This window comes from Ursus arctos, unplaced genomic scaffold (genome assembly GCF_023065955.2).
Source record: "Ursus arctos isolate Adak ecotype North America unplaced genomic scaffold, UrsArc2.0 scaffold_17, whole genome shotgun sequence".
In the NCBI taxonomy this organism is placed as follows: domain Eukaryota; kingdom Metazoa; phylum Chordata; class Mammalia; order Carnivora; family Ursidae; genus Ursus; species Ursus arctos.
In genome coordinates this window covers 28,987,559-29,059,647 of record NW_026622841.1, presented here as the reverse complement: position 1 = coordinate 29,059,647, position 72,089 = coordinate 28,987,559, and the positions used below count along the sequence as shown (strand labels likewise).

Sequence of the window (72,089 nt, the reverse complement as noted above, 5' to 3'; positions counted from 1 at the left end):
TGATGCAGGACTTGATCCCAGGACCCTGGGATCATGACCTGAGCCAAAGGCAGATGCTTAACTGACTGAGCCACCCAGGCACCTGATTGAGGCTAATTTTAAGTAGGCTAACTTTAAGACCCAGCACATCTGAAAGGTGATTATTTATCTTACTCAATTATAATCAGGAAGTTAACGAATTACAGTACACTACTATAAAAAAGAAGCTGGTTCCATGTTCACCTGCTGTACAACAATCACACCAAGACAAGAGTGTGAGACTGGAAGGCTCATCTGAGTCCTTTCCCATGTTCAGTGTAAGTAAGGTATCCATTTGCCTCAGTTTTCTTCAGTTAGTTGTCCGGAATAAGCAAAACCAACAAAGAAAACAATAAAGGAAATAATCCAAAGAAAAAGACCAGTAGAGAGCTGAAAACTTGCACAATGAAACATTTCCAAGAAACTTAACTGTGGGTACAGCACTAGTGGGAGTTTTATTCTCTAAACTTCACGGAAACAAATTAAACTTGGCATGTCAAGCCAATTTGTCAGTCATTTCCTGTTTGTTAAATTTAATATGTAACATTTGTAACGTGATCTTGTTAATTTCCTAAATTAGGAATATGTTAAAAACTGATTTTTAAATAAGCACTTGTGTATAAACATATGAAAGAACACTATGTACCCAAGGACTCACAGAGAGATGTTCATTTCATTAGAATGTAACGTTTAGAGATATGGAGTAAAAATCCAAGAGGTCAAATAGATTTTAAACAGCATAAAAAGCTGCCATATTATCAGAAATTAGTTAAATTAAAGCAAGCTCCAATTTAGTTTAAATGTGATTTTAGTGGACTTATTTATCCTTTCCAATTTGAGGTATTTTCCTTGGTGGCTAAGACAGAAGCAAATTCAAGATTTTCATAATTCATCTTTACATGCCTCTTTATGTATCTCTCTTTCTTGAGATATAAGACATATGTAACATAAGACCCATAAAATTAAGTCATTAGGCAGTTATCTTGAGACCAATTATTTTTCCAATTATTTTAAATGCTGCTTTTATAATTTACTAAAATGTTGAATATTTTGTAATTTCTTACGGATAGCACATTATGATTCTAGTATCACACCATGTTAAATATCATGGCATCTGTTTGAATGTATTTCATGTATATATCTTAAAATATGTGATAATATTCTTGTTCAAAAAATTCTGGAAGTTATTCCTATGTAACATTATTATTTAAAATTACTTATATTATTATTTCCCATGAAATATATATAGTATTTCCCATATATTTAAGTTTATATTATTAACTTTAAAAAAAGTTTTTACTAACATTTAATATTATTTAATTTTAAAATAATTTTATCTTTATAATATTCTGCATTACTATCTTAGAAACAGCAACTTTATTTATTCAATATTAATTTATATTGATGGATATAGTATAATTGTCTTCATATATATAGAACAATTAAATAAAAAGATGCTGTGAATATTGTACATCATTGCATGTAATATATAATTGTATGCTGTTCAAAAAATATATATATTGAAACAGCAAATTATCTGTTTACATAATTTTTCCCATAGCTTAGTATTGAAATGAAAAAATAATGATTTTGATATTTGCACATTTATTGACTATTTGATTACATTACTAAACATTTATACTATTTCAAGTTTTTCAGGTTTTTTTTTTTTTTTAAGATTTTATTATTTATTTGAGAGAGAGCACAAGCAGGGGGAGGCACAAAGGGAGAGGGAAAGGGAGAAGCAGACTTCCCGCTGAGCACAGAGCCGGAAGCAGGGCTTGATCCCAGGATGCTGAGATCATGACCTGAGCTGAAGTCAGATGCTTAACTGACTGAGCTATCCAGGTGCCCTTCACTGAGTTTTATTAGGTTTTTAGGTGAACAATTATATCAATCTAGAATAATGGTTTTTTTTTATCATCTTTTCCTTTTTTTTTAACTTTTGATGTCTAATCACATTACTCCTATCTTCCGCTAGAATGATGAATAATAGATAAAAATCTTTTTCTATGATTTTAGTGTTTCATCTGTTCGCATGAATCTAGTCATTGGTTTGATTTAGATATTTTATTCATATTAAGAGGACATTCTTTTATTATTAGATTTGGTATGGATAATTGATTTTATTGAATATTTTTCTAGCATCTATTATCCTTATGACTTTTCTGAAGTTTTAATATAATGAATTATATTTCCTAATATCATAGTCTTTTTAAAAATTTTTATAATAAGACTTAACTGATCTTGTTTTCTGACTGAATATACTAATTTTTTAATGAAATTCGCATCTCTACATGCAATATTAGAATCAGGTATGTTTTAACTTAGTAAAATGAATGTGCAGTTTTTTTTTTTTCCAATCTCCAGGCACTTAAACAGAAGTGAATAAATGATTTGGTCTTTAAAGAAGTTAAAAAAAAAATTGCCTCCATATGAGGTAGTATTTTTTTTTTTTTTAATTACCTGATCTATTCATTTTGGTTTTGGTAACTCATTCTTGAATCAGTGTCAATCATTTACATATTTCCATAGAATTCTTAATTATATCAATACTTCCAAACTTATTACAAGGATTTGAATGTGATAATTGCTTAAAATTTTTCCATCTTTGCTGCATATATATTCTATTAATTTTTTTAATTAACTGTTGTGTTTTTCTCAATTAAAAAACATATTGGCCATTTTTGTATTTTTATCTGTCTATTCAAAGAACTAGCTCTTCAATTGAATTATGAACATTTTTGCTGTAATAAGATCAATGTATTAAGTAGTTTATTATTAATAAAGAACTTAATTTGCTTATTAATTAGTTTTTAAATTTATTAGTTGATGTTTCTAGGTCTTACAAGACAATGATCAGTGATCTCTTTGCATTAATGCACTCTGTAAATACATAGGCTTAAATATTCCTTCAAACCACAAAATCCTTGCCATTCACCCTTTGATTTTCCATTGAACAAAATCATTTCAGTATTTTAATATACCATCTCAAATCTCCATTCTCCTTCTCACTGTAATGATTTTTTTTTCTATCCTAATGAAAGTGGATTCTTCATTATTTATCTTAGAAATGAGAAGAAATAAAACAGTCTCCACAGCCTGTAATCCCATACTGGAGCCTTTTATAAATATCACTCTAACTTTTATGATCATTTTTTCTTAATCATTTTACTTCGAACAGAGATTAAAAGCTGATTTTAGACATCTTACCTACCATTTACAAGCTTTTGTTCAAAGTGCTATCCTTTTGATATTCAAATTTTACAGACTTACATTTTCTGTGATTAATGTTTCTTTTTCTCTGTATATTTATTTTTATTCCTTTCTTAGAATTGAGCTTTTCATAGAACTTACTGTGTAAGTAAACGAATAACAGACAATAGGTTCAATCTGGCTTTCTTTGTTTGATTGCTTCATTCGTACATCGTGTTTTTGTTTTTAATCAACTTCATTTAGAAATAATTTACATAAAATTAAAGGTACACATTTGAAAGGTACAAACACAGCATACCAAAACATTCCATATGCAGCAAGAGCAATACTAAGAGGGACGGTTAGTGCTAAATGCTTACTTTAAGGAAGATCTCATATAAGCAACCTAACTTTCCACTTCAAGGAACTAGAACAAATGAAAGAGATAGAAGAAAAAGAAAAGAGAACAGAAAAGCAAGAAAATAAACTGGGCCTAAAATTAGCAGAAGGAAGGAAACACTAAATAGCAGAGCAGAAGTAACTGAAATGGCCACAAGTAAATACAAAAGAAAAAGTCAATAAACCAAAAGTTGGTTTTTTGAACAGAGAAGCAAAATTGACAAACCTTTAGCTAACTAGGTTTGATGAGTTTGTCAAATGTTAGTCTAGCTAACTAGACTAACTAGGTTTGATGAGTTTTGTCAAATGTTTATCACCCAGTAACAACCACCTATCAAGACATACAACTTTTCCACATTTTCATCAACCAAAAAATTTCCAAAACAACTTTCAAGCCAATTCCCTCTCTCATCCAAACTCACTACTGGCTCTAGGTAACCACTGCTCATTTTCTGTGACTACTTATTAATTTAGTTTGACCTAGAAAAACAACATAAATAGAATCATCTACTCCTTTGCAACTGAATTATTTTCACTTATTTTAATGTTTTTGACTCCCACAGAGGTTGCTGTATATATCCGTGGATTGTTATTTTATATTATGAAATAATATTCTATTTTCTAGCAATACCACAATTAATTTATCTATTTACCTATCAATGGACATTTGATGTTTTTCTAGGTTTGGATGTTATAAATAAATTTACTATGAATACTCCCAAACAAAACAGACACATAGAACAATGGAACAGAATAGAGAGCCCAGATATGGACCCTCAACTCTATGGTCAGCTAATCTTTGACAAAGCAGGAAAAAATATCCAATAGAGAAAAGACAGTCTCTTCAATAAATGGTGCTGGGAAAATTGGACAGCTGTATACAAAAGAATGAAACTTGACCATTCTCTTACACCATACACAAAGATAAACTCTCAATGGATGAAAGACTTCAATGTGAGATAGGAATCCATCAAAATCATAGAGGAGAACAGAAGCAGTAACCTCTTCAACATCATCCACAGCAACTTCTTCCAAGACACGTCTCCAAAGGCAAGGGAAACAAAAGCAAAAATGAACTTTTGGGACTTCATCAAACTAAAAAGCTTCTGCACAGCAAAGGAAACAGTCAACAAAACAAAGAGGCAACACATGGAATGGGAAAAAATACTTGCAAATGACAGTGTAGATAAAGGGCTGGTATCCAAGATCTATAAAGAACTCCTCAAACTCAACACCCAAAAAACAAATAATCAAGTCAAAAAATGAGCAGAAGACATGAACAGACACTTCTCCAAAGAAGACATATAAATGGCTAACAGACACATGAAAAAATGTTCAACATCATTAGCCATCAGGAAAATTCAAATCAAAACCACATTGAGATTCTACCTTATACCAGTTAGAATGGCAAAAATTAACAAGGCAGGAAACAACAAATGTTGGAGAGGATGTGGAGAAAGGAGAACCATCTTACACTCTTGGTGGGAATGCAGGTTGGTACAGCCACCTTGGAAAACAGTATGGAGGTTCCTCAAAAAGTTAAAAATAGAGCTACCCTGTGACCCAGCAATTGCACTACTGGGTATTTACCCCAAAGATACAGATGTAGTGAAAAGAAGGGGCATATGCACCCCAATGTTCATAGCAGCAATGTCCACAATAGCCAAGCTGTGGAAGGAGCCAAGATGCCCTTCAACAGACAAATAGATAAAGAAGATGTGGTCCATATATATAATTGAATATTACTCAGCCATCAGAAAGGATGATTACCCAACATTTGCATCAGCACGGATGGAACTGGAGGAGATTATGCTAAATGAAATAAGTCCAGCAGGGAAAGACAATTATCATATGGTTTCACTTATTTGTGGAACATAAGGAATAGCATGGAGGACATTAGGAGAAGGAAGGGAAAAATGAAGGGGTGGAAGAAAGAGGGGGAGATGAACCATGAGAGACTATGGACTCCTAGAAACAAACTGAGGGTTTCAGTGGGAAGATGGGTGGGGGCAGGGGATGGGTTAGTATGGTGATGGGTATTAAGGAGGGAATATAATGCAATAAGCACTGGGTATTATACGCAAACAATGAATCATGGAACACTACCTCAGACACTAATGAAGTACTGTATGTTGACTAAAATAACATAATTTAAAAAAATGAATACTCTCAAACAAGTCTTCTTTGTAGAGAAATATTTTCATTTGGGGATAAATGCCTAGGAGAAAAATTGCTGGCTTATATGCTAAATGCATGTTTAACTCTATTAAGAATTGCCAAGGTGTTTTTTACATTGGTTAATTTTACAATTTTACAAACACAGAAATATATGACTTCTAGTTGCCCCAGACTCTCACCAATATTTGTTATTGTCAAGCTTTTCCTTTTATGTTAGTCACGCTAATGATATCTAGTATCTCATTGCATTTTAATATGAAATTACCAGATGAATAATGATACTATGTACCTTCTAATGACTTTCCTATGTCTCCTTTTGTTAACTATCTAATACTTCAGCCTACTTTTTAAAAGATTTTATTTAAATTCAAGTTGGTCAACATATATTGTATTATTAGTTTCCGGGGTAGAATTCATCACTTGCTTATGACATCCAATGCTCATTACATCAAGTGCCCTCTTTAATGCCCATCACCCAATTACCCCATCCACCCACTTCCCCTCCAGCCACCCTCAGTTTTTTCCTTATAGTTAAGAGTTTCTTATAGTTTGCTTCCCTCTGTTTTTGTCTTATTTTATTTTTCCTTCCCTTCCCTTATGTTCATCTGTTTTGTTTCTTAAATTCCACATATGAATAAAATCATATGGTATTTGTCTTTCTCTAACTTATTTCACTTAGCATAATACATTCTAGTTCCATTCACATCATTGCAAATGGCAAGATTTCACGCTTTTTGATGGCTGAGTAATAATATATATACATATATATTTATATTTATATATTTATATACCACTCTTCTTTATCCATTCATCAGCCCATTTTTAAATCAGCTGCTTTTTTTTATTGAGTTCTAAAGGTTTATATATATATATTCAGGATGCAAATATTTTGACAGATATATGTATTGTGAATATTTTCTTCCACCCTGTAACTTGATTTTATGTTCATGATAATTCATTTTAAAGAGAAGATTTTTTTTTTTAATTTTGGTGTATTTCAACTTACCAACTTCTTTGTGCTTATTTTTTCTTCCAGTATTCTTATATTTCAACTTTTATATTGAGGTCTATTACCCATTTTGAAATAATTTTTGTTTATGGTATGTGATAAGATTCAATATTCACATTTTTTATATATTTTTGTTATGCCAATCCCATGTGTATTTTTTAATAATTTTTATTTTGTTATATTAGTCACCATACAGTACATCCCCAGTTTTTGATGCAATGTTCCATGATTCATTATTTGCATATAACACCCAGTGCACCATGCAATATAGTAGGTCATAAAATTTGTTATTGTGTCCACTTAAGTTTATTATTATTTTAGTTAGAGCAAATTCCAGCTCTAAAACATGCATTTTCTTTCTTTTATTTATAAATTTATTTACTCTGTTTCCTTATAGAAATCATATTTTTCTTTAATTACCTGAGTATATTTTATAATAGCTTCTTTAACATGTTTACTAAGTCTAGTATCTGGATTATGTGAAGGTTAATTTTTACTAAGTGCCTTTTTTTCTGAACTATGGGCACCAGTTTCCAGTTTTATGCTTATCTAGCAAATTCTTTATTGCATCCTGGACAATGTAGATAGTATGTTGTAAAAACTTTGGATTCTGTTATCTTCCTCTGAAGACTACTGATTTTTGTAGTAGGCAGTTTAATTACTGAGTGACTACCCTGTCCTACTGTAGGCTTGCTTTCACACATTGTTAGGGCAAGTCTCTGGAAAACCTACAATGTTTCTCAAACCCCTCTAACTAGATGGTATTCAAAGTCTGTCTTTCTTGCCTATCTTGTAAGGATTTAATTTAGAGTGGATCTAGAATAGGTCCTGTTTTAGGGTATGGTTGCTTTTTACAGGAGAATTTTCTGAAGTCTCAGCAGGATATCTGAGTGTTAATGAGGTCGAGGTATTTCTGCCACTCTTTGAAAATATAATGCCCCTCACCATCACTAGACCTCTTATTATCTGTTTTGATCTCAGCTTCATGACCACTATTCTTGGTGACCCTCAAGTAGTCTTATTCTGTGGATGTGCTGCCCAGTCCTCAACTGAAAACTCACCTGAGACCCAAACAATTTTCTGGAAATTACCTTCCTTCCTCAATTCCCCCTCTCTACTGCATTGCAGATACAGACTTGCTTCAGCCTCCCTTCTCACACCTCCTCCTCTCAGCAGATCTACTGGGTTCTGATTCGATTCTAGCTCATTATGCTGTGTCAGTTATTTCTCCAAGCAAAGAATTGAAACAATTCGGTAACTTACCTCTTGAGTTTCCCACCTCTCTAGACTTGCAATCTTGCTCTGCCTGCTGTCTGTGACTTTGCCTTTTCTTCTCTGGTTCCTGGTTTTTTCTTTTCTTTTCTTTTCTTTTCTTTCTTTCTTTCTTTCTTTCTTTCTTTCTTTCTTTCTTTCTTCTTTCTTTCTTTCTTTCTTCCTCTTTCTTTCTTTCTTTCTCTTTCTTTCTTTCTCTCTCTCTCTTTTTTTTTAAAGATTTTATTTATTTGACAGACAGAGACAGCGAGAGAGAGAACACAGGCAGGGGGAGTGGGAGAGGAAGAAGCAGGCTCCCAGTGGAGGAGCCTGATGTGGGGTTCGATCCCAGAACTCTGGGATCACGCCCTGAGCTGAAGGCAGACGCTTAACGACTGAGCCACCCAGGTGCCCCAGGTCCCTGGTTTTCTAATCTAGAAAATGAAAATTGTAATACTGATTGATTTCTGAGTTCTTCCCCAGTTCTAAACTTCCATGAGTCTGGAATATAGAAGTTATTTTCTTGGGAGGGAGTTAAGATGGCGGAGGAGTAGGGGACCCCTTTTTCAGCCGGTCCCCTGAGTCGAGCTGGATAGGTACCAGACCAGCCTAAATAACCACGGAATCAGCCTGAGACGCAGGATGATGCATCTGCAACTCTACAAATGAACATCTCCAGCGCTGAGTATTGAGGTACGAAGAGGGGAGCTGTAAACCGTGCACAGATATCGGAAGATAAACGGAAGGGGGAGGGAGCCGCCGCGTTTGGGCTCCGGGAAGCGGCAGCCACCTGCACGGGGGAGCGGGCGGACTCACAGAGGGCACCCGCGAGAGAGCGGACTGAGACCGGTGAGCCGTGAACGCGCGCCACCAGGCATCTCCCGGAACACCGGAATCCCGGTGTGCTCACGGGATCCAGACTGAGACCGGGAGCTCCCGGAGCGCGCGCGGGGCGGCTGGCGGGCCACCTGCACGGGGGAGCGGGCGGACTCGCGGTCAGCACCCGCGAAAAAGCAGACTGAGACCCTGAACCGGGTGCGCGCGCCACCAGGCATCTCCCGGAACACCGGAATCCCGGTGTGCTCACGGGATCCAGACTGAGACCGGGAACTCCCGGAGCGCGCGCGGGGCGGCTGGCGGCTGGCGGGCCACCTGCACGGGGGAGCGGGCGGACTCGCGGTCAGCACCCGCGAAAAAGCAGACTGAGACCCTGAACCGGGTGCGCGCGCCACCAGGCTTCTCACGAAACTCCGGAATCGAGGTGTGCTCACCGGGCATAGACTGAGACCGGGAGACCCGGGAGCGTGCGGGGCGGCCGGTGGCTGGCGGCATTGGAAACACAAAGGACAGAGACGCGCCGGCCCTGGAAGTGAGGGCAGGGACGCCGGGTGTGGGGTGCACATCCCGGGACGCTGCAGGGTTGAGCAGCACCAACAGTAACAGAGTTAAAGTGGCCAGAACATCAGTGGAGAACGGGCCGCAATCCCTCTGTTCTGTGACAATGCAGCCTCTGCTGCTCTGACCCTCAGAAGAGGCATAGCCGGCCGCCAGGGAAAGCCGCCAGAGAACAAAAGCCTGGAAATACCGGCTCAGAGAGTGCCCATCCCCATCCCCCCTCGCAGGGGACACGGAGATTCTACCCAAACAGGGCTGCCTGAGTATCGGCGTGGCAGGCCCCTCCCCCAGAACACAGAAGGCAGGCTGAAAAAATCAAGAAACCCACAACCCGAGGCGCCTGGGTGGCACAGTCATTGAGCGCCTGTCTCCGGCTTAGGGCGTGATCCCAGCGTTCGGAAAGGAGTCCCTCATCGGGCTCCTCCGCTGGGAGCCTGCGTCTTCCTCTCTCACTCCCCTGCTTCTGTTCCGTTCTTGCTGACTGTCTGTCTCCCTCTCTCAGATAAGTAAATAAATAAAATCTTTAAAGAAGAAGCCCACATCTCTAAGATCCCTATAAAACAAGGGGCACGGCCTGGGACCCAGTCAATAACTTGGGCTCTGGACAACCCCTCAACCTCCCCTCATTAGAATGACAAGAAGAAGAAGCCCCCCACCCAGCAAAGAAAAGACAGTGAGTCAGTGGCCTCTGCCACAGAAGTAACGGATATGGATGTAACCAAATTATCAGAAATGGAATTCAGAGTAACAATGGTCAAGATAATGAGTAGACTTGAAAAAAGTATTCAGGAAAATGTTACTGAGAATATAGAATCCCTAAGGGCGGAAATGAGAGCGAATTTGACAGAAATTAAAAATTCTATGAGCCAAATGCAGGCAAAACTAGAGGCTCTGACGGCCAGGGTCACGGAAGTGGAGGAAAGGGTTAGTGAATTGGAGGATGGGTTAATAGAGGAAAAAATAAAAATAGAAGATGGTCTTAAAAAAATCCACGCCCACGAATGTTGGCTACGGGAGATTACTGACTCAACGAAACGATCCAATGTTAGAATCATCGGCATCCCCGAGGGGTGGAGAAAAACAGAGGTCTAGAAGAGATATTTGAACAAATTGTAGCTGAAAACTTCCCTAATCTAGCAAGGGAAACAAAAATTCGTGTCCAAGAGGCAGAGAGGACCCCTCCCAAGCTCAACCATGACAGACCTACACCACGTCACGTCACAGTGCAACTCGCAAATATGAGATCCAAGGATACAGTATTGAAAGCGGCCAGGGCAAAGAAATTTCTCACGTACCAAGGCAAAGGCATCAGAATTACGTCAGACCTGTCTACACAGACCTGGAATGAGAGAAAGGGTTGGGGGAGCATTTTTAAAGCTCTTTCAGAGAAAAACATGCAGCCAAGGATCCTTTATCCAGCAAGGCTGTCATTCAGAATTGATGGAGAAATAAAGACATTTCAGAATCGACAGTCACTAGCCAATTTCGTAACCACGAAACCAGCCCTACAGGAGGTATTACGGGGGGTTCTATAAAAGTAAAAAGGCCCCAAGAGTGATACAAAACAGAAAGTCACAGCCAATACAAACAAAGACTTTACTGACAACATGGCAGAATTAAAAGCATATCTCTCAGTACTCAGTCTTAACATTAATGGTTTAAATTCTTGCTTTAACGCCACAGGGTTGCAGATTGGATAAAAAGACACGACCCATCCATTTGCTGTCTACAAGAGACTCATTTCGAACCCAAAGATGCATTCAGACTGAGAGTAAGGGGATGGAGTACCATCTTTCACGCAAATGGACCTCAAAAGAAAGCTGGGGTAGCAATTCTCATATCAGATAAACTGGATTTTAAACTACAGACTATAGTTAGAGATGCAGAAGGGCACTATATTATTCTTAAAGGAAGTATTCAACAAGTGGATATGACAATTATAAATATATATGCCCCCAACAGGGGAGCAGCAAGATACACAAGCCAACTCTTAACCAGAATAAAGAGACATATAGATAAAAATACATTAATAGTAGGGGACCTCAACACTCCACTCTCAGAAATAGACAGAACACCCTGGCAAAAACTAAGCAAAGAATCAAAGGCTTTGAATGCCACACTCGACGAGTTGGACCTCTTAGATATATATAGAACACTACACCCCAGAACCAAAGAATACTCATTCTATTCTAATGCCCATGGAACATTTTCAAGAATAGACCATGTTCTGGGACACAAAACAGGTCTCAGCCGATACCAAAAGATTGAAATTATTCCCTGCATATTCTCAGACCACAACGCTCTGAAATTGGAACTCAACCACAAGGAAAAATTTGCAAGAAACTCAAACACTTGGAGACTAAGAACCATCCTGCTCAGGAATGACTCGATAAACCAGGAAATCAAAAATCAAATTAAGCAATTTATGGAGACCAATGAGAATGAAAATACAACAGTCCAAAACCTATGGGATACTGCAAAGGCAGTCCTAAGGGGGAAATACATAGCCATCCAAGCCTCACTCAAAAGAATAGAAAAATCTAAAATGCAGTTTTTATATTCTCACCTCAAGAAGCTGGAACAGCAACAGAGCAACAGGCCTAATCCACGCACAAGGAAGCAGTTGACCAAAATTAAAGCTGAAATCAATCAAGCAGAAACCAGAAGTACAGTAGAGCAGATCAACAGGACTAGAATCTGGTTCTTGGAGAGAATCAATAAAATTGACAGACCACTGGCAAGACTTATCCAAAAGAAAAGAGAAAGGACCCAGATTATTAAAATTATGAATGAAAAAGGAGAGGTCACGACGAACACCATTGAAATTGGAAGGATTATTAGAAATTTTTATCAACAGCTATATGCCAATAAACTAAGCAATCTGGAAGAGATGGAATCCTTCCTGGAAACCTATAAGCTACCAAGATTGAAACAGGAAGAAATTGATTTCTTAAACAGGCCAATTAATTATGAAGAAATTGAGTCAGTGATAAACAACCTTCCAAATAACAAAACTCCAGGCCCGGACGGTTTTCCTGGGGAATTCTACCAAACATTCAAAGAAGAAATAATACCTATTCTCCTAAAGCTATTTCAAAAAATAGAAACAGAAGGAAAGCTACCAAACTCATTCTATGAGGCCAATATTACCTTGATCCCCAAACCAGGCAAAGACCCCCTCAAAAAGGAGAATTACAGACCGATTTCCCTAATGAATATGGACGCCAAAATCCTCAACAAGATACTTGCTAATAGAATCCAACAGTTCATTAAAAGGATTATCCACCACGATCAAGTGGGATTCATACCTGGGATGCAAGCGTGGTTCAATATTCGCAAATCAATCAGCGTGATACATCATATCAACAAGAAAAGACTCAAGAACCATATGATCCTCTCAATCGATGCCGAAAAGGCATTTGACAAAATACAGCATCCTTTCCTGATTAAAACCCTTCAGAGTGTAGGAATAGAGGGTACATTTCTCAATCTCATAAAAGCCATCTATGAAAAGCCTACTGCAAATATTATTCTCAATGGGGAAAAGCTGGAAGCCTTTCCCTTAAGATCAGGAACACAACAAGGATGCCCACTCTTGCCACTATTATTCAACATAGTACTAGAAGTCCTTGCAACAGCAATCAGACAACAAAAAGGGATCAAAGGTATTCAAATCGGCAAAGAAGAAGTTAAAATGTCTCTCTTCACAGATGACATGATACTCTATATGGAAAACCCAAAAGAAGCCACTCCCAAACTATTAGAAGTTATAGAGCAATTCAGTAACGTGGCGGGATACAAAATCAATGCTCAGAAATCAGTTGCATTTCTGTACACGAATAACGAGAACGAAGAAAGAGAAATTAGGGAATCCATCCCATTTACAATAGCACCAAAAACCATACGTTACCTTGGAATTAACTTAACCAGAGACGTAAAGGACCTTTATTCTAGAAACTATAAATCACTCTTAAAAGACATTGAGGAAGACATAAAAAGATGGAAAGATATTCCATGCTCATGGATCGGAAGAATTAACATAGTTAAAATGTCCATGCTACCCAGAGCAATCTACACTTTCAATGCTATCCCGACCAAAATACCGAGAACGTTTTTCAAAGAACTGGAACAAATAGTCCTTAAATTTGTATGGAACCAGAAAAGACCCCGAATCTCCAAGGAACTGTTGAAAAGGAAAAACAAAGCTGGGGGCATCACAATGCCGGATTTCGAGCTGTACTACAAAGCTGTGATCACAAAGACAGCATGGTACTGGCACAAAAACAGACACATAGATCAATGGAACAGAATAGAGAGCCCAGAAATGGACCCTCGGCTCTTTGGGCAACTAATCTTTGATAAAGCAGGAAAAAACATTCGGTGGGAAAAAGACAGTCTCTTCAATAAATGGTGCTGGGAAAATTGGACAGCTACATGCAAAAGAATGAAACTTGACCACTATCTCACACCATACACAAAAATAAACTCCAAATGGATGAAAGACCTCAATGTGAGACAGGAATCCATCAAAATTCTAGAGGAGAACATAGGCAGCAACCTCTACGACATCGGCCAAAGCAACCTTTTTCATGATACATCCCCAAAGGCAAGAGAAACAAAAGATAAAATGAATTTATGGGACTTCATCAAGATTAAAAGTTTCTGCACAGCCAAGGAAACAGTCAGAAAAACTAAGAGGCAGCCCACGGAATGGGAGAAGATATTTGCAAATGACACTACAGATAAAGGACTGGTATCCAAGATCTACAAAGAACTTCTCAAACTCAATACACGAGAAACAAATAAACAAATCAAAAAATGGGCAGAAGATATGAACAGACACTTTTCCAATGAAGACATACAAATGGCTAACAGACACATGAAAAAATGTTCAAAATCATTAGCCATCAGGGAAATTCAAATCAAAACCACACTGAGATACCACCTTACGCCAGTTAGAATGGCAAAAATAGACAAGGCAAGAAACAACAATTGTTGGAGAGGATGTGGAGAAAGGGGATCCCTCCTACATTGTTGGTGGGAATGCAAGTTGGTACAGCCACTCTGGAAAACAGTGTGGAGGTCCCTTAAAAAGTTAAAAATTGAGCTACCCTATGATCCAGCCATTGCGCTACTGGGTGTTTACCCCAAAGATACAGACGTAGTGAAGAGAAGGGCCATATGCACCCCAGTGTTCATAGCAGCAATGTCCACAATAGCTAAATCGTGGAAGGAGCCGAGATGCCCTGCAACAGATGACTGGATTAAGAAGTTGTGGTCCATATATACAATGGAATATTACTCAGCAATCAGAAAGAACGAGTTCTCAACATTTGCTACAACATGGACGGCACTGGAGGAGATAATGCTTAGTGAAATAAGTCAAGCAGAGAAAGACAACTATCATATGATTTCTCTCATCTATGGAACATAAGAACTAGAATGATCAGTAGGGGAAGAAAGGGATAAAGAAAGGGGGGGTAATCAGAAGGGGGAATGAAACATGAGAGACTATGGACTATGAGAAACAAACTGAGGGCTACAGAGGGGAGGGGGGTGGGGGAATGGGATAGACCGGTGATGGGTAGTAAGGAGGGCACATATTGCATGGTGCACTGGGTGTTATACACAACTAATGAATCATCGAGCCTTACATCTAAAACCGGGGATGTACTGTATGGTGACTAACATAATATAATAAAAAATCATTATTGAAAAAAAAAAAAAAAGAAGTTATTTTCTTTGCAATGTAGCTTTTGTTTTCCATGTTTATCAGGTGCTGAAGATTTTATAAAGAAACATTGATATATTTTTATAATGATAAACCATTCAAAGATATATAATTGGCTTAAATAAACAAAAATAATACATTGCAATTTCTTGAAATTTATGTCTAAAATATTGAAGTGTAAGTTACATTAGGTTTATAAATCATTTCTGTTAGCAATATCTTTCAGTATTTCAGCCAAGCATTCAAAAAGCATTACATCTAAGAGGCTGAAGAATCCACTTCTCCAGCTACTTGATTGCCCTTAGAAGGGAATAGCAGAAGAATTTCCTCATAATCATAGCAATTCAGTCTCATTTATCCAAGAGTATAATTATCAGAGGTGATTTTGCACCTGGCTTCATACCTAGTATTGGACTCACAATGAAGAAAACACTATCTAAATTATTCAAATTAATGAATTAACTAACTAGGTCAAAAAGCACCTTATAAAGAAACTTTTTTCTGTTTCTCTCTAGATTAAGAAGGTAAAATAAAAGGTCTTTCTTAAATACGATTTCAATGAAAAAAATCTAATCAATTTTAAGTATATTTAAAATTGATCCAGTCCTATATGTTAAAGTAAATACTTTACAAAATAGCAATAATCAAGTGCTGCAAACAATTGAAAGTGTGTTGAATGTGGAGAAAATATTAGCAATTTCTGAGCACATTCAGTGATTAAATTAAAAATAGATTTGAAAGGAAAGGTTAAAATGGTTGTATTTCAATTTGGATAATAAAAAAATGCTCTAAACACTCAAGAAAATTGGCAAATTGGCATTTTGGTCAATCTCCACTTCATACTTAATTTTTTATTAATCATAATATACTCTTTATGATTCAGTTCTAGATTTAAAGACATATTATATATATATATATATATATATATATATATATATATTTAAAGAGAGTTAACTGTATATTTATTCACTAGAAGACTGGGTAAAATAAATTGGATTAACTTGTCCTGTATGCTAGTGTGTGCATACTATTTGAATGAAGATACCAAGGATGGAAAACTGGGATGGCTTTCAAAAGATACCAAGTCTTGGAAGTCTCAAAAATCAGCCTACTCTCCTCTTATAAAATTTAAAGCCCTTTCTTATCTGTAATAGAAATCAGCAGTCATGTTCAAAACCTAGGCTAACGAAAAGAATAGAAAAACAGATTGATGTTACAGAGTAGAGAGCCCAGAGTAGGAACACACAAATAAGGTCAACTGATCTTGACAAATGCAGAAAAAAAATACAATGGAGACAAGATAGTTATTTCAACAAATGGTCCTGGAACAACTGGACATCCACATGTTAAAAAAAAATGTAGACACAGAAAAATATTAACTCAAAGTGTGTCACAGACCTAAACTCAAAGCACAGTACTATAAAATTCCTAGCAAAAAAACATAGGAGAAAAACTAGATGACATTGGGCTTGACAATGACTTTTAGATACAATATTAAAGGAATTATCCACTTAAAAAGTTAATTGATAAATTGAAATTCATGAAATAAAAACTTCCACTCTGAAAAAGACATTGTCAAGAGAATGAGAAGACAAGCAACAAACTGAGAGAAAATACTTGAATAAGACATCTGATAAAAGGACTGTTACCTAACATGCATGAGGCATTCTTTAAACTCAAGAATAAGAAAATAATCCTTTAAAAAGTAAGAAATCTGAACAGAAGTCTTACCAAAGAAGATCTGAATATTGGAAGAGATGCCCAATGTCACATGTAACTAAGGAATTGCAAATTAAAACAAGGAGATAACCTACACATCAATTAGAATGGTCAAAATCCAAAACACGGAAATCAATTGTTAGCAAATATATGAAGCAAGGGACCTCTTCAATTCTTAATGGGAATGCAAAATGGTACAGCCACTCTGGAAGACCGTTTAGCAGTTTCTTAACAAAATTAAACACCTTCTCACCATACACTACAACAATCATACTCCTTGGTATTTCCCCAAATGAGTTAAAAACTATATCCACACAAAAACCTACATGTGATGTTTATAGTAGCTCCACTGATAATTGCCAAAATGTGTAAAAACCAAGACATCTTTTAGTAGGTGAATGGATACATCAGCAGTGGTACATCCAGACAGTGGAATATTATTCAGTGCTAAAAAGAAATGAGATATCAAGCTATGAAAAGACATAGAGGAAACTTAAATGCATAATACTAAATGAAATAAGCCAATCCAAAAAAGAATACATACTATAGGATTCCAATTATATAACATTCTGGAAAAGGTGAAACCATGAAGACAGTAAAAATATCAGTGGGTGATAGGACATAGAGAAGAGGGAGGGATGAATGATAGCCTACAAAAGATTTTTAGGTCAGTGAAGCAACTATATACGGTACTATCAGAATGGATACACTTCATCATACATTTCTCAAAACCCACAGAATGTATAACACCAAGATTGAACCCTACTGTAAACTACAGATTTGGATGATAATACTGTTCAATATAGGTTCATTGATCACAACAAATGTGTCGCTCTGGTGCGGGTTGTTGCTAGTGGCAGAGGCTGTACAAGTGGGGCTGAAGAGGTTACTTAAGAAATATGCACTTTCTGCTCAATTTTCCTACAAACCTGAAACTGCACTAAAAATGAAGTCTTTAAAAAACCAACCTATATTAACTTCAAAAGAAATGAGTAAAAATACGTACTGGAAGATGAGTATGGAAAATCTGTCTTAACTACAATTAATATAAATAATATCATAGGACTACAAACCTATCACGAGTTACAATATTGCACCCATTTCTAATGTATGGCTTTTTCCCCCCTACATGAAGCAATTCTCAGACACTATCTGTTATCCTTTAATTTAACTCAATTCTGTCACAGTTTACAGGAGATAGCATCAGATGCCACAGGTTAAGGGCTCAGTCCTACAAGACTGCCTCCCATACACACACTTAAGAAAATTGCAAGTCCAGGGGCACCTGGGTGGTTCGGTTGGTTAAGCATCTGCCTTTGGCTCAGGTCATGATCCCAGGGTTCTGGGATCTAGCCTCACATAGGGCTCCCTGCTCAGTGGGAAGTCTACTTTTCCCTCTCCTTCTCCCTCTGCTGTTTTCCTTGCTTGTACTGTGTCTCTGTCAAATAAAATCTGAAAAGAGAAGAAAGAAAAGAGAAGAAAGAAAGAAAAAAGAAAGAAGAAAAGAGAAGAAAGAAAAGAGAAGGAAAAGAGAAAGGAAGAGAAGGGACAGCAAGTCCCGGTCATCACTTATGCTTCTGCCCAACTGGCTATAGATGCAAGGTTCCCAAAACCCCATTTTGGGTTTAATTTGCTAGAGAGCAGAACTCAGAGAAACATTTTCACGAACAGATTATCAATTTATTAGAAAAAGCTGTAACTCAAGAACAGCCAGATGGAAGAGATGCACAGGGCAAAGTATGGGGGAAAGGTAAGAAGCTCCCATGCCCACTCCAAAAGAGCCTAACTCTCCCCAAATCACCCCATGATCATCAACCTGGAAGCTTTCCAAACACTGTCCTTTTGGGTTTATAAGGAGGCTTCATTACTCAGGCATGACACAGGCATGGGCCATTGGTGATCAAATTCAAACTCCAACCCCTCTATCTTCCCAAAAGGTCTGAGAGAAGGACTGAAAATTCCAACCCTCTAATCACATGGTTGGCTCCATTGGGAACCAGCCCCCATCCTTAGGTACTTTTCAAAAGTCACCCTACTAACCTAACAAAAGACACCTCTATGGCTATTGTCACAGGTATTTCCAAAGGTTTTAAGAGCCCCTTGCCAGGAAAGGAGTTGAAGACCAAATATGTATTTGTAATTCACAATATTGTATGAGTCAAATGGAAAAAAGGTAGCAGCAGCTACTAAAAACATCTAACCACATCTTAGATTCCATTAATTGAAGATGTTTGCTCAGAATAAAAATAGATAATAGTTACAATATAGTCTGTGCTACTCAAAACCTATTAGAGGTGTGTCACTTTGAGCTTGTTTCCACATTTCCATACGAATATGCCAAGGGGTTGGTATCAGAGTGAGAGAAAGAGACAAAGTCAATTACAAAATTCTTGGGTAGAGTTGACATTTTACACTTTGTGTCACCAAAGGCATTTTCTATTGTCAGAAAAAAAGAAAATTGGAAGTGTCTCCTGGGATAAAAGATAATTCTAAAATAGTCTTGGAAAGTGTATAGAATTAGCGATATGTTATTCCAAGTAGGGTAGTGTTCAATGATAACAGATAAATTCCCAGAGTTACCCAGCATAACAAAGGTTTATATCACCAGCTTGTAATATCCAACATGGATGCTACTGGTCATGTTCTCCAGGCCATTATCCTCCATGTGCTGTTTCACGGATTCCAACTTCCTCTGGCAGAGAGAGGACTGCCATTCACCATTCTTTGCCTCCAGGTGCATGAAAGAAGTTAAAGCACCCAAGAGAAGTTGTACGGCTACAGACCTAGAAGTGACTTATATCACTGCTCTCCACAATCCTTTGGCCAGAATGAGTGATACGTCCTGCCCTAAATACCAGGAGGAGTGGGACATAGAATTTTCCCAAGTGCTCAGGAAGTCAATGACATGGGTTGGTAAAAACAGAGCATGTTTGTCTGCTGTAGACACCTCTCTCCACTATTTTCCTTGGTAAACAATTTATTTTTATTTGTATTTTTATTTTTTTAAGATTTTATTTATTTATGTGACAGAGAGACAGCCAGTGAGAGAGGGAACACAGCAGGGGGAGTGGGAGAGGAAGAAGCAGGCCCCCGGAGGAGGAGCCCGATGTGGGACTCGATCCCAGAACGCCGGGATCACGCCCTGAGCCAAAGGCAGACGCTTAACAACTGCGCCACCCAGGCACCCCGGTAAACAATTTATTTTTATAATAATAGTTTGGCTGCATACAGTAATTGGTTTCTATTTTTTAAATACCATTCATCGATATCACAATAATATTTACATTAATAATAATGTATATAACCTTCAAAAACTTTCATTTTTATAGGATCTCAATTATCCTCACAATTACACTGTTATTATGTTGGCATTTCAAAAATGCCCCTAAGCCATTTATGTATAGAGGTACCACAAACCGACTTGTATTAATGTTTTTCAGCTGGTTAGGTTGGGGACTGTCCACTGCACAGATTCAGCACTTTTTTGTTTTGTGCTTAGAGAGCTCCCTATGAGACTTCTCTCAGAGACCTTTTACTAATCCGGTATTCACGGAGATTTCTTCAGCTGACTTGGGTAACAATTATTTCTCCAATTGCTCTGGGATTTGGCTGATCTTTTCTTCCTCAGCATACCCATTTTCCCCACTCAGAAGTATATGATGTGCTATAATATTCCATTAAAGTCATTTCTCTCAAAACAAATGTGAATGTATCCCTTCTTAGCAGAACTGCTTTCTCCGTGGTCATCTGAATATTGGCGACTATTCACAGTACATTTTCCCCCAGGATCTCCTTCATGGGTTTGTGACTCCCTTTTTTCAGGTCTTTCCTGTTTTCGCTTCCCTTCAGCCTACACGTTCTCTGGCCTTCCCTCAGCCTGTTGCAAGCTTTCTATTCTATGGCCCCCTGAGGTGTGGATGTCATGGCGTGGGTATATATTGAAATTTCTCTTTCATCACCCCTTAATATTCATCATCTTTCAAATTCCTTTAACTCCAATTTCCAGTCCATGAAGACCTTTCAATTTTCTGGGGCTGTTTCAGGTCAGATCATAAAGTAAAGCGAGATTCTACTCGGTATCGGAACACACTATCCTGTATTTCCTTAGCCACAGTCTATATTTTCCATTTCCTCTTGACTTTTTGCAGTTCATGTGCTCAATTCCTTTCACCAGCCGGGCTGTGACTTACCTCCAGCAGGGCTTTGACTCTAAATAGTCACTTGCGTCTGGTCTGTTTTTCTTCAGGGATCTCCTTGGTAAATTATTCCAGGTGTGGTCTGTTTTTTTAAAATAGATTGCAGATAGAGGGTGGAGACCACCTCATCCTACCATGCTTCCACAGATGTACACACACACACACACACACACACACACACCCCTCAGGGAATTTAGTGAAATCTAGCAATGGAACAGTTCAATCTGAGAAAAGATTTGTAACGGCCTCAAAGGTACAGATGGGTAAGCATCTTTTTCATGTACGTGGACATCTGTAAGAGAAGAAACCAGTAGCTCCCATTGTTCATGGCCTCACGGGAAACATGATAGATGGGGAATACGGAGAGAAAAAAAGAAAGAAAGAAAGAAAAAGAACGGATCCACATGTGCTGCTTCTACAAAGAAGCCCCCCTCAAACGATGACGAGATCGGCGGCCAGGTGGCAAGCGGCAATTCCCACAACAGACAACAGGCACACACCAGAGCAGCACTAGATACTGCTCCGCACCTGACTTCAGGTTAATTAAGTCTGGTGTGAATAAATCACAGTTACTATTACCTACAGATGTGATCCCAGGGCTAGGCAAGTTCAACTCGTTTGCAAGATCACGCGGCTCTCGAGCGAATGTTTTCTTACCTTCATTCCAGTATCTCTGGCGGACACACGGCGGCTCTGCCTCGGCACCGTCTCTCCCGCACAGCTTCCCCTAGCAGAGCGAGCGCGGACACAGGAGAGAAGGCTTTCACTTCTGAGGACCGGTTTAGAATTGCCCAGACCTGCAGCTGTACTACAAACTGCATAGACGTTCCCGCTCCCTTCCTTACGCCACCCCTGCGCTTGCGCATCTCCAGCTCTGCCTCAGAGCAGCGTTCAAGACGAGCAGAACACGTGCGGAGAGTGGTTTCCGTGTCCGGGAGCCCGTTCCACTCAACAGCGAGGGCAGACGGTCGCATGCATGTTCTGATCCCTTCACTCTAACCGTTAGACAACCTTAGACAACTTTTTCACCATCTCAAAATATTCTATGTGTGCATCCAATCAAAATCAAAGCGATTTACTATGTCTGCTCATTTGTGCTGCTTATCTAATAAAATGCATAATTCCTCCAAAGGTAGCGTTCATTCCCTAAACTCTCTTTCTTAGGACTTTCAGACATCTTCCCTTCTTTCTCCTTTATTAAAATCTCTCTCTTGGATGTGCGCAGTGCCTCTTCCATCAATCCTAAAAGTCTGTTTTTAGATTCTCTGGTTTCCTGTAAAAATGTTGTCTCCTTATTTTCTTTCCAAGGAGAAGTAATGAAGACATTATCAGCTGACTGCATACATAAGATTTTTCTTTCAAATATACAATTCTGTTGTTCTATGATTTATGAGAAGGGGGGTAGAAAGCAGTACCAATGGTAGTAAGATTTTTTTTTAAGAATTCTATAATAATTGAAAAAAGTGAAAGCAGCATCAGCAGAGGATATCAGGTGATGGATGGTAGCAGGAAGGATCAGGAATCTAGTGAAACACAGAGTGGCAGGGGCAGTGTAGATAGCCTTTCTTCCAGTGAGCCCTGAGCAGAAAAAGTCACCAAATATGGTTTAAATGGTCATCTCTTGTTCAATGCAATTAGACCCTTTTTGGGACCTAAAATCTTCATTCAGCTAAGTCACCCACTCTGGCTATGGAAGACATAAATCAAAAAAGCTCAAATAGACACGTGGCAATAAGGAAATCCCTTTCTTTTCTGATGCAAAACTCCAGAAATGAGTGGAATTCCAAGCTCACACAGATGTTAATGGGCATTTCTTTCCCAGGAAAGCCCAAGTTCCCTGTTGCAGCAGGAGTAGGAGTTGTTTTTTTAATAAACTACCCAGAAACTGCTCATTAGTCTTTTTGCCTTTTATATTCAATAAATAATTCATCCTTCAATATTGTGTCTATAAAAATAAGAGAAGTCAATCAGAAGCAAATGCTTTTATAAGCCGTGGGAGGAAATGTCTCAAAGATTGCTCTGTGTCATGACTTTCTCACAAAATGACACTAATGAAACAGACCACAGTGTTTCTTACAGTCTGTTTATTGTTAATTTTTTTCCCTTCTGCCCCAGTAAAACTCCTGTTCTGAACAGTGACTATTGAATAATAGATCCTCCAGTAAAATCATTCTTAATAATTGAAGGAGGATTATTTTAGTATTGTGGCTGTTAGCAGGTCCTCCTTAATCTCCAAATATGGTGGGTTTTGTTTTTGTGGGTTTTTTTTTTTTTTTTTTTGTCTGTGTCCCTCAAAATTGGACATTGTCAATTATGTCTCATGTCAGAAGAGAGGTCACTGTGATGTGGGAAACAAAGGCAGAAGAAAAATTATTAAATTTCCTTACTACCTATAGCCCATTGACAAGTCCTTGAAACAGGCAGAGTGACATTCCTCTAGGAACTCAACTGCCTCGATGTTCAGGCAATCCTAGCCTGAAACCCACTCTCCCAGGATCCTGTGAGTCTACTTTGACATATAAAAATTCCTTGGGAGACTTCCTTTATCTCTAACCCCCCCAAGATACATGTTGGCAATCACCCCCCAAGCATATGGCCCACTGATATCCATCTGAAGGGCCTTATGACTAAGGTTTTATTACATGGTAATAAATGACATTCCCCCAAAATAGCTAGCCCCCTCGGGGTCCTGGAAATCTTGCCTCCAAAATTCCTTAGAGACTTATGCTATTCCTGACCCCCTCCCAACATGAAAGCAAATAATGGACCACTCCTCATGACCCCAGTGCAGCTCTTTCTGCCCACGGGTCCTGTCCCCGTGCTTTAATAAAAACACCTTTTTGCACCAAAAACATCTCAAAAATTCTTTCTTGGCCTTCGGCTTCTAACATCTTTCCTACAGCAACTGGATTTGAAAAGTGATAGGGCTGTATAACATAGAAGTCTACGGCCATAAATAATCACAGTTGACTAGACCTTTATCTATAAACTCCTTTCCTGGCTGCAGGTTCACAACCCTCTGGGAGATTTCCTGCCATTACCTGAAACCAGCCCCCATGTGCAGAGAACAGGGAGAGACCAAAGAGGCAGGCCACTCCAGGTTGGCAGGTGGCAATTCTAATGACAGCAAAGGGAACTTACCTAAGAAGCCTGTCTTCTGTGGCAGCAAGACAAATGGATCCACGGACCCATCCTCTAAAACTTAAAAGCTTTTAAGGAAGGTCTAAGTGGGTTCAGGTGTGTATACCGTGCAGGTGTTCTCAATATCACACCACCAGCAAGGCTATGTCCTTGGAGCAGCCTCTGGGAGCAGGAATGGCAAGCAGAACCCATAGTCTGAGGACAGGGGAGGGGTGAGGAGCCTCTGAGTGCCTGGGTTCAGCTTAGGGGTCAATTGCAGGTCACGTCTTTTCAATCACGCCCCCCAACACTGGCATTGTAATGCATCTGAACTCTTTAGGGAATTGTTTTTGTCTCTTACAATGGTCTCTGATCAGGTGCTCACAAGAAAGAAACTTAATCGATTTGAGATGTATTTGATATGATGATTTTGTTTATCAATATTTCTTTGGGGAGATAAGACTAAATATTCTAACATGGGCTTAGGGATTTTTCCTGGATTTTATTATAAACTACTTAAACTTAGTTGGCAAGACTAGGTTTATTGCAAGGCCAATAAATCAGTTGATGTTCCCCAAAAATAGTTGTTAAGAGCGGATATGCTCAGCATTGTGGAAACTCACAGAAGGAAAAATCATTCACCTACTTTGGGGAGATCTGTAAGAACAGGCAGCTACTTAAGAACAAGGCCCACATCGTTGCTAAAATGATTGGAAAAGATGCTCACGTGCGATAGTTCTGAGGCAGAAAGCCCTGTAGGCTGCCATCACCGGCTGAGGTGCCCTGGGAGAGGTGGTTCTTGAAAGCAATATAGATTTGATTAGACAGAGAGGAGGAGTAGAATTTTAGGGGGAGGTGTAAAATGAGGAAAAACATAGATCTGAAAGTTAATTGTCTTTAATTGTGGGTGAGTAGAGGAGGCAACTGAAGTTTTCAGGCTAATTCAGAGGGATCAAATATCACAGGGGTCCTTTGCGGAATGCGAAGTGTTCATTAAGTAACCAATCAGCAGGAATCCATACATGGCATCCACATTGATTGATACATTGATTATGATGGACTTGAAATAAAACGTAATATGATGGGGTAAAAAAGACTGAGTTTTATCATGATTCTGTCGCTAACTAGCTGAGTCATCTTGGAAAAGTTTATTAGTTTCTCAGTACTTGAATTTCATTATCTATAAAATGAGCTGGTTGAAAAGGATAACCTATAATATATATTCTACCTTCAAAAAAAGAGTAATAAGTAATGAGTGTCAAGTTAGAGGACTAACCTAAGTGAAATAATATGTTTTCAAATAAATAACATCTTTTCTAAAAAAAGAAATCATGTGTCGGGAGCCTGGGTGGCTCAGTTGGTTAAGCATCTGACTCTTGGTTTCGGTTCAGGTCTGAGCTCAAGTCCAGCTCTGTACTCAGTGGGGAGTCTGCTTGAGTTTTTCTCTGCCCCGCCCCGCCCTTTCCCCCTGCTCTTTCTCTCTCTCTCTCTTTCTCGCTTTCAAATAAATAAATCTTAAAAGTAAATAATCATGTGTGAAGGTTTTTTTCTTTCCCTTTAAGTCCTATGATTGCTATCTGATTTGCTTATAGGAAAACTTTCACATTTTCTGTCTCAGTCTACAACTGTCTTTTCAAACTTAATTTCCTCCAGGTAGTTTCACCCTGTTCTGGAGGATAATTTTTTTTATTCATCCATTCAAAAATGAACGGCTACCATGCACCAGAGACTGTGTTATGTTCTGACAAAGTAGTGAATAAATCACATGTGGTTCTAACTATCATATAGTGCACAGGCTTTTAGGGATAGCACGGCAAACTTAGATACACAAATAATCTGTATGAAACTAAAATTAGAAAAGTGTATCAAAGCAACAGACGGAAAGCCTGTAACTGACAATATGTGGGAAGGGGCTATTTAGAGAGAGGTCAGGGAACGTCTGAGTAGATAAAATTTGAGCTGAGACCTAAATATTGAGAGGGGCCAACCATGTGAAGCATCAGGGAGAGGGAATTCCAGGCAGAGGGGCTGCATGTGTCAAGTTGGGACAGCTGCTGACACATCAGAAAGGAAAAGTCAGTATGGTTCAAGTGCAGTAAGCAAATAGGAGAGTGACGTCAAGGAAGACTGACAAGCAGGCAGATCAAGGAGGAGTTTATAGTCCATGTAAGTTAGCTGGAACTCCTGTAGATTCAAGTGTTAGAAACCCAACTTACCCTAAGCAAAATGATAAAAGGGAATGTATTAACTTAAATCGCTGCAAATTCCAATGCGGAACTGGCTTAAAAGTACAGCATGAGGTAGGAATGAAAGCAAGCAGTCAGGAGACTCTCTCTCTCTCTGTCTCTCTCTCAGGTGAGTTTTATTGTTTCTTTTCTTCTCAACCACATTCTCCATTCATACATCATGGGAAAGATAGCCATCAGCAATTCTCCTCTTTCTTCTCCTGTGCATTCTCAGAGGAGAAATTGATCCTCCTTCCATTCTTCCCTGTGAAGATTCTCATTGGTCAAGCTTGGGTCACACGCGTGTCCATAACCATGTATTGAGGCCATGAAGCAGGTGCGTGCGGACTGAGCACACATGACTCAAATAATACTGGGCATAAAGTCAGCCCTGCTCCAATCATGTGGGCTGAGGTAAATTCCCAGCAAGACACACACACACACACACACACACACACACAGACACACACAGACACACACAAAGAGAAAAAAATCACTGAAACTGTAGCAGATGTTCACATTTCAGGAAGGAGATCAGACTGCATGGTAATGAGATGGAGAAACATAGAATGGTTTTAAGCAGGGAAATGTCATTTTCAAAATCATGTTTTCAAATGTGGTTCACTGGTTTTGGTCTGGGAAAAGCTTTCAGAGGGGGTACGACTTCTGTGCTGTGGATTGCGGTCAAGTGTATTTCCATCACTGCAACCATGTGGAAGGCAGCGGAGCCCCTACTTTCACAAGCAAATCATCCTCAATACCCAAAATATTTGGACGTGTAATTTGAGATTATTCTTTGGCTACTTAGTCTATAGAAAAAAGCTTTCCATGTGACCTAAAGGCTGTGGGTATGTAGCTGAGGTTATAAGAGAGCTTTTTGGATTTTTCTTTAGCATTCTAAACCATGGGGTCACTAGCATGAGTGAAGTGACCGTCATCTGGTGTGGTACCTATGCATCCAGGGAAAAACTGAAGCAAGTTTTGGGAGGTTTGAATCCAAGCCTCACGAGCAATCCTAGTACTTACTCTGCTTCTAACTAGTTAGGAATCTTGGGTAAGATTAACCTCTGTGACCTCCTGGATCCTCAACCTCACACGGGTCAGGTGAGGACTAGTTGTAATAAAACTTTTGTCACACGTAACACAGTAGTGAGCACAGCGTAGACAATCAGTAAATGTTCTCCATCTTTATTACCTGTGAAATGGTATACCTGTACCTAATAATCCCTAAAGTCTCTTTTTCAGGGCTGGCTGTCATGGATCCCAAGTTATTTTTTTTTTCTGTGCCTCAGCATTATTTTATGTAAAAACACAGATAACAACATAAAGTAAAAAAAGAAATTACCGTGAATTAAAAGACTGCATTGGAAATGTTGAAGAATGCACTGTAGCAGTCGTATTGCAAAATTCTTTCTGGAATTGATCATGACATATTTCCTTTTAGAGTCCCTCGTGCCCCTAAGCCTTAGCCCTCATAAGTACACTACACATTGCAGAAATGTTGGAATTGTACTATGCGGGATGAGATACTCTGTGTGTGATAAAATGGGAAAACATTGGAAGACCCGGACTCTTATAGACTCCGATAGTTTTTATTCTGCTCTGCCCCACATTAGCTGTGAGATTTTGAATAAATTATTTAACTGTTATGTTCATTAGTATCTTTACCTGTAATAAAAAAAAGGGGGAAGATAGATGGCTAATATTATCTATGTAGCATTGGTATGGGGATTAGTGATGTTTGTAAAGTCCCTAACAGAATTATGATTCAATAAATGATAGCTACTAATTCTAGGCATTGAAGAATTATAAGTACATAAGAAATGATCCTTTAAAGCATATTTCAATCTAGACAGAAAACAAGAACATATGCTTGCCTCTCTCCTACATCATTGAGGGGGAACTTCTGACATTAGTCAGACCATTGGAGTACTGCCGACATCTGGCCTCACATAAAAATAAATACCGCCATGCTTGGAGTTATTCATTAGTACCTGCAGCTATCAAGTAATAGGGACACTGTAATGATGCCCTCTGCTCAGTTAGCATTATCTCTGGGGACTTCAAAGTAATTTGCAGGTGGAAAATTAAATGATGCAGTTCAGGATAAAATTGAATTTCAAATAATTGTTAGAGAATTAAAATGCAATTGAACCAGAAATTCTAATCAGATATGAATCCAAGCATGTTCCTGCTGAACTGTGAGGAAAACAATTTATGCAAGAGGATGTTATTTTGCTCCCAAAAGGGCTTGCATGACATATATTTATATCCTCTCTCATTATAGGGATGTCGGAGTGGGGAATGGGAAGAATATCCAGAAGAGCTTCACCATGGACTAGTTCCGTAAATCGTGGGGCAGTCCTCTTCCCTCTCTGGGACGCACATCTTACACACTACCGTTCACACTTTACTCAGTAGGAACATTAAGATCCAAATCAGATCTCCAAAGTTCCGTCTTGCTGTCACCTTGTAACAGACTCTGCTACTCTGGTGTGAATGGAAACTGTGATCAAAGCGAACAGATAGGGACATCAGAAACATGTTCTTCTTTATTCTAGACAATGGCAAGAAATGGCTGCATACAGGGAAGCCCTTTCTACCACCCTTTCTAACACAGGGAAAACATCCAACAGAGCGCTGTAGAAACGAAGGCTATTCAAACTCCATGGGGCAGAGTTTGTTGAATGTTTGGAGAGATGTCTGACCCCACCCTCCTTCTCTTTGTCTCATTCACCCTGTATGTCAGAAAGCAGGGCATCATGGCATCTGCAGCTGTGGCTGGCCATGTCCAAGGGCAAGGTGCATTGCAGCACCTCTCTCTTTGGTACCACTAATTCCAGTAGGGCTTGCTTTCAACATGATGCTTTATCCCTGAGAGACATGGTTCTCTGCTAAACAGAAACACTCTGACTCACCGTAGTTCTTATAGCTTAAAATGTACACATTCCAAGAACTCCTTAAATATGAAGACAGAACGACACAAAGGCTGCCCTTTTTTCCCCTTCTCAGGGGTTACCATAGATACCAAGATTGCAATGGCAACTGCTGGCAAGTTCATCTAATTGGATTTAGATAAGGGTAAAAAAAAGTGCAATTACTAACTTATAGGCATGTGGTTTTATTGTGAAATACTTAATTGCCCTCAATTATTAGCAAGCTTCTCTATAGTGCCATGTATTGTTTGCAAACAGCTTTCCCATTTATTTTTCCTCATTATGCTTACAATAATTCTCAGTACTATCCCAGAGAAAGAAATGCGTATGGTGTGTGTGTGTGTGTGTGTGTGTGTTAGAAATGATGGAGGCGCAGGTCAGGGTAAAAACTCCAAAAAAAAAAAAAAAAAAAAGAGAGAGAGAGAGAGATACAGAGATATAGAGAAGAGTCACAAATTGCCAAGTTCCTTCAATGGTTTTGACAATAGACCCACTGCTTTATTCAGTTCAATTTTCTAGACATTTGTTGGACCCTCTACTGTAATGATATGTGTGGCCCTAATCACCTCGATCTTGTCTCCCTTTTCCAAAAGTAATAGAAAAAAAATGTGATGATTCCAAGGATTGCAACATGATTGGAATTTAACTTTTTCTTTGTCCCTTCCTTTTCCAGGGCATCATTTTTCTCTGACAAATATTGTCAGCCTCTGCCTGGTAGGAATGAAGTAATTAAAATGCCAGGGTTCCCATGACACATTGGGAAGTTTCTGCATCAGACCTCTACAATGTCTCACCCTTAGGGACTAGTTCCTCGACAGTTCCTTCAATTTACCCTTTTGCAGTTTCCTCACATTACCCAGAGAGTTAATTATACCCTTTTGTATCACAAGTAATTCAGCATTTTCCCCTGGTATTTACATCTGTATGGACTTGTAGATGGTTATCTTATCTCTAAGACCAATGGTCTTTCTTCCCCCGACAAACAAGAACATACTCACCATCAGGCCAAGTCCAGAACGTAAATAATTCAAGTCAAGTTGACATTTAAAAAACAAGAGCAGTAACAAGGAAGGAATTAAAAAATAGTTTGGTGTCCTTAACAACTAAGAGTTCCTTTCCATTTTGTTCTGTTTCGATTTCTTTTCACCTTAACAACTATTTTTTAAAACCCTGGCTACAGGGATATGTGAAAGAGTCCCATTTTAAATCTAATGTTTTATGACCAATTTGCATAGAAAAAAGTAGGCACAAGAAGAAAAACAATATTGCGTATAACTTAGGGACAAAAGATCCATATTACGGCCATGCTTCTTTGCTTTCAAGTTTTGCTTTGGTAAATTAATTTCTCTGGGCTTGCACCTCAGAATCTAATCCAGCTTAGCCACAGACCCAGCACTACAGTCATTTGATAAAGGGTGCCTTCTCTCAAGAGCTTAACTGCCACCTATTTTTCTTGGCTTTCACTAGTTTCCCCAACTTATTCAATCTTCTCATACTTTGGCTCAGTTCTTACCAGGAGGTATAGCAGAAACCCAGGAAGCTCCAGATTCTCTCCCCTGTTAGGACTATCGCTGACAAATACGTTCATTTTAATTTCGTGTTTCCTGAGTCACATTCCTTCTGTTTTACTCCTACAGATCTAATTTAGGTTCCTGTACTCTTTACCTAGACTACTATAATAAACTCCTAACTCATCTCCTCACCTCCACAGTCTACTCAGTTCTTCACATGAACATAGTTATCACCAGTGTGTGTGCGCGCGCATGTGTGTGTGTGTGTACGCGCAATAGCAGAAGCTTCCAATGATTCTCTGTTGCTTTCTGGACGAATTTCAAACCCACCGAACAGCATGACAGGATAACATTTCTCTATTAAGATGCCTTTTGTTGAAGTCATTCCTTATGCTTAGACCACATTTAATTGTTTGCCAAAAGTTCACTCTGCATTCAAGACCCAGATCAAAGGTTTGCCTTAAAAAATCCTCTTTTGGCTTCACCTGGAAGTTGGTAACTCTTCTCCATGTTTTTTTCTGTAAATGCTGTACTTGCCTTCAGAACAGTAACTGGGTAAACAAATGAGCAGATGGATTAATGAATGAAATGTAGAGAATTGGTGTAGAGACTCTCCACAATCACTTGCACCTCTAAAGTTCTACAATTCTTGACATTATCCAGCTACTGGGAGGAAACCCAGACTAATTAAAAGGGAATAAGCAATGTGCATGGGACAAAGCATGCAAGTAGCACTTCTCATAATTATAATCATAATAAACATATAGTCATCAGCCCAAATATTATCTCATTCAAGGCCTCATAAAAACCCTAGAGATAAGCATAAGTGATGTTATTACAATACAGATTCAATGATAAGGTGACTGGTAGGGGGCACCTGCATCAGGTTCACCTGGAATGCTTGATAAAATGCAAATTTCTGTTCCCCATCCTGTATCTACTGAGTCAGTTTTAGAAGGATGGGTCCACAGAATCTGCATTTGTACCTTCTCTCTCCATCCGCCTGATTTTTATGTATGCTATCATTTGAGAACTATTTTAGAAGAGGATATTTTGGTTCATTAGTAATCAGATTTCATGCACATATCTGAATCTCCCCCACTTACAAGAGAAATCTTACAGTTGACAGAAGTAGACAAAAACAGAAGGGGTTGAGAGGTTGGCCAGGGGAATCAGAGATTAAGTATAGGTAGAAAGCACAGATGATAAGAATAAGTGGTGGTCAAGAAGGCAAGGAGTATGTGGTATATCTATACACACACACATATATACACACAATAAATAAATTTAAAAAAAAGAATGAAGCCTTGTCATCTGCAACAACATGGATGGACCTAGAGGGTATAATGCTAAGTGAAGTAAGTTAGAGAAAGACAAATACCATGATTTCACTCATGTGGAATTTAAGATACAAAACAAACAAACAAAGAAAAAAAAGAGACAAAAAAGCAGACTCTTAAATACAGAAAACAAATTCATGATTGGGGGGTGTGTGTGACGGGATGGGTGAAACAGATAAGGGGGATTAAGAGTACATTTATCCTGATGAACACTGAGAAATGTATGTAATTGTTGAATCATTTTATTGTACACCTGAAACTAACACTGTATGTTAATCATACACTTGAATTTTTTAGAAAAAGGAAATCAGGAAGTAAGGGCAGAATCCACATTTGGCTGAGCAGATCTGAGATTGACAGTTTATTACTCCAAAGTTAATATTTTGCTTATTTAAGTCATTCGCACTAATCTGTACTTGAGATTATTACCTTGTTTTTTCCATGTTAAAAATTTCGCTCTTAGGGGCACCTGGGTGGCTCAGTTGTTAAGTGTCTGCCTTCGGCTCAGGTCATGATCCCAAGGTCCTGGGATCCAGCGGGTATCAGACTCCCTGCTCTGCGGGAAGCCTGCTTCTCCCTCCCCCACTCCCCCTGCTTGTATTCCTTCTCTCGCTGTCTCTCTGTCAAATAAATAAATAAAATCTGTAAAAAAAGTAAAAAAGAATTTTGCTCTTAAAGGGGATTTCTAAGTGATGAACCTTCACTGACGTTTGGACTGGCATGGACTTCTTCTTCTTCTTCTTTTTTTTTTTTTTTTAAGATTTTATTTATTTATTTGAGATAGAGTGAGAGAGAGCATGAGCCAGGGGGCAGAGGGAGAGGGAGAAGCAGGCTCCCCACTGAGCAGGGAGCCAGATGTGGGGCTCAGTCCCAGGACCCTGGGATCATGACCTGAGCTGAGAGCAGATGCTTAACCAGCTGAGCCACCCAGGCGTCCCTGGCATAGACTTCTTTAAGAATGGGCATATCTAATAATATAGAAATAAGCATTAAAGCAAGTCATGTAAGAACATAGTCATCCCTGGGTCCACTTTGCGTATCTAGAAAAATGGAAATGTAGATAGTCTCTATCGATATTCTTTGCATGTGTTTTGTTGGTAACTTCCTCGATGAAAGCCATCTTTTGCTGAAAATAATTTTTTAAGCAACCTTTGGTCAAAGAGAAAACTTCTCTGATGGTTTACATTTGATCCTGTGAGAAGTCAGTACAATACCCCATCCTGCCATACTTGTCTGGATCGAGCAATAAAGCAGTGGATAGAATATGTGTCTAGAGCTTTTCTAGAAGAGAAAAATCCTTTCATATGTTGAACTAACGTCCTTAATTCTTTTCTTTAATTACTTCACAAGATAAAATGAACCTCCCTTCAAGACTGTGACTTCCAAAGATTTTGAATGAATTTAAGAGAATACTTCTCTTTTAACCGAATACCTCTAGTTCCTTCTTCACTCCATGATACAGTTTGTTCGTAACTTCACCAGCTGAGTTCTTTCCTGGACAGGCTTCGTCTCCTCAGTTAATTCAGTGCTCGGGATGTGATGCAACCAAGGAAAAGAACAATGAAACTTGCATGTCCTCAATTCACGTAGTCTAGTTCTCTCTTTGAAAACTAAAATAGTGTTCTCTTTTTGGAAGCAGTTTTGGTATTACTAGAATACAGGCTTTAAAAAAAAAATGGAAGAGACCAAGATTTAATCCCAGCTTCACACTCTTATTAGCTCTGTGCATTAGTCAGGTTGTTTAACATTTTTGAGCCACATTTATATTACTTATTTAATGAAACACTTTAATGAGAAATGCGGGATTATTTTGAGAGGATTAAGTGAGATAATTAGGTAATTAGCATAGAGTGAGTCTTTACCTTAACTAAAATTGTCAAAAAGAAATTTTAAGGCAGCCTATCCCTGAACAATTGCCTAAAACTACTTTTGTATAGGAGAATGCATTCCCTTAATTTAATTAAGGGATGTCTGACAAACCACTCTGCTAAGCAAACATAACGTAGAACAATTAAACTTTATATACATTTCAATTTATACATTTTCCCCGTTTAAATGTCGCTGCTGCCTACTTAATGGTGTAATACAGGCTTGAGATTGCCAGCTTATGCACATGTGTTTTATTGCTTATGCTGAGACTGTACCATTTTGATACCGCAATACCTTCACAGAAACTGTCTGACGGAAAATGCCAAAATGTAGACACATACTCGAGAACATTCAAAAGAATCCAGGAGTACTAACGGGGATCTCGGATGAGCAGAATAAACATGCTAGAAAGGCACGGGAGAAGACTAAGAAGGCAGAAAAGACTAGACTCAGCTTGGACCCCGCCCTTAAGCCCGGTGACCACGCTCTCATACACAAGGACATATGTGTCATCACCTGTAAAATGGGGAAAACATTCCACCTACCAAGTAACCTACAAGATTAAATGTGAAATAGAGCAGAGGACCACAAGGGAAGGGAAGGAAAACTGAATGGGAAGAAATCAGAGAGGGAGACAAACCATGAGAGACTCTGGACTCCAGGAAACAAACTGAGGGTTACAGAAAGGAGGGGGGTGGGGGGGTGGGGCGATCGGGTGATGGGTATTAAGGAGGGCACATAATGGGATGAGCACTGTGTGTTAGATGCAACTAATGAATCATTGAACAGTACAACAAAAACTTATGATGTACTATATGCTGGCTAACTGAACATAATGAAGAAAAATAAAAAAAATAAGATAGAAACTGGTCAAAGTTATTTGTGACATATATAACAGAAAATACTCTTGATACCTACATTAATGAAAAAAATTACACAAATTATTGAAGGAAATTTAATGGGAAAAATAAACGAAGGATGTGAATAAGAGACTCACTAAAGAGGTAAACTGATGAGCCCAAAATATATGGCAAATTATGTATCTTCACTAGAACCATCTAAACACAAACAAAAGCAGCAGTTATATTATAATTTCACTCGAAGCACTGACAATAATATCAATAATAGCAATAATTGGCCAAGATGAGGAAAACCATAATTTTTTAATATTCTTATTGTGTATAAGGGAAGAGCCAATTTTAGGAGCACTTTGATGGTATCTAGTAATACTGAAGATATATTTACTCTACCTCGCAGAAATTCTCCTTCTAGTTTTATTCTCCAGAGAAGTCATTCTCAAAGTCTGGTCCCCAAGGTCAGCAGAATAGCATCGACAGGGTCTTGTAAGAATGCAAATTCTGAGTTCCGCTCTTTTTCTACTTAAATCCAAGGGTGGGGTCAGAAATCTGTTTTATCAGGTCCTCTAGGTGATTCTGATTCATGTTGGAGTTTAAGAACCATTGTTTTAGAGGAACCTTTAAATTGAGGACAGAAGACGTTTACAAAAGATAATTGATTGCAGAATTGTTTGAAATAACACGAAGTTTAGGAAAAAAAGAAAACAAATTGAATGACCTATAGGCAGGGAGCAGATACACAAACGATGCTATATTCACACAATGGAAAACCATACAAATATGGTGCAATTTAAAAAACTCAATGTTGGATGAAAAAAAGCAAAATGAGGAATTATACGTAGTGTCATAATATTGCATATATATTTTATATAATGTACAAGAAGAAAATCCAATATACTATTCATATTCTTATATATATGATTGTAAAAATTAAAACCAGATTGGGAGACTATCCCTGAAATTATCTATCTAGGTTATATCTGGGAATAAAAATGGAATTACAAGAGACAGTGTTTTATATCATATATATACAAATATAAATACGTATGGATGAAATGTAACAAAATGTTGACAATTGATATGATAAAAATGTAGATGTTTATTTTATGGTTGTGTTTCTACATGATTTTGTTTAAGTTCTCCTGAAATCAATTAATTTATCTGAAAGGTGATCTTTGAAAGCAATGAGGCCGAACGGAGAAAAGCCACGAGAATACTGTACTCTGAAGTTTCTTCTGTCACTCTGTCTCCTCTCTCTAAACATCTCTATAAGCTAATGAAATTCAACCACTTAGTATTGTCCATACACATCCTATTTACTTCTTTGCTGTTCTCATTTGTCTCTTTTTATAGACAGCTTCCTATCCCAAGCTATTAATGTCCTGTCCATCACAAACACAGCCCTCCATGAAGACTTTCCAAATTCCCTGGCCAGATGTTAATTTTTCCCCTTTGAAGCTCATTTTAAGGAATGCTTTTAGTCCTTTTTGTAGTGTAAATAGCATTACTGTCATATTTATGTACATTTTTTTGGCCTGCTCATGGCTTCATATCTATTATTTTATACCCCCATAGTTTCTATAGTATAGTATACCAAGTATCAGTTCATTGATGAATGAACATTAATTCATTAATGGCTACTCCATGCCCAACACTGTGCTAGAGACTGGAAATGCAAAGACTAATAAGAAAACGGTTCTTGGGGGCGCCTGGGTGGCACAGCGGTTATGCGTCTGCCTTCGGCTCAGGGCGTGATCCCGGCGTTATGGGATCGAGCCCCACATCAGGCTCCTCTGCTATGAGCCTGCTTCTTCCTCTCCCACTCCCCCTGCTTGTGTTCCCTCTCTCGCTGGCTGTCTCTATCTCTGTCGAATAAATAAATAAAATCTTAAAAAAAAAAAAAGAAAGAAAACAGTTCTTATTATGAAGCAGATTATAAACTGTTGCGAGCTTGATCTGGTTCTATATATTTAATTGAGACAAACCTGGAGGAAGAGATTTATTTTTTCTTTACTTACTTACTTTTAGTTACTGAATTAGATTTACTGAATAACTCTGGTCTTCTTAAGTTTAAAGCAAGTAATATGGCCTCATTACCTGCCTCATGAGACAGAGTTCAACACTATTGTTCTCTTACTCTCACACTGTCGCATATGAATGGGCTGTAAATTATTCTCTTGAATATTCTACGTGTCAACTTCTTACTTGATTTTTAGCCACTGGGAGTCCTAAGTAGGGAAAAGTAAACTCTACTAGAACGTCTACTCCATCTCTTTGATGGTTGTTATCAGAAAATATTTTCTAATGCTTTGATCAACTCAATTATAAATGACCTTAGCAAGAGAACTTTTGCTAATTCCATTAGGATAGCTATTTACCTTACATGTTATTCTTTTATATCATACTGTATCAAACACTTTTTTTTTTTTTTTTTAGATTTTATTTTTAAGTAATCTCTACACCCAAGATGGGGATCAAACTCATAATCCTGAGATCAAGAGTCACATGCTTTACTGACTGAGCCAGCCAGGGGCCCCTCAAACGCTTTTTAAATTCCAACTTAATTACTTCTACTCTTTGGTCTTTTTAACTTTCACTGTCAGTTTCTTAAGAAAACATATTCACTACTTTGGAGAAAAAGACTGATCTAAATAGTTGCATGTTGACCTGGTCCAATTTTGTGTTTTGAATACATCTGGAGTTTGAACATTATCACTAAATTCAAATATTCAAATTTCTCTATATCCTCAGAAAACTAATATATTTTAAATAAATTTAGAGTAAATTAGAGGAACTTGAAAAATATTCTGCTGCTTTTACTATTAAAGTCCTATTAATGCACTGGTTTGTTTGTGTATCCACCTCACCACCATCAATGCAAGAAATGATTGAATTCAGTCATCACCCCAAATTTTGTGATGTAGAAACCATATACTTTCTTGCTTTTATAGAGAAAATCATGACAAAATTGGATTTTTTACTTCCTTCATCCATATATGCTCCATAAAATTTCCTCTTAGACCCACTTACAGGCTCAAAATTCTTTTATTTTTTTACAGATTTTATTTATTTATTTGAGAGAGAGAGAGAGAGATAGAACATGAGAGCAGGGCGAGGGGCAGAGGGAGAAGCAGACTCCTTGGAGCAGGGAGCCTGACGTGGGGCTTGATCCTGGGACCCTGTGATGATGACGTGAACCCAAGGCAGACGCGTAACCCACTGAGCCACCCAGGCGCCCTCAGAATTCTTTTAAACGTCTTAAATCTTGGAGTGATGATGCCATATAAAATAAGTACAAAATGAGGTGGAAAAAAGCTGTCATGTCATGAATTTAAACGTATTTGATAATTTTGTTTTTATTTTTTTCATATTTCAAAAAATGACCACAGACCAGTCACATAATCTCTTCAAGCTTCTATTTCCTCATCAATACTTTTTATACTGTGTGTTTTTATACTAATTATCTGGATAATTTAGACCTAATTGACTTTGTCTGGAAGTTTTCCATTTTACCTTTTCCTGTAGTTTATAAGATGTGAGATGTCCTTTAAAATCAGCTTAATTCTCCAAGCCATGAAGCAGGCACGAGCGATTATAAACTCCGATGAATTTCTGTTTAGAGCTTTGAAGTTGTGAACGTAAGTGTAGCAACTAATACATTTCGCCTTTCATATAAGGTGAAATTTGTAAAGGAATAACTTTTTTCTCTTCTCTGCCTTGAGAAGAAATATTCATATGCTCATATACCCAAAAAGTAGGAGTGTGATTAAACACACATCCATACATCCAGTTTTCTCCAGCATCTGAAGATCTGATCTCAAGTATCACCAGAGATTGAAGTGTTTTCCCTGCTCTGTCCTTATTTTCTGGTCCCTCTTTTGTTTCTCCTACAAAATCAGAGACTTGAAGGTTGAACAGCACTTTGTCTCTATTCAGACTGAAATTTCTGTTGGTGCAGATTGATCGATTTCAAAGTGCTGGAGAAGAATAGGTGATATTACAGTAATGGAATTGCCATAACTCCATCAAGTAATTTCTTTGCATAAATTCCCCAAGTATCTACGACACACTCAAAACTGTAAGTGTAAATTATAGAACGGCACATGCAAAGGTGTGAGATATAAATCAGAGATTCAAGATGAATACACAATAAGTAAGTTAACCATGCAACATATAAACAAAACTAGATATTTATTTATGTGCCTTCGATTGTAAATTAAGAATGGATTCAAAGAAGCAGAGAATAACAAGAGGCTAGAAGAGCGAATAGTGGCTTTGCAGAAACGGCGGGTCTTGATCTGACATCAAAGGAATGAGCTGGATTTAGAAAGGAAGAGGGATAGTGGTAGAGACTAGGGGGCAGGACACAAACACAAATAAGACCAAAATCTTATGTCAAAGGACGAGATAGGTATCATGAAGTAATAATATGACAAGGAATTTATCATTACGGACACAAAGCTCAGCTCTCCACCTGCAGCTTTTTCCTCACACTGTATAACACGACACTGACTACTAACTATAACAACCGGAAGAGAAAACACTACCGCATCGTCCGCAGCCTAGTGGTTTATCTATCTTTCCTATAGACGCCTGCTAATATGCTTCTCTTAGCACTGCTTAGACTCTGTCAACTCTTAAATATTTTCTGCCGAACAATGTCCACGGTTCTAGTCTTTGCAGTCACGCCCTTCAGTGAACTAGCTGTAATCTACCTTTTCCAGAGTATCTCTCGCTTCTCCTCAGATATATCCTGGACTTTAGCCCAACCTGATTTTGCTTTTAGTAGAAGGTATTTGGTTTGAAGCCTTCGCTTAGAGTGTGTCTCCTATATCCCAGTCTTCACAATTCCTCCAGTGACTTAACACTGACTTTGGTTTCATCTGTTCCGTTCTTTGGATAATCCAGATGGAAATAATGGCTCACTCTTCAATGTGCCTACATTTATTTATTGCATTGCTCTGCGATGTTAGCTTTGTATACTATACTCTAGCTAATTCTATATGTCTTAGCTTCCCCTCTGGTTCAGGTAGGAACCATACATCACAAATAGCCCAGGACCAAACATTTAGTTATTGCTCAGCAAATGGATGTGAATTGAACTGAATCAAATAGAATATATTATGCATGAGCAAATGTCATGGCCTGTGGATCCATTTATCTACAAAAGGAAATTGTGAGGATAATTGCTAATTTTACAGAAGAATTTTCTTTAATCCCAACAATGACTTGAAAATGCATTTTAACATATTCTGCCATGAATTTCTAAACAGACTAGAAAGGTAGAAATATTATTACCCTATTTTACAGACAAGAAAACTGAAACTAAGAGAAGGTAAATGTTTTGTTGAAAGTCTTGCAATTAGGAAATTCCAAAGCTAAGCTTAGAAATCAGTCTTCTCATTCAAGACTTGAGTTCCTAATAAACCGCTATGATACATGCACATCAGATCATGGTAAATAGGGGATACATGTACAATGGGATGGCTATAACCTATCTCTCCACTTCTCCTATAAACCAGTAAAATCAGACCCATATACCTAAAAAATATTTCTTCATTGCCCCACCATGCATGTATGCATGTGCACACACACACACACACACCCCACACACACTGTCACTGGGATACTCATAATTGCTGGAGCTCCATAGGGAGCCTCCCATTACTCTGGGGGATGGGAAAAAAATAGCAAATGCACCAGTCATCTGGATGTTTCTCAAATATCCAAGAATTAGACTTCTTCAATTTTAAATTTACCGGCAAATGTTTGATGTCCCATTAAACATAATCTCTGCTTACATGAAAATGAATCTAATGGCTTTAAATCATACAAATTCAGTGGTTGGATTTGACTAAAAGAAAAGCAATCAATGAATGAAAGTTTAACACAAAGCCAGAGAATTTTCACTGAGGTCTCAATAGAAACTAGATCCAATGTCTGTATGCTAGGCATTCCGCAACTGTAGTGTCTTTTTTGACACTATGGATATTGATAAGCCCTCTAGGGTCAGGATCTCAACCTTGGAAAAATTGCTTATTCAAATGATCTGCAATCCTAAGGCTGCCGAGTGAGATACAACTCAGCCTCTCTGTGAATATATTCCCTGGGCTTCTCATCCATCCCTGGATGGAAAAGTGGGCAGATGTGCTCAGCTTGCAGAGCCTACATGCCATTTAGGTCAGTTTCCAGATGGAAATACAACTTAAGTTATGTTGAATGATGAAAACATACGAGGAGTGAGAATGGTGGTAGCATTGGTCTCTAAATACATAAGGTAAAAGGAAATGAGGTCATGATTTAATTCACTGGGTCCATTTCTTGCGCTTACATACTTATGTGCTTATAATTGACAGTCGAGTGCCTGTGACTTTTAGCCCACATTTTGTATTTCTCAGTATCAGCACTGCTACTGATAGCACTAAGCAAGCAAATACAGGATGGACTAGACATGGTTCTATGGCTGAGGTACAGTGTACAAGGACTTCTTAGTAAACAAACAAACAAAAAGCATGTGAGGCTAACTTGACTGCAGTAGGTAAATACCAGGTAAGAGCTTAAGGTTGCTGCTGAGACCAGAAAAAATAAATTTGACTCCGGAGATTCTATGTTGGTATCTGAGAAGGGCCAAGCAGAAGAAATGATAAATACGACATGTGAGTAAGTGTGCTGATGTTGAGTCAAGAGAAATGTAACATAATGCAAGGATAGTAAAAATGTCATTTATAAAGTTTGGAAGGAGTCTGTGTCCAAAATATGAAGAGGAAACAATTAGGAAAAGAAAAGAAGACAGAGAGACTTGAGTATGGCTGAGCCCAGGTGATTCACACGTGCAGGTGTATATAACAGCATCACCATGCCAGGCAAGCACGACTCCAGCCAGGTGTTATCTGTTCTTGATCTTGGTGTCATGCAGCCTTGCTGTAGGAGGAAAATGAAAGGGTAGCTGACAGGTGTGAATGTTCTGCAAGGCAGCCAGTATTCTGACCAGCTGGGCCTGATGATTGCAGTAGAGGAGAGGACAGATTCAAATTTGGAGCAGAATTTTTTTTTAAAGATTTTATTTATGGGGCGCCTGGGTGGCTCAGTCATTAAGCGTCTGCCTTCAGGGGCGCCTGGGTGGCATAGCGGTTAGGCGTCTGCCTTCGGCTCAGGGCGTGATCCTGGCGTTATGGGATCGAGCCCCACATCAGGCTCCTCTGCTATGAGCCTGCTTCTTCCTCTCCCACTCCCCCTGCTTGTGTTCCCTCTCTCGCTGGCTGTCTCTATCTCTGTCAAATAAATAAATAAAATCTTTTAAAAAAAAAAAAAAAAAAAAGCGTCTGCCTTCAGCTCAGGTCATGATCCCAGCATTTTGGGATTGAGCCCTGTATTGGGCTCCCTGCTCAGAGGGAAGCCTGCTTCTCCCTCTCCCGCTCCCCCTGCTTGTGTTCCCTCTCTCGCTGCCTCTCTCTCTGTGTCAAATAAATAAATAAATAAATAAAATATTTAGAAAAAAAAGAGATTTTACTTATTTATTTATTTATTTGACACAGAGAGAGAGAGAGAATGAGAGCACAAGTAGGGGGGAATGGCAGGCAGAGGGAGAAGCAGGTTTCCTGCTGAGTAGGACTTGATCCCAGGACCCTGGGATCATGACCTGAGCCAAAGACAGACACTTAACCAACTGAGCCACTCAGCCCTGGAGCTGAAATTTTAATTGCTTCCAATCATTGGTCATCTATAATTTGTCAAGCATTTTACATGTATTTTCTCATGAAGGCCTGCAGGGTAGGTATTCATTACACCATTTTACAGCTGAAAAAAACAGCTCTCAGAATAAGTTGCTCAAAGTCACAGAGCCAAAAATTGAGAAACATAAGGTTCAAACCATGATCAGTCTATTGGCTAGTCTATACCACTTTCAGCGATGCCAAGCTGCCTCTTGGTCAGCCAGAGTCCTAGCTACATCATCAGGGGTGCTTATCTGAAGTCAATGAGGACTGGGAGTAAGGAAAATAAGAGTTTCATAACTTTATAACTTTATGACTTTATAACATGCTTACGTGTAATAAGGGGACTGCCAACACAGCAAGTTTAACCCCCTCAAAAGACAACACTATATAATAGTAGTAAGTTTTGGAAAGCTGTGATGCTGATGATAAAGTGTGACACTAAGGACTAATAATAAGGAAAGTTTGCTCTAAAATACCGAGAAACAGCATCTTCTCAACAAACATAACCAGAAATATGTGCACAAACATTTCAATAAATGCAACATAAATTTCTCCCCCTGCTACGATGAAATGATCGACTGATTCATTCTTTTCTGGATTCCTTAGTATTCAAAGAGAATTATGCATATCTTTCTATTCTCTGGAATAAATTTCAACAAAATATGCATAATTGGAATAGCATGCTATCTGATCTGAAAATAAATGGGCTTGGCAGGGGGCTACCTGAGCTCTCTCTGCAGTTGTACTTTTAACATACGACTCCAGGCCTGCCAGCTTTTCCTCTCATCTCGCACAAATAAATTGTCCTAAATTCATGGTTTAAAAATAGTATTTGGGTCCTCCACTCGTGTTGGAATGAGACACTCTTCAAACAAATCTATGGCATGTTAAAATTAGGCTTGAAGGCAGCAAATTTTGTAGTGTTAAAGGAAGGTCCTTCTACCACAGCATCGGCTTTGACAAAGGCTCACTCACCATGGGATGGTTCCAAAAGGACAGGCTAGTTGAGCAGCATAGCCAGGGAAAGGTTAGAAATTAAGTCTGGAAGAAAAGCAGAGTGAGAACATCACAAAACTGATCGTAGGATTCTAGAATACGTTGCTTCAAACTCGTTTGACCCTGGGGAAGTCATGTTCCTTCTTAGATGAGCAGTTCTGAAACTTGGGGAATAATCGCAGTTAACACACAACTCCCAAATCTCAGTGGCTTTAACTACAGCAGAGAAGCCCTGAGCTCAACTCTGCATCCCAGAAGCCAGGAGCACAGAGCAATAGCTCCATCTGAAATATTACTAAATACCAACCAGGGCAGAGGGAAAAGGAATCCGGCAGAGTATTTCAGCCTCTTAAAAATTCCATGTCAAACAACAACACAATTTTTGTACACATTTAATTGGCCCAAATAAATCCTATGGCCTCACCCATCTTCAAGTATGTGGGAGAAGTGTAATCTTTTTATGTTGGCAAAAGAGTGGGAGATCAGAAGCTGGGAAGAGTTACCGGCTATCTTCTACCACGCCCTGGGAACCCTACTCCCGAGACCGCAGGTGGAGTGTGAGGAGGCAATGATCTACATGGGTCCCTTCCAGCCAAAAGGAGCCATGACACCAGCTACCATCACTGCCAGAAAGTAGAGTTATCTCCCAGAAGCCTTCAGGAAACAGGTTGGTTTTCACTTGATCAATTCTTTCATACCATAGCATGGTAGCACAAGCCAGCCAAAACAATTGAATAGGTTGGCTTACCTGATTAGCTCATAAATACCCATTTCTTCCACACCAAAAACAGAACCTGATCGTAATAAGAAATGGACAAAGTCTGTTTTCGTAAAGGGGAGGGAAGTTCCAGCCCTGGGAGGTAAGGTGTCAGGTGGTTCCATATGAAGAAGTAGCCTAAAATTCTGGAGTTTGAGGAAAAAGGGAAGAGGCAGGACAGTTCCTGAAATTAATTCTTCTTATTGTTGGTGTATGTAATCATGATGATAATTACAATTTTATATCTGGAAGTTCTATACATTTATATATTATCACACTTGATATGGTAAGAAACTATGAGACAGAAGTGACTTTCTTCGGAACTCCGAGAGAGGTGAAACCAGGCCCATGTGATTAACATCCGATACAGTCCCAAGAAACAATACACTTCATACAGAAAGAAAACCAAGAACTGAGACGTCCACTTGGCAGGCAGAAGATGGCAGGAGGGGAATTCTATGATTTCATAGCAACCACTCATCAAGATATACACCACACTACACCACTCCAAATTTATAAGCAACCCTGGGAAAAATATAGGACATGAAATTTAACTTTCAGTTTCAACTTTTGTGTCCATTTGCCTAGAATTAGAAATACATATTTAAAGAGAAAGATAATTTTTCAGTCATTTATTGAGATTACATTTTATTGGGAAGAAAGAAAAAATAAATACATCAAACCACCTGGTATGTGAAACTCTACATCTGTTTCCTTCATTCTTTGGTTAAAGACCAAACACAAAACTGTAGGGAAACAATAGCAAACAACTGTCAATTTATTCCGTATATACAGAATAATATTCAAACGCCTTAGTACATCATTCAGAGCCTTCCAAACTCTAGCCAAAACATACATTTTAACTCTCTCTCCCAAACACTTAACCCCCGAGCACAACGGATTTCTTGATAATTTTTGACAAGCCATGCATTTTCTTTTGTTTTACCCTTATTTTCCCTTGTATAAATGCTTATTGATATCAAACTTTAAAGTTTTAGCTTAAAGTTACTTCTGCAATGCCAGTAGTTTTTGTGTTATAATTACTCTGTCCATTTCCTACAATCCCGCCTTCCTTTATATCATTATCACAACATGGAACACATTCTTCCTGTACTTTAAGTCTTGTACATATGTCTACTTTCTTTTTGTGGAGGCCTTGAGGGCAAGAACCATGTTTTATTGATCTCTTGATCCCATCACTTACAATTCTACAAGCATTGGTATGCCTAACACTTTCTTTGATTTGAAAGAAATTCCCATTGCTTGTCCAGTATACCACTTGCCTCCAAAGTACCCTGCCATCCACAAGTATCATTTGCTACTTCTGAAACATTCCTGGATCTTTTTAAGACCAGACTTTTTAGATCTAGGTAACTGAGCAATTTCAAAATCACAGAGCCCTGGTTTAGCTTCTCAGAGATAAGAATTTGTCGACTCAAGATGTCACCATGATAATTTTGTCAAATACTTAACTCAAGCCAGCACTTTAGTGCTGGGAGAATACTAGAGGTCATCTGACCCACTGTCTCCACTTATAGGCAACAGGCGTCTACCCAGCACAAAGCTGGCATCTGCTTACCCTGGGATTCAGGGATGGTTGGAAAACATGTAGAGGTCTTAAAAGGGTCCTGCTAGTGTTCTTTTTACATGATGCCATAGAATCCAAAGAGAGAAAAAAAATCGGACTTATAAATTAAATCCAAAGGTGGTAGGGTAGCTCTATTCTTAAGATCTACCACAAAGATAGAGATGTAGTGAAAAGAAGGGGCATGTGCACTCCCGTGTTCATAGCAGCAATGCCCACAATAGCCAAACTGTGGAAGGAGCTGAGATGCCCTTCAACAGACGGATGGATAAAGAAGATGTGGTCCATATACACAATGGAATATTACTCAGCCATCAGAGTAATGGAATATTACTTAGCCATCCAACATGGATGGAACTAGAGGAGATTAAGCTAAGAGAAATAAGTCAAGCAGAGAAAGACAGTTATCATATGGTTTCACTTACATGTGGAACATAAGGAATAGCATGGAGGACATTAGGAGAAGGAAGGGAAAATTGAAGGGGGGGAAATCAGAGAGGGAGAGGAATCATGAGAGACTATGGACTCCATGAAACAAACTGAGGGCTTCAGAGGGGAGGGGGATGGGGAGATGGGTCAGCCCTGTGATGGGTATTAAGGAGGGCACATATTGCACGGAGCACTGGGTGTATACGCAAACAATGAATCATGGAACACTACATCAAAAACTAAGGATGTACTGTATGGTGACTAATATAATATAATATAATATAACATAAATAAATAAATAAAAATAAATCCAAAGGTAGTGCATCAGAAACCGGGGGCATTGCAGGAAGATTGTTAGTACCACAAGAAGAACTCATTCGTCTTCATTTCCACCACAGCCCCTTTGGGGGCTGTCCTGGGCAACGGCACATACAAATTATGGCCACAGCTAACTGGCAGAGTGAAAACCAGAAGGCCTTGGAAAAGGATTATCTGAATTAGGCTACAGGAGAGGGAGAATCTCTAGGATTCATCCAATTTGACACAAAATTAAGAGGCGAGAAATTTTCCACATGTCCGTGGAAGACAGGATTACAGTGTGACCTCCAGGCTCTGGAGAGTACCACACCGCTTGCACTGGCAGTAATGGTGGCCTGGGCCAATGGAACAGCTTCCAACAGGAGATATTTGTTTGCCGTCTGAGCACTGCCAGCAGAGCTGAGGCCAGGGCAGGAGGAAGCTCAATGTGACTTTTAGGGAAGACTCCCTGGAGACTGTGATGCTTCCAGAATGTCACCACAGGAAGAGCACCTGTCTAGCGAGTGGGAGCAAATGGCCGGTGTTGAGAATAGAGCATATGTGTGCATCTGGGTGATGTTTCCCAGGAGCTCTCACAAGCAGAAGATCATGTGGGGCTGGGATGGGAGATGAGCCAGGAAGGCTGGGACCAGAAGCATTGGAGGGAGGATCTCAACAGCTACTGCTTCTCACTGTGCATGTGATAGTCGTCGTCACCCTAACCAGTATGGCCAGAAAAAAGAGCATCTTACAGAGGAGCAAACTTAGACCAAGCAAAATGAATTTTTACAGAACTAGTGAGTGAAAGCTGACATTTCATTTCCTAGTCTTTCTGCAGTGGATTCTAGAGCTCTAATTCCCCACCCTCCCTTTCCCAGAGAATCAAATACCCTTACGCTGCTCTTCATCTGGCCAGGGGATCTGCCTTCCCATTCTCAACAATGCATTTATTTCCAAACCTCTGACTCCACTTCCAAATAAACTATACACCAAGCAAGCCAGGCTCTTCCTTTGTGATAATGCAAAGGGCAATGCATGAGCTCTTCAGAAAGCCTGAAATGTGAGGGACTGGAAAAGGATGGTGCCTTGCCTGTGTGCAAACCCAGCTCTGTGAGGTGGTTTCTAATACTCCGATCTGCTTGTTTGTAGGTTTCCCTAGTGACACTGCTGTTTACTCGGCACCTCACCCAAGTCTTGTTATCTATTAATTGAGGATGTTACGTTAACTACATCTCTAGCTTATCTGCAAGTCCTCAATTTCTATCACTTGTATTCTGATTTAAGCTTGAGATTTTGTAAGAGAGCCTTGCATATTTGTTGCCACTCCTGGAAACTTTAGGGCTGCAGGATGCTGCAGGATGGGGCATCTCACACAGGAGGGGGGAGCTGTCTGCCTTCAGCACCTTTAAGCTCACAGACCTAAACCCCTTCTGTTGATCTGTAAGTCTTTTTTTTTTTTTTTTTAAAGATTTTTTATTTATTTATGTGACAGAGAGACAGCCAGCGAGAGAGGGAACACAGCAGGGGGAGTGGGAGAGGAAGAAGCAGGCTCATAGCGGAGGAGCCCGATGTGGGACTCGATCCCGGCACGCCGGGACCACGCCCTGAGCCGAAGGCAGACGCCCTAACGACTGCGCTACCCAGGCGCCCCTGTTGATCTGTAAGTCTTATGTAACATAGCGTGTTATTGGGTAACATTTTCATCTCTTGCAAGTTATTTCAAATCACAACCCAACAGAGGGGCAGTCTCCTGTCACCAGGTGGAATTGCATCACATGCCGCTTTGCTTCTAGAATGCCCGTGACAGATTGAGCCTTTTCACCTTCGTTGCAAAGTGAGAGTTGTCAGTCGAAAGCAGATGACAGTCTTGTTCCAAAGGTCAGGCACAATTTCTGAGAATATTTTGTGCTTAAGATTCAGGAGAGAAAGTCCTGCATACAGTTGCCTTTCAACTTTTTTTTTTTTCCTATTTGAGCCTTCCAAATTAAGAAATTGGATAAAAGAGAAAATCGAGGAGCCCAAATTGTGTTTTCAGCTACTTGCTTTCATTCCTTTGCCAGTCTTCCTGATGGTGACTAATTAGGGACTCAGGCTCCGAAGATGCCCAACTATTGTTAAGTTGCAAATTGCTAAATACATTTTTAAAAGGCATCCTAGAAGGAGGTGGGGAATAAAGTCATGTGTTGAGGAAACAATGAGGAGACTGGCTCTTCTCATCCACTATTAGACATCAGAAAATACAAATCACTCCCTAAAGTATCCCAGGGAATCCTAACCTCCGGGTCTGTTTCTTTGCACTCCATGGATTCCAGAACTGCCACACAAAGGATGGGGTTTGGAGTAAAGAGGCACGACTCACAAACATCGAGTGCAAATTCAAAAACTTTGCTTTTAACATTTGTGGGCCTCGTTTCTCTCATGTATACATCTATTTAACAAATGTTGAGTCAAGTGCTCAGAAGGTATAAGACATGGGAATGAAGAAACTGAGCCATTACTCTAAGGTGGGGCCTCCATTCTGGCGGTTAGAGATGGAAAAATCAACAAATAAATACTTTCTCAGGAGGAAATAAGAGATACGGAGAAAAATAATGAAGGTGGAGGTGGGGCAGGAGATGGAGTTCACAGCAAGTTTCCCTGACGAAGGGACACGGAGTTTACCTCTGGAGGAAATGAAGGAACAAGGTACATTGCAATTTCGGGGGCTGGGGTGGTGCTTGCACAGGCTCTGAGAGAGCAGGTGTTTGACATGTTTCCAACACATGGAGTAGCATGGTGGCAGGGGAGACGGTGAGGTGTTTTCAGGGCCAGATGTGCTACAGGCTGCTTATGTGGGTATGAGAGAAGGACAGGAATTTAAGTGACTATATGATTGGGGACTGAGTACCTGGAAGCGAGGAAGGGCCATTTCCTGAGAAGTGGAAGACTGTGGTAAGAGGTTTGCAGCCGGCAGGGAGCGGATTCATTGTGAGTTCGCTTTTGGATGTGCTAAATTTGAGACACCAAATTTAAACATCCAGGTAGAATTCCTATATAAAGCAGACAGAAGGAAATGCCAACTTAAAAAAACATCTATACTCTGATTTTTATACATGAGAAAGAAATTCTTCACATCTCAAAAGAACATACTTTTAAAAATAGTCTCTGTAGCATGATACTGAAGAATGGATATGAAACTTAAAAATAGAAGACTTAAGCTCAAATCCCCCTTTCTTCCACTTTGGACAGTAAGCTATATAATGTCCCTGAGCCTCAGTGTCCTCATCTGTAAAATGGGCTCAAAAAATAACTATCCTAAATTATTCGCATGGCCTTTTTATTGACTATTTGATGAGTTAAAAGTGTATCAAGGTATTTTATAAACCAGTGTTGCTTAAAAGTTGCTGGCAGTCAGATGTCCCTGCTAAAGTTTCATTTGGTTTTGGTCTGCTGTATAGCTGTATGTTTGCCTTTTTTTTAAAAAAAGATTTTTATTTATTTATTTGGCAGAGAGAGACAAAGAGAGAGAGAGAGTGAGCATAAGCAGGGGGAGCAGCAGGCTCTCCGCTGAGCAAGGAGCCCGATGTGGGACTCGATCCCAGAACCCTGGGATCATGACCTGAGCCAAAGGCAGACACTTAACCAATTGCACCACCCAGGTGCCTCTGTATGTTTGCTTTTAAAACTTATTACATAACCCCACCTGAAGTCTACTGAGACAGAAACTTCAAGAGGCAGGCATGTTAATCTTTCCAAGAAGTCAAGGTGCTCAACTTTCCATTTCTCCTAGGTGTAAAACTCCTTACTCCAAATCTAACAAATACACATACTGTATTTTTAAAAATTTTATCTCCTTATATAAACAAGTCAGTATTAAATAGGATTTGATACACAAAACTTGGCTTTGTTAAAAACTTTCCTATCAGTATGTTCTTTGGATAACCCAATTCTGTAACAATTCTACGGCCATGCCTACAGGACAATTTTGAAGAGCATCACGTTTACCTTCAGAATCTACCATTCTTTCACACATTCTTTCCCTTTTCATTTGCCATCTTCCCTCACAGATAGGAGCCCAGGACCTCTTGTTCATGTCAACTGAGTGATTCACACTCATTCACTTCAGCTCTTAACATCTTACGTATCTTAAGTAATGTCAGGTAATATGTCAGTATATTCCACAGTGAGCATCTCCAAGAGTTAATATTGAATCCTAAGGAAGAAACAAAACAAAACAAAACAAAAAAACCAAAAAACAAAGTATTTCCGATAGGTAGCTATTTAAAGGAAGGCACTATTTTTAAATTTTTTATACCATACTCTTTGGGAAGTCATCTCTTTTACCTGCAGAGAAACTAGATCTCCATCGGTCTGAAGGAAAATGCTGAGGGAACATCGCCACAGCGGAGGTCAGTCTCTGAAGTCACCTGATTCTTTTATTTCTCATCTGTCATGTCTGCGTGAGAGCGATGAAGGAGCAGCTGGGAAGAAACCACTACAGAAAAAAAAAAAAAAAAAAGGCCCACGTGGGCCAAATGTAAGCTTGATTTCAACACTGTTGCTTCAAATTTCTCTACTGTCTTTTGTTTTTGTTTTTTTCTGGACTGTCCTTCATGAAAATGTGGAAGAATTGAATTGACCAGAGTTGTTAAGGAACTAAGTGATATCACAACAGAACTAAGTTATCTTGGGTCATACATAATCACAGGACCTTAAAATATTAGAATGAAATTGATTCCCTATGCTAATAATAGAGAATGGATTAAAACGATATTGAAACTACCAGTCCTATTTCAATGCAGCACTGTTTCACCCTGCCTCTCTATGATTTTTAAATTTAATATACATATTTCTATGATAATTAATATGATAAAATTATGAAAATAATTTGACATATTTTATGACAAAGTCATTATTACTTTTAGCAAAAAATCTGGTCTGTGGTTCATGGAATGACTAGTTTTTCTCTAAGTAGTGAAAAAGCCAACCAGCATGATATCTGCCTCTCCTTTTTTATTTTACTAAAAATATTATTACAAGTAATACTGAAATGCTTGTTACTAGTTTATTCCCACAAAATGTATCTTCAGAAAAAGGTTACAATGTTTACACTAACTCTCTCTGGACAAACATGACTGCCCTTGTGACTGGCTTTTGGGAATAAACAGACCCTGTTGCCCACATACTTCAAGGGGAGGGCAAATAGAATAAGAAAAGTCTTGATATTGGGGCGCCTGGGTGGCACAGCGGTTAAGCGTCTGCCTTCGGCTCAGGGCGTGATCCCAGCGTTATGGGATCGAGCCCCACATCAGGCTCCTCTGCTATGAGCTTGCTTCTTCCTCTCCCACTCCTCCTGCTTGTGTTCCCTCTCTCACTGGTTGTCTCTATCTCTGTCGAATAAATAAATAAAATCTTTAAAAAAAAAAAAAAAGGAAAAGTCTTGATATCAATATGGTATCCAGAAGTTCTACAGTGAATATAAAATAACATTTCAGTATACATTTGGGGGAACAAATTTCACTCTCTCTTTCTCTATTATGGGCTGAATTATGTCCCTTCCCCCCAAATTATATACTGAAATCCTAGTCCCCAGTATCTCAGAATGTGACTGTATTTGGAAATAGGGCTTTAAAGAGGTAATTAAGGTAAATGAGTTCATATGGGTGAGCCCTAATTCAGTATGACTGGTCTGCTTATAAGAAGAAGAGATAAAAACCCAGAACATACACAAAAGCCAGGTGAAGACACAGGAAGAAGATGACCATCTATCTACAAGCCAAGATAGGCCTTTGAAGAAATCAGCCCTGTGAACACCTTAATGTTGGACCTCTAGTCTCTACGATTGTGAGAAAATAAATATCTGTTGTTTAAGCTGCCCAATCTGTGCTATTTGTTACAGCAGCCCTAGCAAACTAATACACCATCTATCTTTTTTACATTCCTCAGAGTGCAAATCTATACACTGTCACTGTATAATTAAGTTGGATTGTTTGCTTCCATTATAATTGTTTAAATAAAATTATTACATAAAACTAATGATACTTAATGATGTTCATCTTTACAAATACTCCAGAAACATTTGCCTTAGTATAATTCTTTTTACAGTGTTGAAAAGTTAAGAAAGTAACAAATTTTGCTTTTGCTCCTAGTAACCCGTTCGGTACAAAGCCCCAGGGTTCTGCATGTATTATAGTAATATGCAGGGATGAATGCAGAGCTGCATTAACACAGCAATAAAGTCGGTTGACCAATAAAAGTGATGTTACAATTACTCCAAAATAAAGCATTTTTCTAATTTTATTTTAAATAAAATATTTTTTCATAGAGGTGGTATTATCTCCTTATTCCCTTGACCGCATCTACTTTCCTCATCATTCATGCCATGTCCACATCATGATGGTTTGGAATTTATCTAAACCATAATTCTTTCCCCCTGTTTTCTGTGTGCTTTGGCTCTGTCTTACCTTACCTAAACTCTGATTGCTCTGTCCCCCCAGTCCTACGACTTTTTCCATCGCCCCAATTGCCTCCATTGGTAAAATACAAAAGTTAATCTCTGATAAATCACCAAACTTGCAAACAATAGAAAAACAGTATCTTTCCTACCATCTTCATGAATTCACTGTAAGGATTAAATATTAAAATGGATATAACAATATGATGTAAAATAGAACTGTAAGCTTCTAGAAGCAGATGAACTACTAACAGATATCAATACCTATTTTAAAAGACTTGCAGTTTAATTTACTAGATTTTCTTTTTTTGCTTCTTTGGATCCAAAGAAGTTCAATACACATTTTTCTGAAACCCATCTCCACACAGAATTAATCATTCTTACCACTATCCTTCTATGCAATCTGGACATTGCGTTATGATGGAATTGTTATCAGCCCTTTTGTAGAGAGGGAGAAATTGAGACACAGAAGTATTTAATAACAAACAGTCCTTACACAGTTAATAGGAAATGAAGTCAAGATTCAGACCAAGGGAAACTAAATTTGGAACCTGTGCTTTTTTTTGGTTTTTTAATACATTAAGATTAAGAGATAATGAAAATAATTTATATGAAAAAGAAATTGACCTAATAAAACGATTTAATCAATTCACATTTTACTAACATAAAATCAAGAACTATGGAATTTTACTTACTAGAGACTGAATGGAAATGTTTCCTTTAAACTAGGAAAAGCACTTTCCAGTACATAGATAATTAAGCCCATCAGGTTTCTGTTAAGACCTGATTTGGCCTCATAATCCATCTCAGCACCATTTTCCACATAGGCATGACTGCTGGATTAACACTGGTATTCACAATGACGTTGAGTTGTCACCTCTGTGTCAAAGTTTCAAACATGAATGTTCAGAGAAATAAACAGAAGTTCTTAAAAACTTTTAATGGAAAACCCACATATATTCAGTTTCATTTTCTATCACTGTTAAAGAGAAAATGTTACGATGCTTGTTAAAATACCAGGGCAGACTTTATTCAAGATTATTGTAATAAGGGAGAGAGATTGAACTCCAATCAGAATACAGCAAAGATAACTGGGGATTTATAATCAATGAGCAAAGTGCAGGGTCAGTGGATGTAAGATTACTAAGACGAACTTCATTATGTATCAAGAGTAGAAGGATTCTTAATTAATTGGATTGACAGAATTCTTGCTAAAGGCAGGTCAAGGACTTAGCTATCAAAGATGGGATTGAGAGACAGGAGCAGATATCAAGTGTGGGGGAAGGGATTTTCAATAAACTGGCTTAGTAGGATTCTTTGCTAAAACTTGGTTCAACAGGCTATGGTTGAGGCATAGACAAGAAGAGGGCCCAAGCCTGACTAAAGTTTGGTCAAGGAAAGAGTCTTTGTTGTATGATCAACGTTAAGGAAGGAAGGAAGGGAGGAAGGGAAGAAGGGAGGACGGGAGGACGGGAGGAAGGGAGGAAGGGAGGAAGGGAGGAAGGGAGGAAGGGTGGGAGGTTAGAAGGAAGAATGAATGAACAAATCTAGGGAATTAATGCACCCATAATTTCACAGTATTTTCAGTGTTTGCCGTATGTCTGACATTATCACAGGAATTGGGAAAGAAGCAAAACACATGATTCTGTGGCAGCTAAAAAGCAGGTCAGTGTGATGCTTGTACACAATGAGGACTTTGTATTCGGGAGGCCCTAGGTTCCATCCCATCTTTGCCACTATGTGGTTCAAAATTAGATAAGATTCTGAAATTTATCTTTATCATCAGTAACTAAAGGAATATTACCCACATCTTGGGTTATGCTATATATTGAGTGACATGATATAAATTAGAGAATGCATTGTATTATTGTTTTAAATTTCAATCCAATAAATGTTTGCATTACCTACAACCATGAACAGATATGGGGGATTCAGGAATGCATATCACAGAGAGATTCCTCATCAGAAAAGAATTAAACAAGTAATTCCAAGTGCAAGGTAGTGGTTGTTAACACTAGAGGTAATACAGAAGCTTCACTAGTATCATCAGTATTCTTTGTGACTTGGGTCAGGGGGGCAATTTGGGGTTGAGAACTAGACATATTTTCCCTCCAAAGGTCATATGTCTCTATGGGTTCTCCGTTAAATGAATGGCTTGTCATTGTAGCAGAGCACAAGGCAATACTTTCAGTGTGCTCCTGCCTTCTCCACCTGTACCATGTGGACATCTGAGGTGCAGGCCTGGGCATCTACTTGCTTACTCGGATTTCCCAACTGCTCTCTGCATGACCTTGCATAGGCCACCTAAGTAGGTCCTTCAGGAATTTCCTGATCTTAAAATCTTTCGCTTCGATGAGCTTTGGTATTTCACTGGGCTATCTTTCATGTGTGTTATACAACCTTAATGTTAGGTTTTCAAATCATCCACAGGAAATATTCTTTTTTCTTTTCTTTTTCCGCATCCACAGTAAATTTTCAAGTGAAATCCATATCCTACTTGATTTTAAATTGTCTTTCCTTGAGCTCAGATGATGTCCTGTCAGGGAATACAGAATCACTTTAGTACTAGCTTAATGCTAGAAATTGCAAGTGTAAATCAAGTTCTAAGAAATAAACAATAAAACATAGTTCATCCCAAAACTAATTTGAAGAGTTTGGGATGTCTATTATATCCATATTCCTTCTCATATATAATAAGTTATATCAGAAGGACAAAGAAATCCTTTTACATCTTGTAGTGTCTTCTTTTCTACTAGTATTCCTTAACAATAGTGGTTTTTACAATTTTTCCCATATAATAATCAATTAAATTTGATTCAAATCTGACACTTATGGTGACTTACACCTTAACTAAATAAATATTCATTGAGCTTACTATATGCAACCTAGCTACTTTGGATATGTAAAGATGAATAAAATACATGAAGGCCTAATGTTATAATGGGAGAATAAATACATGTTCCCAAATAGCTATTTAAAATTGATGCTGTGAAGATTACTCTACAGCCATAAATCGGAATAAGGGCTTGCTATATATGCAGCCAGGGAATGATCTTCATGACATATTGTATAGCATGCCTTTGTTCAAATAACAAACAGGGAAATATGAATAAATGCAACCATTTGTTTATATTAAAAGTTAGAAGGATTAAATTATAACTTTTAAAAGTCATTATGTATGGGAAAGGAGAAATGGTTGACTGTAGAAACAGAAGATGGGCTGTTAATGTACTTTGTTTTGTAAATGGATGTATAGAAAAATGTAAGTATTACATAAGGAGGGCACATGTTGTGATGAGCACTGGGTATATATGCAACTAATGAATTGTTGAACACTACATCAAAAACTGATGATGTACTATATGCTGGTTAACTGAACGTATTATAAATAAATATTTCATAGAACTATAAAACAAAATTGAATTTAGAAATCAATTTCTTAAACACAGAAATAAAAGCAAACAAATAATTTGCTTTAATGAAAGAGTCGGTGGCATACTTACATAGGAACCATCTCAAAAGACCTTACAAAGCAGTCACCTAACTATATATTCTTGGGGAGATAATATGTTAAGAAAAATGAATTGTCCCCAAAGTGTGTTAAATATTATTAAAATTCAGAAATCATATTGCTGGTAGTAATGTTAGTATTATTACCCCTTTTTGTAAAGGGGTTATAAGTGGCTTCTATCTTATGCTTTTTTTTCTTAACAGTTTTATTTAGGTATATAAGTGGCTTCTATCTTATGCTTTTTTTTCTTAACAGTTTTATTTAGGTATAATTTATATATAATAAGCTGCACACATTTAAAGTGCAGGATTTGATAAATTTTGACATGTGTATATAACAGTGAAACCATAATCACAATCAAGAAAATGAACATACCCTGGGTCGCCTGGATGGCTCAGTCGTTAAGCATCTGCCTTTGGCCCAGGGCATTTGCCCAGGGTCCTGGTATCGGGGCCCACCATCAGGTTCCCTGCTCCGTTGGGAGCCTGCTTCTTCCTCTCCGACTCCCCCTGCTTGTGTTCCCTCTCTTGCTGGCTGTCTCTCTCTCTGTCAAATAAATAAATAAAATCTAAAAAAAAAAAAAAAAAAAAAAGAAAAGAAAATGAACATACCCATCACCCCAAAAGTTTCCTCCTGTTCCTTTTTAATCTCAGTCATGCTTCTCCATACTCCCCCTTTGAATTCCAAGTAAACACTGATCTGCTTTTTATCACTACAGACTAGTTTGCATTTTCAAACATTTTCTATAAATGAAATCTACATTATATATTCTACATTGGGGGGGCAGGGGAGATTATCTTGCTTCTTTAACTCAGTATAATTATTAAGACTCATATATGTTGCCGCATCTATCAGTAGTTCATTTATTTTCATTGTTCAGTAGTATTCCACCATATAGACAGATCACAAATTCATTTACCCATTCGCCTGTTGATGAACACTTAGGCTGAATACAATTTTTGGCTATGACATACAAAGCTGCTATGGAAATTCATGCACAAGGGTTTGTGTAAACATATGATTTAATTTCTCTTTGTAAATACTTAGAAGTGGAATGACTGGGTTGAATGGTAGGTGTAAGTTTAACTTATTAAAAAACTGACGGCTTGTTCCCCAAACCAGTTGTGTATTTTACATGCCTACCAGCAGTGCAGGAGAGACCTAGTTCTTCTAAAGCTACACCAACACTTGACATGTTCAAACTAAATTTCAACCACTGTCATCGATGTGCAGATTATCTCACTGTAGGCTTACTTAGCATTTCCCTAATGACCAATGACCTTGGAAAATCTCCTCAGTGTCTCTGGTTGCTTTTGGCAACTAAAATATATTTGAACACTTTAATACAAGGTCCAACTAACTCTTTTGACATACCTGTGCACCCTCCTTATATACTTAATATGATTTGCAGTAAAAATATAATGGCAAGAGATTCTAGTTGCATGCCATTTATAAGGCTGTTTTTCCAAACGTGTTAGCATGGAACACCTCCATATAGACTGATGTTATGAACAGTAGCTGATCCTCCAGTGGTGGGTCCCATAGTTCCCATTCACCTTAACTGGTATTTGATGGGAACAGTGTAGATGTCCTGAGAGATTTTTCTCCCCCTTTCCAAGAAGAACTAAGACTTCCGTTTCCACACCATTTTTCTAACCAGATCTATCTGATGCAAGGACATGGGAAAAATGGAAAAGAAAATAAAAGGCACTAATATAAAATAGGTAATGAAAGAGACTAAAATGAGAAATAAGATGACCAAAGAGAAAAAAAAAAGAGAAGAGTAAAGAATGGTGCTAGAAAATAGTGAAAAAGTAAATAAAATATGGAAAAGTGAATATATTGTAGAAAGGAAAAGTCTTGGGGTACATGGGTGGCTCAGTCAGTTAAGCGTCTGACTTTGGCTCCAGTCATGATCTCAGGGACCTGGGATCGAGCCCCACTCAGCAGGGAGTCTGTGTGTCCCTCTCCCTCTGCTCCTCCACTCCCTGCTCATGTTCTCTTTGTCTCTCAAATAAAGTCTTTTAAAAAAAGAAGAATGGGAAAGTCAAAGAATTTGGGCATTATCCCCTCTAAGGGTCTAGCAGATCCAGTTGCTGAGGACTTCTTCAAGACAGTGGTATGGCATGGAGGGAAGAGCATGGTCAGCCAAGAAATCCTTTTATTTACTATCCACGTGCACTTGAGTCAATTGCCTAAGCTCCTCGAATCTTGGTTTTTGCTTCTGTATTACAGGGATAATAATAATTGTCCCAGATGATTGTTACGAGGAGTAAACAAAATAGAATAAGATATATGGAAGACCTTGGTGCTGAATCACTAATGAACCCTATATTATGCCAGGAGAGCCATTCAGGAAACTCAAAGTTTAGAAAGAAAGAAGAGAATTCTTAGTACAGAGTCTATTGGCAAAAAGTTGGAGTTGAAATGGGTTGGGCAAAAGCAGCAATTTATTCATGTCTTACAAACATGGTCTTACAAACATCATACAGAGCTGGCACGAAAGAACAGACACCATCTCATACACCATGCTTCCTTCCAAATCACTTCTATTGAGTTACAACATCAGAACAAGTCAGTTACTGAGTTACACAGTTCTTCAAACATAGAGACCTCCCCATGAGGGTGGCTGGATTGGCTAATCAGACGAACAGTTAATTTACATGTTTCATACAGTGCAGGATTTGTTAACAGAATTCAAGATATTCACATTGATATTGTAATACATTATAAAACAGTGTAATTTTCAGAAGATGATGGGATCGCAGATGTCCCTGCCTGTTTCAATTCCTTTCTAGTTTTCCTTCTTTCTTTTCTTAAAAGTAGTTACAAAGAGTTTTACTCAACTTTTCACACTCAAAAACACTTTAAATTTTAAAAACTAAAAACTATTTACAAATTATTCATTGTAATTTTAAAAGTATTCGTTGTTGGTTTTGCTGTTCCACTTAAAAAAAAAAAAATCACCCTCCAACAACCATACTTTACTTGGTACCACCATTACCTTCTGGCTGCTGTGAAGGATACTTAGAGTTGACTCCTCACAATTTTTCAGAGCTCCAAAATATATTCTATTCCATGGCCCATGATACCAAATATACATACAATAAATAGGCCTTCTGACTTCCCCAAACCACACACTGACTACGATTCCTTTCATAGAAATGCTGTGAGGTGACGTTCTGGTGGATAAAGACAATGATTAGAGAATATTCTTTTTTTTTTTTAATCCCAAAGTCATCTTAAAGCACAAAAAAAGAGGCTGACTTCGATCTTTGTACATACAGGATGTAAAACATTTTCTTTACATTAGGCATAGTCATAAAAAGCATGTATGTTGTTTTGAAAATGCATTGTCATAGAATTTACAAACACTGTGATATCAAACACATTCTCAAAAACGGCTAAAGTACTGACACAAAACCTGACTCAAAATGTAAATTTTTCAGTAGACTTTATTTCTAACTTGCATATTTAATAATTCGACTGTACCCAGTTTCACTCTTATGCTCTAAAAACTCAAATATGGTGACATGACCTCAAGTTCATCCTTTCAAGTAATCCCAGGGCGCTGCTTTGCTCAAGCAGGTTTTCATTGAATTTCAGAGCCCTGGCACTGGCAAACCATACAAGACACAAGTCTATAAACTGCTCCACAGACAACAGCTCAAGACAAATTAGCCTAGGAAAGATAGTGAAACATACTTTGTTGTGCTAATTTGACAGCCTAAATAGATTTTGTGTGAAAACGTGTAAATTATATTAGGCTTTGCTGTATAGCTATTTTTCAGGCATTACTTAGTTGGTTTAAGTGATGCTTTCTATCTGGCAGTGGTTAAAACTTCAGTCCTATCTGTTTCTTTCCAAATAGCAGCTGAGTCCTTCCTGGGGGAGGACAAGCTACACGAAGACTTTGTCATGTCCTTTCTGTGGACGAGGGATGGCCCTGAATGCACACCTGCATACTATACATATTTCCTTCCAGAAAGCTGCATTTCTAACTGGATTTCTAGCTGAAGTTTATTTCTTTACCCACTAACTAATTCCACAATTTCACAAAGGTAAACGGGGTTTTCTTAGACCACACTGATGTTTGTGAAGGGCAGTGAATAATTCAAGGCCGCGGTTCTTATGTGAGATCGTATTTTCCAACAATTTGACTCACATATAACCTTAGGAGGGAGAAAAATAATATTTCAGCCACAGTGTTCTCAACTCAGCCCTTTAATAAAATGATTTTTCAGCTTGTTCACTGTCCTTTTGAAACAAAACCAAGTTACTCCTTATATAATAATATTGTATCAAATAATTACAAACTAAAGAGAAATGACCATATACTTTTAAATGCAAGACAACCATTTGCACATGACATAATGAATAAAAACAAACTAGAGAACATTTCTTTAATATCTTTGGATTTAAAGAAAAATTGATTTCCCCGTCTGAAGAAAAATGGATGAATTTTCATAAGAGAAAGCATGCTTTTCATTTCTAAATCCTAAAAAACACATTGCTTTCCAGTGACATGTTCCCATGAGATCATCACCTCCTAAACCACATCCACAGCTTGGGACTGCACTGCTGGATTCATAAAATGCTTGGCTACTCTGGCAACCTGCAGAAGAGATTGAATACCTCATGAAAATTTATCCAACTTCTTGAATATTGGGGGAAAATATCATGATACACATTTACAGTTACTTTCTGGTCCGCTAATTCAATCCATTTCTAACAACAACAACAAAAGGGCAGCTTATTGTCACAAGCTTGCAATCACGTATCAGGGAAAAAAAAAGAGAAAGAAAATTGCTCCTTGCCTAGTAGAAATCATTAAGTTCCAACTCACCATGGCTAGGACGCTACCCATCACAGAGCATATGCCACTTGGCAATTTGTCTCCTGGGATAGTCACAGATCTCTTTCCAGTGCTCTCCACCTGTTCCTTCCGCTGCTGCTCCTAGGACCAACCGCCCTATTACCTCATTTCTGGATCCCCTTTCAGAATCCAAAACCAGAAACTCAACACTTATCTCTTCAAGACCCTCACAAGGAATATCAAAGACAAACAGTTCATTGAACACTGCATTGGGGGTGCATTTCTTCACATGAGTCTTCTTTTTCGAGATTCTCTTTTTGGCATGGTACAGGTTCACTTTCACGTAGGGATCTGCAATGGTAAACGACAGACATTATACTGGCAGGACCTGGCTGGAGAGTTGATCTCAACATAATGGTGCCCTGAGAGATCACTGCATGCCAATAAAATGAGATTGCAATGAAAATGAGTCAGAACAAAGTGAAAACATGGATCAAGCCTGGCCTCTCTACTGTCAACAAATTGAAAACAAGTAAGAATATGCAATGTGAAGAGAAAACAGTTCTAAACCTCAGGATGGGAAAGGAAGTATAATGGTAAGAGGAAGAGATAACATAAAAAGAATTCTAATGGCTCATTCTGATTACATATAACTCAGTACAGAAAATAAGACAGAAGAAAAAAACATTAGACAAGACCTAACCTGCCTGAGTTGTATGACTTTGGGTGAGTCTCTCTACCGCTCTGCTTTTCTGTTGTACAGGCATTTAGAATTCACAATGGCAATGTCCTTTTGTGCTTTAAATTCTGTGCTTCTTTAATCACCAGCTGGGTTTGCTTCCTGTTTTCCAGTGTTGATCTTCCCCGTGTCACCCTTAAGGTGTGGATTTTAGGATCATGCTACCTTACCACACATTCAATTATATTATTTCTGCCTCTTTCCGGCTGAAGCATGTGAGTTCATTTTAGCTTCCTAATCTAAACCTTTAAGATCATGTGTTTAACTGCCATTGTTAAACAACAGTAGTAATAATAATAGAACTAGAAGTTATTTAACGAAGTATATCTTTCTAGTCTTCGCAATCCCCCTCAAGGTAAGTATTATTACATCTAGTTTGTATAGAGATTATGAAACATAGCCAAGATCATATGCTAAAATGGAAGGGTTAGACTTGAACTCAGATCATTTTAACCCATAGGTCATGTGTTCTTTTCACTATGAGATACAACAAGGAATTTTTTTTTAATTGGTCACAAAACTAAAAGCTAATGCTTAAAGCAGATACATAAGGAATTAAAGGAAAAATAATAAAAAAAAAACAATAGAAGTGTAAGTGTGGGCAGGCTCACCAAAAATACTAAAATTAAGAACTCTTTTCCCGAACTATTGCTATATTTTTGGCAATGACCTCTCACCTCAGCATTTATCACTGCTTTCTGCTTCAAACCCACACAGTCAGACATCTACCATGGATTAGCAATGGCTTAGATGTTAGGACTATGTTCTTTTTCTTGCTAATGGTATTGGCTCACATTGTTATTTCATTAAATGAGAAACAGAAAAACAATCACATCACTTGTACTTTTGAGTAAAAGGTAGACAAAAATCATGTTGGTTGCTAACTATTTTGCCCAAAGTATTACTCACTTATACACTGAGACCGAATTTTTCAGAAGCATTCTTACCTGAAAGTCCAGACACATCAGACTTAGGCAGGTGTCGAGCTTTTAAAACAACCACGGTGAGAGTATTTGTAGTGGACTGATAGCAGAGAGAGATGAGTAACTCACCCCGTCCTGAAGACTTCTAAACAAAGAGAGATGTGGTATAAGTATTTTTATTATTATTTTTTGTTTTGAAATTTGTACTTACAGTAATATTTTAAAGCAATATAATATTGTTATTTAAATGAAATTTTCCTCCTTATTTTTATTTTAATATGCTAAGAAATTCAAGAGTAACTACAAGCGTTTGTACAGTACTATCACCTTCTAAAAACAACTGGCTGCCATCTTGTGGTGGTTTTAGGTGCTACAGTATGTTAAAATTTGTAAGGAGTTAGCCACACCCATTACTAGAAATCTTTAAAAGAATATTTAGAGTATAGCCTATACGGAGGTGTTGGTGTTGTTTGTTTCTTTTGCTTTTTAACTAAATAACCACTTTTTGAAGTTATTAAAAGTAATAAAAATTGTCTAATCATTTGAATGGATCTGTGTACGGCAAAATGACAGTTTGATTTCAATTTTTTAAAAAACACTGATATTACTGGAATTTGAATTCAGACCAACTGAAATTTATTCTGACTGCTACCATCTCCTATCCCACAGGGCTGATGGAGTTAAAATTCTCTGTCCCCAGCCACCACTTTTCAAAGTCCTCATTCAAATCCAAGAAATGAATTAAGTTTTGGAGGGAACTGACCCAATATTCAATGCTTTGTTTTTGGAGAGCATCATAAGATCCTTCTTTGTATACTACTTAGATTTTATTTGTACTTTAAAGACATTAGGTAAGAAGACCAAGAACTCAAGTTACAAGTTTTACCTGATACTAACAAAATACAAACTCAGGGCTAGATTGTAACTAAGAATGACGGCTGGCCAGAGCTCCTAAAACTTCAATCTCTATACAAAAACTGACATGGGGTCATTATATGAATAAGAAATCCAAGAAGAATAAAAGCAGGGAATAGATCTTTATTCCTAGTGTGCCGCTAAACAGCTTGGTGTCTCAAACGAGCTACTTAAGTTTTTGAACCTTGACTTTTCATTAATTTCAACAAAGAAACAAAGGTGAGCATATGGTATTCTATAAGATCATGCCTTATAGAAACAAATTACTGTGAAGTACTACAGTTTATATCAATTGAGAGCTATATTTAAAGGGGAAATAGGATTAAATTTGATATCTTATCATTGTCTAATAGTCTCAGAACTACTAAAGCAGAATAACTACAGAGGAAGAGTAACTCACTTCTTGTCATACAACATAGTGATGAACATTTACAATTCAATATGAGGTGATGTCTCCTCCTTGAAAAGCAATTCCATGAAAAGTCAATACAACTTCCAAATCCTCAGGATAAATTGATTTAATTTTAAATTTCAATTTCCATTTCAATTATGCTGACCTTGAAACATCTTTGTTAACTTGTTTTATGAATAAGAAATATTTGCCTGCATTTTAGGTTAAGTGGCAGTCCTAGTCAAAATACTTATGATAGAAATTAACAGAAATATTTATATAAGTGTTATTTAAGTATCCATAAAGGATGCCTATTTATTTTATATAATTAAAATATTTTAAGCATTTCAGTTGTGGATTAAATTTTCTTTCATCAACTTTATTCCCTTGCCCCCCATTTGATTATGAATAATAAGTAAACATGGTAAAGATGATATGTATAAAATCCTCTAGACACAAAAAAAGCTACGTAAGAGATTGTTTATATATAAATACTTTAAGCACTAAAAATGAATTACCCTAACATTTCTTTTGATAATCTCTCTGTTCATTAACGTTTTTCCATCAGATAATTCAATTCCTGCAAGAGGAATGAGGACTTCTCCAATGATATCATCTCTTGAAAACCTGTCAAAACTCAAGATTGTGAAGTGCAAGGCCAACTCTTGGATCTGGGTGTAGAGGATCCCATAGAATGTAAAGGTCTCGTCAAAAGCTGGGTCCAAGGTCTTTCTCAGAACTCTGGTTTTCACTTTATGCTTCTTCTCTGGGAGGATCGTCATTTTGATGTACGGGTCAGAGGTCATTGACTGCTCATCCATGGCCGGCAAGCCACGGGCTTCCTTGATATTCACCACAAATGCTTTCTTCTCAAAGTTGTACTCTAAGGAGAAGAAGAGGGTTCCCAGCTTCTCCTGCTTCTCTTCTGAAGTAACGGAAGTGTTAGACTTTAAGCTATCAGGGGAAACAGCCTCTTTCTCCCCTTCTGAAAAGAGCTTTGGGGTCACATTCTCCAGATCAGAAGGGCTACTAGCTTTAAGGTTTGTTTTGGGAAAATTGCCATTGAGATCTCTCTTCTCAAGGTCAAGATGCAATGAATTCTTTGGCACAGCTGGTTTATTCTTTACTTCATTTTTGTCATCTGCTCCAAACTTCTTCTTGCTACTCAGATTTTCAGGATAAATATCAACTCCTTTTAGTACATGCACAAACTTATATGGCGGAGTCTTGTTAGACTTGGATGATTTTCTCTGACAGCAGATCCATGCAAACAGAGAGACTGTGAAGACCAGGCCAAATGCACTGAAGATCCCCACCACTGTGGGGATTTCATCTGAAAAATCAAATGACCAATAACATATATTAAAGGAGCAGAGCTGAAGATATGAGCCTATTTGAAAAGTATGCCGGAGCTGGGAATTGCTGTAGGTTGCACAGATTGGATTACTTTCTGACTGTTCTCTGTATGAGTTATGTACACATTTCATATCACCTTTAGGAATAAACACATACACTGTGTGACACACAGAAAAAAAAATACACACTATGATAGAAACTTCTTCATTTCAGTAGTTTTTTCATAAATAAAATGAAAAGATGACACTGGGCTTAGGTCAGGGATGAGGGATGCTAAATGACCCTGACCTACCTTTGTTTTCTCAGATAACATGAGTCAACTACAGCATGATAGGTCAGTACTAATTTCATTATGCTTTCTTGACATTTTGAGGCTTTCCAGAAGCATCAATTTTTACTGACTATGAAACTCTAAATGCACATTCTTCAAATACTGAGAGATTTTGTATTCTTAGTAGCTCATTATTTATACCAGATTCAAGCAGGAAACATCTAGGGGCTAGTGGTTCCAGGAATTTTAAGAAATGGAGGAACATTATCTGCTATTATCACAAACTCATCAGTAATTTCCATCCCAATTATGGAACACTGGTAAGAGAAACGTTACATATATTAGGGAAAAAAGAACAAAAAAAGATGAACAACATTATATAACTTATACCACTGCAAACTCCTTGTATACAGACCCAAAATTTCTCAAATACTGAATTATCCAAAGTACAAATTAATTATACCTAAGTGGGATAAAAATAAAACAGTGGTTACAAATGAATAACACTCCTTAACATGTATTGAAAAGAGTATAGATAATTTAGAGCTCTATTTTATGTAACTGATTTTTTTTCTAACATTTTTCCACATGGCAAATGGTAATAAAATTGAACTTGGCATTCTTTCCTTGAATGAAGGCACATTAAATTACTGACGTTAGGTAACACTGATTATGCATGAAGCTTATCATGTCCCATATGTAAGCATATTCCTCCAACAAATGATTAGTAACACTGTGTAAGTAAAAGCAGTATTGCTGTATCTGGACACAGTGCATCGATAGAGTCAATGTTTAATATAATCATAGTGAATACAACTAAGGTAATATTATCTGCATTTAGTTTCATTCTTATCTATTTTTATCCCAAATAATGAATAGTAAAGTTAGAAGTCCCAGTCAGGAAAGGGTTAAGCCTTGTTTGAATAACCCCTTAAAGAACAATCTTTTGTTACTCCCTTTCCCCATCCCCCCAAATCTTCTGCCTATTTACTTCATAATTTCAAAACTAAACTCAAAGAATATAAGAATCAGTAATGACAAGAGCAGACATATATAAGATTAAAAAACAATAAAAAATTCCATAGTTTAATTAGATCAAGAAACTGATCATGTAAAGATGAAAAATAAACCTCTGAATTCCCCAAGTAGAAAAAGCAGCGAATGCCTCAGAAAAAGAATGAGGCGAGAGCTAAAGATAATCAGCTAAACTTAGTATCAGCTTTTCAGTTTTTCCTCCTATTCAAGTCTTTGTGGGGGGGGGGGGGGATCCACTCCTGGACTCTCTAATAATCTAAGGCCAGGAAGCAAAACCAAAGTCATTAACTAAGGCAATTCTTTAGCCAATGCGAGGAGAACAATAAAAGCAATAGAAAATGATCCCCCCTCTCTTTTTTCTAAATAGACTGATGGCCCAAGCTAGAACATATTTTTCCCTAGCACCATCTCTGAAAATGCCTCAGTATTAGAAAATTTCTTATTTTCAAATCAGAAATCGGGAATAAACATCACAACAATATAAACTCAATCACCCAAATGGAAGGCTGTAAAGGAAACTCATTTCTGAATATAATGTCACAGATTGTCTCAATTCAATACTTAAGTCACAAGGCAAAATATTCAATGTATCATGGAAAGACGCATGTACTCCCTGTGTATTCTCTACTGATAAGGTCTTAAGCTTTTGAGAGTAAAGACTTCAGTCATTTCACTCAGTTTAATAACAATTATCATGTACTCATAGATATCATTCCTTATTCACAAACTTCTATAAAATTTCCTCTTTTATTTTTTTGAATACTTGTAAAGTAGGTAAAACTCCACCTCTTGTCTTTGGAATATAATGGGACCTAAAACTGCTACTTTTTAATTTGAAGTACATCTGATTTTATTTACTGAGAGAAGGAGAATGTGCCAAAAATTTGGTATAGGAAAAGGGAAATTAAACTGGAAAACAAGATTCCTAATTCTACTTTCCAGTAGCTTTTAGTTAACTGTTTGACCTGCAACACTTCCCTCACATCTCTGGGCTTTGGTTACCTCACCTGTGAAACGCAATGGACCAAGCCAGTTCATTTCAAATATCACTTTAAGCCTAGCATCATAGGATTCTGTGTCTTCCACTAGCAACATATTTCAAGGATACAAGAAAAACAGAGCAGAGAAAAACAACCTTATCGTACACTCTATATAAAATATACAACCCAAACCCCCAACATACAAATTATTTTATACCGAGATCAAACCCTTATGTAATCACAGAAACATTGGCTTCTCCTGGTAAGTTAAAAACAGATTTACCTACAAATAAAAATCACCTACAGAATTAATGAAACCAACAACAAACAACAGACTCCCTTTCCTTTACTTAGCGCATGCTGCAATTTACAGAGCTACCTGAACGTTTAGGAACTTCTTGGATGTAAAATCTCCCTAGCAGAAGGCGATTTTAAGGAGAAAGCAAGGAAGGAAGAAACAACAGAGAAAAAAAAGCCAAGATTGCCCCTTTACAGTTCTCATTTTCTTTTCAGATTAACTACCTAGGAAATCTATATTCAACGTCTCCTGGAAAAACAAGAAGAAGAAGAACAACAACAACATCACAGCCGACCCTGGAGTATTCAAGAAACAGCCGCAGTTATAAGTTGAGTAACTTGCTTACCAAATTCTTCCCGGCTGGTAGTGATCGGAGCCATTTTTTGCTGCGTGTTCTGTCCGAGGTGCTGAACGGATAACTCCCTGGCTTGATTCACTTGCCTGGATCTGAAGCGCCGGCTTTCCCGAGTGCTGAAAACAACAGCGCAGAGCTCAGGGGACCTGCGCCGGGAACGGGAGGAGGCAAAGAGGGAGGTCCACTCGCCCTCGCACAGTGATTTGCCACCCCTGTTCCTGTTTTGGCTCTTCTGAGAAGCTCGTCTCTGAGACTCTAGACGTGGCTGAAACCCGAATTGACGCAATCCTGACGCTACAGGGTTGAAATCAGCACCTGCCCTCCTCCCCTCCGCCCTCCAAGCCTCTCCTCTCCTTCTTTCTTCCTCCCTTCTCTCCTGAGGATTCAACACATACTCATCAATTATTTTAACTGTTGGACTACTGGAGATTAGCTTTGCTATTCTGTGGGGACTCAGAGGCACATGGAGATGAGCCCCCAAACTCATTCCTGTCAGTTTCTAATATAAAATCTTCTGATCATCAAGATCAGTAAAAGCGTGTCTGTGAGTTATCAGAATAATGCAATTTACAGAGATGATTTAGGGTAACAGTGAGACGAGAGAAATTTCTGCATCAAATGAACATTGTGACATCCAGAAATATGTTTCTCGCTTTCTAAATTTTTCTTTGATATTTTATAACTATGTTAGAAAAGAATCCACTGCACACTGATCCATTTGAAATAAGACAACAGTTTTCCCACCATAATCACTTATTTTCTAATAAATAGTCTAAATGTTTTGCTGATGCTGTTGCTCCATCTGTCTGTCAGCTCTCTTCCCTTTAATATCTGACATTTGACCAGTTAAAGTACTTAGGAACAGATGGGAATAATCCCTTCTGTATTCAGACTCACTCTCCGTTATGACTTTTGCATATAATGAGACTGCTTCTAGAATGACATTTCTGGTGAAAAGCCCTGACTTCTAATAGGATTGTGCAAAATAGTTACAAGAGTCAGACCAACAATGAAAATGAAAGAACTGATAATTATTGGTTATTTTTAAAGGAAACTATTTTTTTCTGAACTGCTGATATTTCTGGGGTTGAGGAACTGGAGACTATATGGTGTCAGATTCTGTTTAATTTTAATCTGAAGAGTGTGCCTTTTAAAACAAATGTTTAGCAATTTTCCAAAGGAGAGAACTCAGGTTGTAACTCCAACTGTCAATTATTGCTCCGCAAAGAATTCCTGTGCTCTGGAGCTCAGTGAGCAAATGACATTCAGTATGTGTTGGGATGGAGGAGGAGGGGGCACTGGGTGGCTCTCAGAAAGCTACTGTACAAGACAGGCTCCTGCACATTGGCAAGCAGTCGCTCCGAGCGTCAGGACTGTGGCTGGGGAAAAATTAGCTTCAGTCTTTTGCATCATGGAAAATTTTATAAACCAAAGTCCTTTTCTTTCCCTTTCTACTTGCTCCCACATACTTGGCATTTTAACATTCTTTTAACAGATTTTTTAAAACCATATATTGTCATGCTATGAAAACACACAAACTAATTTACTGTATTTAATTTATTCCATTGGAAGAACCTGTGTTTTGTGTCCTTATCTTTTCACTTCATTCACTTCATTGCCACCCCTGTTCGTAATCATTCAGATTACAGTAATCATTCAGATTACTTGCTTCCTCAGTTATGCATGAATGTAGTGGGATTGTCCTGAGGAATAGACATTCATTAGATGAAAGTGGCATTGATTTGTTATGCATATACCACAGGTAAACAAAATATATGGTCTGAGGTTTACCAGAATGTGTGTTTCCTGGCTAAGTTATTGCTAACATATGGTTAAACTCATTTGTCGTAAACGTAAGTACCTTATTTGTATGTTTTATATAAATTAGTATCTCATTAATTTTACCTTCAGATGGCAAAACTCTGTTTCAACAGAACCCCATCCCACCCTGGGCTGTCTCATTTCTAAGGACACATTGTGATAAAATTACCTCTTGCCCAGAGCTAATGCTATTGTGAATATAGTAACTGTTTCATTGCTTGCTTTAAAAGCAAACTGAAATAAATGTTACTAATTAAAATGTCAGAGGTTTCCCTCATTGTCATTTGATGAATAGCATATTATTTATTATCCAATCTCTTTAGACAAGCTTCTACTAGCACTAGATGAGGAGTGGGAAGATGATCCAACACAGAGGAAAAACCTGTAAGTTTCTTATGTTTGAGATTTATACCCTACCACATTATTACATTGTTCTCTTTCGATTCAGCAAACAAGTAATCAATTCGCTGACGTGAACAATACCATTCTAGCAGCAGAGACTTGGGAGGAGGGGTTGTTGCTAGGTAACCATCTTTTTGCCACCCAAAACACACAGCCTCCAACAAGTTCCCGCCCCGGGAAACAGACCATTCTGTAGGAGTGGCAGTGTTTACTTCAGAATGTTGAAATGGTTCAGTATTTACCCCACTTTATTTTGGATTCTGATTACAAATATCTATACATACTTTGAGAAACAATGAACAGAACACTTGAGTTCTGTTTGGTTTTAAGAAATTCAGTTGAACCTAAGACTATTGGTGATTCATTATATCATTGTTTCCATCCATTTTATTCATTTTTTTTTTAAATTAACTTAATATATAGTTTGGTTGATAAAGCTGATATAGTTTATTAATTAATATAGTATAGTCTATATTTTCTCTGGTCCCTTACTTAAAAATAGTATTGTTGGATGTGTTTAGGATCTTCTGCTAGGCAAAAGAAAATTTCAAAAGGTTTTGAGAATGCTGTGGTGATCTTCAGTAATCTTTAGTAATACCCAGATTAGTAATACAAAGGCATTTTACTGGTATGTGGGTGGAGTAGAATGAAGTATCTGATAATGGATAATGGATAATTGTTTTAATGTTCCATATCATTCTATTAAGAATGCTGGCTCTGATGTTAATGTAAAAGATTTATATTACAAGCACACCCAACTCCATATCCTGCAAGACAGATGCTTTCCCAATTGGTATCACAAAAATCCTTTCACTATGAACCATTTCTACATTTATTTTTCTTCAACATATTCAGTATTTATTCTGTGACAACCTAAATTAGGATTTGATGGTTCATGAGTGAAAACCTCATTAGCCCAAACCACAAAAAAGCTTATCATCTTCCTTTTCTTCTTTCTTTCTTTCAACACATAATTATTAAACATGTACTAACTCTTAGGTTTTTGGTAAGTACGGGATTTCTATTGGTCAAGATGATGATAAAAACGATCCTTGTCCTAATGGAGCTTACTGCCTAAAGGAGGAATGGACAGCTTTCCCTCTAGAACTGGGAAA

At 38.1% G+C, this 72,089-nt stretch overlaps 1 protein-coding gene across 1 annotated transcript; it reads right to left on the bottom strand.

Annotated features, from left to right (window-relative positions):
- Nucleotides 1-61,374: 61,374 nt before the first annotated feature.
- On the bottom strand, nt 61,375-68,810 carry SYT4 (synaptotagmin 4). Its single transcript, XM_044383193.2, has 4 exons — nt 68,743-68,810; nt 64,975-65,789; nt 63,175-63,295; nt 61,375-61,839 (listed from the first exon to the last, which is right to left on the bottom strand). The coding sequence occupies exons 1-4, from the start codon at nt 68,774-68,776 to the stop codon at nt 61,532-61,534; spliced, it is 1,278 nt and encodes a 425-aa protein (XP_044239128.1). The 5' UTR covers nt 68,777-68,810; the 3' UTR covers nt 61,375-61,531.
- Between the last annotated feature and the right edge of the window lie 3,279 nt (nt 68,811-72,089).

Bases quoted from the DNA above. Each gene is read 5' to 3' on its own strand.
- SYT4 (XM_044383193.2), bottom strand. From the start codon at position 68,776: ATGGCTCCGATCACTACCAGCCGGGAAGAATTTG. The intron at 65,790-68,742 runs GTAAGCAAGTTA...TTGATTTTTCAG, and splicing joins TACCAGCCGGGAAGAATTTG to ATGAAATCCCCACAGTGGTG. The intron at 61,840-63,174 runs GTAAGAATGCTT...TTACCATTGCAG, and splicing joins TGATGTGTCTGGACTTTCAG to ATCCCTACGTGAAAGTGAAC.